The sequence below is a fragment of the Ixodes scapularis genome, unplaced genomic scaffold (genome assembly GCF_016920785.2).
Source record: "Ixodes scapularis isolate PalLabHiFi unplaced genomic scaffold, ASM1692078v2 PGA_scaffold44__24_contigs__length_19508400, whole genome shotgun sequence".
NCBI lineage: Eukaryota > Metazoa > Arthropoda > Arachnida > Ixodida > Ixodidae > Ixodes > Ixodes scapularis.
This window is the reverse complement of record NW_024609873.1, coordinates 8,147,259-8,218,730: the sequence shown is the minus strand read 5'-3', so window position 1 is coordinate 8,218,730 and position 71,472 is coordinate 8,147,259. Positions and strand designations below refer to the sequence as shown.

Below are 71,472 nucleotides of genomic sequence, written 5' to 3'. Positions count from 1 at the left end.
AATTGTATTGACACACCCATTCATACTAATAAGACTCTCCATTTCTCTCTGCGAGACACTATCCGAAAACGTGTCGAAATCACCGCCGCAAATGACGTTATATTGATTTTCATTTTCATACTCCAAAAATATTTAAAAAAATTCATAAAAGGCAGAAACATGTGCATTACCATCTGGTCGGTGGTAGAAAACAGCAAAAATATTCCGATTATTTCGTAGACCCAACACCTCGACATCTTTCGTGATAAATGAATAGTCACTCAAAAGATTACAATCGATACCGTCTTTAACCAGAACAGCCAATCCTCCCCGCGTTTCGATGTGAGATTTAAAACATACTGGTCATATTACGGTAAGCGGAAAACATCTGAATTATCAGTATACCAGGTCTCAGTAAACATGACTGTATCAAAGAGAGCACCGAACTGATCGAAGAGTAATTCAAGGTCAGTCGTTTTATTCACTGCTGACTGCGTATTTAAACAGAAGCACTTTAAATGAGAATTGCATTCTAGATCAAGTTTGCGTTTTAGTTCATTCGGACGTAATGGAGTTGCAGTTTCCATAAAAACAAAAAAGAAACAAGTTTAAAAACAACTGGAAAAGAACGACAGCACTACTTATTCTAGCCTCAACAGATCGTCTTCGCTTCTTACGACAATAGCACGTTCGCGATCTTGTTTTTGTACTAGAACGCTTCCGTTTCGATGCCAGACATGACGAAAACCAGTCCTTTTGTCCCACTCTTTTGCCGCCAAAAAGAGCGCTCTGTTTTGCTTCGTCATGTTTTCCATGATAAAAACTTTAGGCTCTGTCCCAAACAGTTTTTTTTCTGTTATTCAATCACCGCTCCCTCGTGGCTTGCCTGGTGAACCGGACAATTACACCAGGCACATTGTCGTGCTTTGCGGGTAATAGAGAGTTTTAATAATACGTATAGGAGCAAACGCATACCCCATACGTTAACGTTAAAGGGGCGGTGCAACGATTTTCGGACTTCGGTCAAAGATTTCTGAAAGTTGCCCCCTGACACTTCTGAAGTAAAGAACAGAAAACCGATTTCGCCTGCGTGTCCTAGTTGTTGCGTAAAAAAAAAAGATAAAGATTGGCATTTCGGGCACCCCTCAACTCACTCCCAGTCTTCAGGGTCACACCTGGTCGCACCCCCAGCGACGTCATTCGGAGTGCCGTGTAGCTTCCCGTGTGCTATCTCGGAGGACGCTTCCCCTACCTCTCTCTGCGTACATTAGCCGGTGCTATGCTGCAGCTTAGAGCCGAGCGAGGTCACGTAATCTTTCCGACGTAGTTCCTTCGGCTGCCACTTGGGGCTGCAGGTGGGGGGAAAAAGCTCGACTTTTGCTTTGCGATTATGCAGCGGAATCGCGACATTTTTAATGAGGGAAGTGTTTTCTCTATTCTCCGGGACACGATAAACAACGTAAAAATGACGAGATGCAAATTCTTTTAATTATAAAATCGTTGCACCGCCCCTTTAACGTTGCGTCCTCCACACTGCGCATGCGCTATACGTACCTACTGCGGCGAGCCTTGCGTACGTACGCTCGCTATCGATTTTTGCGAACGTACGTAGCGGTCCCCTGCGTGCCATCTTGTTGCTCTCGTCGCGCACGGGAGAGCGCGAGACTAGTCCAGTTTGAAAAATGGCGGCGGTGAGGCAAACCAGCGGAAGTGCTAAGCGCATTGTACGGGTTCGCTTTACCATTGAAGATGACATCAACCTCCTCAAAGAAGTCAACGCGACGAACCTCTTCGAGCACCCACAAAGATGGGTGTCGATAGCCAAGAACGTTGGCGACGCGGCCGAACCCAAAAAGATGTTTACCGTGCAGTCAGTACAAAAAAAAAAAAAAAAAAAGACAAAAGCGTACAGAACAGGCACACGGAAACACGCACTTTCGTAACAAAGCGAGGAGAATCGGGGCTTTGGATTGGCTTGACCGAATACCCGCCTTGGATTGTTTGAAGCAGTTTACAGGAGCACATCTAGATGGCGCTACAAGTCTTCACGTTTGCGTTCTTTTTCCGCTGTACTAAAAGTAGGGATGTCGCGAACCACCCTAGGTTCGATTTCGAAAGGTTTCGATATTTGCGAAGCGAATTGAGGTTCGATTTCGAAAAATTTCGATATTTTCGTAGCGACCGAGGTTCGATTTCGAAAAATTCGCAACTTTTGACCACAGCGGAGTTTCGAATTCGAAAATTTCGAAGCTTTCACGGTTTCCAAAATTTCGAATTCGAATATTTCGAATATTTTTTAATTCAGGTTCGATAAATTCGAAGATCTCGAAATTCTTTGTAAAAAAAATTCGAAAACTTCGAACGCTTCGAATTTTTATAGACATGAAGTTCGAACAATTCGAAGATTTCGAATTTCTTTTTGCATAAAGTTCGAAAAGTTCGAAGGTTTCGATTCTCTTTTAACGCTAAATTAAAAAAAAAAAAAAAAAAAAAAGCTTTGAAGCTTTTGAATTTCTTTCTAATCCAAGTTTTCAAAGTTCGAAGTCCGATTTTCAAGTTTTTCCACAGTTTCAGTTTCAAATAACGTTTTCACGACTCACTGGTTTTCACGAAATCAAGTTTAGAAAAGTTAGGGTGTGAGATATAGATTCTGCGAAGTTGGTCAGGCAATTGAATGAGACGGCGAGTGTCCCGGACGTGCTAGAATATTTGCCAGTGCAAAATTGTGACCGCCAGCCCCGGGGGGGGGGGGGGTCTTTAACCTGCATCACGCAGTAGTGATCACACGAACACACTGTTTTACGAGACTCATCCAGTTCGAAAGGGCCAGGGGCGAGCAGGAGGTTGAGGCTGAGAAAAACCTTGAAGCGACCTGGCAAACTACCTCGCCACCCCTTGCACGCTGGTAGTAATCCGATCCGGTGAAGTTTACAATTGTCCTGGAGGTTTATTTTCTGGGACGGAGGAATCGCCTCGCAAAAAGCACAAAAGCCGACACAACTCGAGGTCGAGGAGCGTTCTACCATACAAGTGGCGTCGGAAGAGGAAAAACGGGGGGAAAGAGGGTAGCGGGGGGGGGGGGGGGGGCTTCAGCCTCCTTCTCCCCCTTGCAGGTATTTCGAACTGTTAAAGAAAACAATACGGGGAATGAGGGCGTGGTCGAGCTTATTTTAATCTGAAATTATTTATGCATATGTATAGCTACTGTCGCTCTTCACTGCATAAAAGGTTGCGTGGACGGTCATTGTTAGAAACTCGTTGTCAGAAGGCACTGCTCGTCACATGCTTAGTGGTTCGGAAGTTCAAAGCTGTCTTTTCGACCTAAACACCTGTGCCGATAGTAACAAAAAAAAAAAAAAAAAAAGAATAAATGCGGAAATAAAAAGCAGGAGAAAAAAAAAAAAAAACTATCAAGAATTCGTCGGAAGTGTTCTATTCTTGCATATTCAGAGGTTCAGAACTTCGAAACAAGTTTTTTTTAGCAAAATGTGGACAGGCTAAAAGAAACACGTCCCAGGAACGTGAAGCGAAAAAAAAAAAAAAACGTTTTCTTTTAATGACGTGCTGAACTTGAACACTATTAGCAATCTTCTCCCATGAGTTAATTTATTCCTTAACGTGAAAAAACAATAAATATATTATTTCGTATTCTGCAGATGGCAATGATATGTACTGTCTGTGGTGTTAATTTAAATGCGATACCTCAAACAACTTAGACAAAAATAAATATCAAGTTTAGGCTATAATTGCATGCAGATACATGTTTGGACATTTCTTCGAAACTCACGTTGAATAACAATAATCACATCTTAAGACGGCACTTACCTAGGCTATACATAGATCATTCTTAAAAAAAGTATAACATATCTACCATAAATAGCTCTGGCTGCAGCGTGCTTCAAATCTGGCACAAACGATAATCGTCAAAAACCCGTCGTCCTTCCTCGCCCCTTCGGGGATTTATTTCTTTAAACCTAAGCATGCCAGAACATTGAAATAAACGACATTGTCTTTCGTAAGGAACGCAGCACCGCGTGTAAAATTTCGAGAAAAAAAAAATTACGAATGTACCCCACTACTTGAAATCAAATGAAACCGTCCGCCAATCTTTCGAAGTTCGACGAACGTCGAACTTTTACCCTAAAAGTTCGAAGTTCGTCGAACTTCTGACTTTTCAGAGTTCGAAAGTTCGAAACTTTTCGAATCCTCTTGATAAATAAGTTCGAAATTCATCGAATTTTTTGGTCAGTCAAGTTCGAAAGTTCGACAAGCATCGAACCTTGCAGCGCAATAAATTCGAAAGTTCGAAAAAGATCGAATTTTTTAGCGTAATAAGTTCGACGGTTCGAAAAGCGTCGAACTTCTTAGCTTAACAAGTTCGAAAATTCGACCTCCGTCGAATTTTACAATATAGACAATTCGAAAAATCGAAATCTTTCGAACCTTTCGAAACGCTTGATTCGATCATCGAAACTTCGATTCGAAAAAAGTTCGCGGCATCCCTAACTAAAAGTGCGTATTCGACGCGCTCCGTAACGTGCCGTCGACGCAACGTTAACGCTAACCTAGGGGTTTGCGTTTGCCCCTATACGTGTTACGGTCTCGACATTGAAGACGGGAGCGGCCGAGAGAAGGTTAGGAAAGGACGTTTAATATACGTCAGGCAGGTATGGCTACCGAGGAAAGAACTCTAAGTCACGCGGATCGTGGAGCGCTCTTGGGGTACTCTTCGTCGTCTTCGAGGACGGCGCTAACATTCGGCCATCCTAGCAATCAAGTGCCCTCACTTGATGTTTCTTCACAACTTTCTTCACAGTCCACATCGAATGTGTTGAGTCGTTTCAGCTTATCGACGGGAGCTGTTGAAGTGTAATAACGTTGAGTCCGCTGGTGGCCAGGTATGTCCTCGATGCGATAGGTGTCGTTTGGAAGTCGCTTCGTGACTACGTACGGACCTTTGTATTTCTCCTGCAACTTGCGCGATTCTCCTATCGACGTCGGTTCTCGCTGAACCACAACGATATCTCCCGGTTCAAACGTTGGAGCATGTCGTCGCTTCTGGTTGTAGCGACGCTTCTGCCTCTCTTGATCAAGTCGGATGGCTTGGATAGCTGCCTTCCTTCTATTTGACATCTCCTCGCTAGTTTTAGTAGACAGGTCGCGCAAAGCGTCATCGAGGCGATCGCCATTCAAGCTTCTTGACTCGAAGTTGAACAACAATCTGAACGGTGTGCTGTCTATTGCTTTGTGGTACGTGTTGTTCAGGCTCCACTGAACAAGGTCAGCAACCTCATCCCAGATCTTCTCACCTTTGTCCTTTGTCAAAGTGGCAATCGCCGGAGTGATCGTCCTGTTGAAACGCTCGACTTGACCATTCGCACGCGGTGTGGCTGTTGAAGTCAAAATGTGAATGATGCCAGAGTTTTCACAGTACTTCTTGAATGTCGTGCTAGTGTACGCCACTCCTCGGTCCGTGATTACTCGCGTCGGCGGTCCAAAAAGTCCAACGATGTGTCGCAGGCATCGCGTAGTCGCTTGGGCTCCTGCGTTCTTAACAGGTGTGAGTATCACAAACTTTGTGAACCCGTCCACAGCTACAATCAGGTACGTATTCCCGTGTCTGGATCTTGGAAACGGTCCCAAGTGGTCCAGATGGAGTGTGTGAAACGGAACACCGACCTTGTCGATGGAATGAAGCATGCCAGGTTTCTTTCCTGTTGGCGTCTTATTATAGAGGCACTCTGCGCATGAGGCGACGTATCTCCGTACATAGCGCTTCATTCCTGCGAACCAGTATTTCTCCTGGATCCGTTTGATCGTCTTTTCCGTCCCCACATGCCCCAGATCATCATGGGAACGTCGCACAACCTGCCAACGCAGTGGTTTCGGAACAAGCCACAGCAGCCTTGATGAGTCTCCATCAATGTTTCGGAAGACAACATTCCTCTGGAGTTTATACTCGGAGTGGATGCGGCGCTCCTCGGCCGAGGACGCAAGTTTCTCCAGAACCTCTCTGATGTGTTTCACACCGGCGTCCAGTAGTTGCGCGGCAACCAACCAGTCATCCGTTTCTTCCATCGCTGTAGCGTAGATATGGAGTCCTTCGCACACCTCCATCTCTTCCGCTGGTCCAGTCGGAGACCTACTCAACGCATCAACATGCTGCATAGACGCTGAATCTCTGTGAATAACCGTGAAGGTGAATTCTTGCAACCGCAACCACCAGCGTGCCACTCGGGGTATGAGTTCACGTTTGCTCATCGTTCCCCGTAGGGCGCTGCAGTCCGTGACAACGTTGAAATCGATTCCAAGAAGATAAGTCCTGAGTCGTTCCAACGTCCACACCACGGCGAGTGCTTCCAGCTCGTATGAATGATAACGTCCCTCAGCCTCTGACGTTTGACGACTTACGTAAATCACGGGGTGGAAGTGGCCATGACTCTGTAGTTGAAGTAGCATGCCCCCCAACCCCTTTTTGCTTGCGTCTGTGTGAACTTCCGTCGGGGCTTCATGGTTGTACAGGGCCAACACAGGGCGTTCCTGCAAGCGCAGCTTTAGGACACTGAACGCGGTGTCCTGCTCTGTGGTCCACTCCCAAGGTGCGTCTTTCTTTAGAAGCTTCGTTAATGGCTGTGCGAGAGTTGCCAAATTCTTGACAAACCGTCTGAAGTAACTGACCAGTCCAACAAACTGTCGGACTTCGTGCACTCGGGACGGTGTTGGAAAATCAATTAGAGCCTTCACTTTGTAGTCGCTGGGTCTGAGTCCAGTCGCTCCGATCTCGAAGCCCAGATACGTGACTTTCTCTGTCATGAAGGTGCATTTGCTTATACGAAGCGTAAGGTTCGCAGCTCGTAGAACCTGGAAGACTTGCTCAAGATGAGCAAGACCCTCATTAAAGTCGGTGGAAGGGATAAGAACGTCGTCCATGTACGCTAGGGCGACACCATATCGCAACGGTCCCAATACGGCATTCATCATACGTTGAAAGACCGCTGGAGCGTTGGTGAGACCGAACGGCATTTTTAAGAACTCGTAATGTCCGTCAGGCGTCACGAAAGCAGTCTTAGCTTGGGACTCCTTAGCCATTGGAACTTGGTAGTAGCCCGATGCCAGATCAAGCGTTGTAAAGCAGTAGTTTCCCTGGAGTCGGTCCAGCTGATCTTCGATAAGAGGTAGAGGATACTTATCCTTCTTAGTAATCGCATTCAGCGCTCTGTAGTCAACACAAAGTCGTTCCTCTCCGGTTTTCTTTTTTACGACAAGTAGTGGGCTCGCATACTCGGATGATGAGTCGCGGACAACACCTGCTTCTTTCAGTTCTTCTACGGCCTTGTTTACTCGAGTGCGTTGGTCGTAGGACAGCCGGTATGGACGAAAAGATACTGGTTTTGCCCCAGGAACAGTCTCGATGTTCATCTCTGTCGCACTCGTAGAGCCCAGCTCGAAGACGTTGACGGCAAAGCAGTCACGGAACTCGTTAATGAGCTCTAGCAGCCTGTCAAATTCTTCAGCAGTCACCTGAGGCCCCTTTCGTACATCCTCCGCCTTAATCGGTTGCAACATATCCGTCGTCTTTCGCTGGCACGCAGTCTCAATTGTTCCTGAACACCAGGATCCTGTGGCTGCAACTTCTCCTTTCGAAATATGGAGGTCGGACTTCGATACATTCAAAATAGGCAAAACAGTGTTGCCGCCTTCCGAGATGTCGATTACGCAAGCAGGCAGACAGTGTTCCCTGCCCTCTTGCGTTCGAAATTGTGCGTCAACGAAGACGTGTCCTGTGGCGGATTCCTTGGTCGTCAGACGAACAATTCCCACGTAGTCTGGTGGAATCACGACAGACTCCTTGGCCCAGAGCGTGACAGAACGTGGCGGAAGATCAGGAACTTGAACGAATCGAAGCTGGTCATCTTCATCAGCAAAGCTGCCGTTCTCTTCAAAAATGCGAAGTGTGTTCCTTCTTCGCACGATCGTGACATGTGGTTGCTCAGTAAATGGCTGTCCAACGAGAAGCGGAATCGCTTGCGCTTCACTTGGAACAATGTAGATTGGAACGCGGGCTGTAGCTTGGTCCACTGTGACGCTTGCTTCCGTCATTCCACACGGCAGAACTTGACCGGAACCGTAGCCCGCAATCTTGCATCCCCGGGACGGCTCGTTATAGCTGATTCCCAAATCGTCGGCATCTATCTTGCGCAACGTAACGCACTGACTGCCAAGGTCAACGTAAGCTCGAATGGGTTTCCCGTCTACCAGAGCATCTTGAAAGTACTTCTCGTTTCGTGCATTCACTTCCTGTTTATCTTCAATGTGATGACTTTTGACGTTCGTACTACCTTTGGCGCTTGCTCTGCAGTCCGCTGTTTTATGTCCTATCCGTTGACATTTGCTGCAGCGTTCTCGCTTCTGTGGTTTACTGCAGTTTGCAGATATATGTCCGTATTCGTCGCAGTTAAAACAGCGCGGCTCACCGCTAGAGTTGAAGGCCGGTTTTCGTTTAACAACTCTTTGGGTGGATCGGTGATTCGATGGAACTGTCTTGACAGTCGCTGAAACGGTCGCCACATCTGACCGGTGGGACGCTTCCTCAATGACGGCGAGTCGGTCGTCCAAACATTTTAGACATTCCAGCAGAGCCTCCGGTGTCGGGAATTTGACAACGCTGAGACTTCGAACGAGAGATTCGTCATTGATGCCGGTTATGACATAATCCACGATCTGATCTTCAGGAAGTTGACAGAGTCGAGCTAGGCTGACTTTTTCATGAAAGTACTGCTCGACAGTTTCGTTTGCCAATTTCCGTCTCGCTTCCATCTCTTGGTGCCGGCGCTGTAAGCATACGACGGGTGGAAAAGCTTTCTTCAGCTCCGCCTTCCATTCAAGCCACGAGCGCTGGACACTGACGAGGCCGTCGTACCATGTTTTAGCGATTCCTTCCAGTTTCGTCAGCGCAAAACACGACGTCTGTCGCTCGTTCCATGAGTATATCACAGAGAGTTCGTCGAGTTTTCTTATCCAATGTTCGATGGTCTGCGCTGGATTCGTCACGGGGTTGAACACTGGTACCAGCTTACCAGAGTCTGTCGGTGGTCTTGCGTCATTCGTGGGCTGAGCTGTGGAACGTAGCAGGTCAGCCAAGCCCGTGATCGCTCCTCGCACGGCGGCTTGTACGGCCTCCTGTACAAGAGAATTAAGTCCAGGAAGGTCGCCTGTCGGTACATTCAATCCAGTCTGAATTGCCGGAGGGACGATGGATGGGCTCGTCACCGATGTTCCTTGTCCTTGATTAGCGGTGTTGGAGAGTTCAGGATTTCCAGCTGCCACACTACCTTGGCTCGTGGTCGCGCCATCGCTACCGCCAAGGCCTGTGCTCCCTGCTCCAGTAGTAACGGTGACTGGAAGTCGGGGAGGGCCCGCTGCCGCAGTCTGTCGGGTCCGGTTCCGCTCGCTGCGCCGCTGGCCTTCCTCGTTCGGTTCAGCCATGTCGAGGTTTCGTTTGGCGCCGCTGTGTCAAGTCGTAGCCGCAGGATTCGATCCGAAGTGGGCCGTGGTCACTGGCTATCCCACTTCTGAGATGTTACGGTCTCGACATTGAAGACGGGAGCGGCCGAGAGAAGGTTAGGAAAGGACGTTTAATATACGTCAGGCAGGTATGGCTACCGAGGAAAGAACTCTAAGTCACGCGGATCGTGGAGCGCTCTTGGGGCACTCTTCGTCGTCTTCGAGGACGGCGCTAACATACGTATTACTAAAACTCTAATCTGTGCAGGGCAACGATATCACTCTCCTATAGCGGTGGAAGTTGCAGTCTGGACGCTACCTGATTTATCTTGTCGAGCAAGTTCTCGTTTTCCGTTCTAGCGATGCTGTGAACCTCCAGATTTAACTTCCTGCTTTGCCACTTTTTGCCTCAATCGGTCGATTTCGTTAGCCTCACTCACTTTTTCCACAGCTTCCATACGCTTACTCCGTTCTTCAATTTTTTTATCATGCTGAGCCTGGTTCTTTTAGGACGTCATCGTACTTGTCAAAGACTTCTCGAATCTTTTTTTTAGTGCTGTCTACGGTCGCTTTTAGAGGTATTAGGCTGTCTACTTTGCGGTTCATATCCGCAAGCAAGCTTGCTACATCAAGTTTGAATGGCTGGCTCCCCTTTGTCCTCCCCGGTTTGCAAGCAGGGCACCGCCAGGCCTTTTTGTAACTCTCGCCTTTTGACTAGTAAAGGTCGCCGAATCCCCGGAGTACCCCTTTAAAAACACCCGGAAATGCGTAACAAAACACACGAGATTATTTAGAAGAATATATTGACATACCAAAAAAGGTGTATATTTTAGACTCGTTTAAAAAATACATTTTTTATTGCGTTTGTTTTTTACCTTTTGGGGCCTGATCTGCAAAATTCAGTGTCCTAAAAAAGAAGTAATTGCAAAAATAGCTTGAAAAAAAGGACTGCAGTTCTGTATCAGCAATGACATATAATCGTTTTTCGGCTGAATCCGAGCGGGTTGAATTTGGTCCTGGATCGTTTGGCGTGGAAGGAGCCGGTTGTGTTTCCTTTGTGGCCTTCCCCCGCGTGTAACGTTTTTTCCTCACACTCCAGCGTAACGGTCTTCGCGTGAAATCCAGCCCCTGAACACAACTGTGTGGAAGGAAATAAAGAGCGCTCGAACTACACTTGATCTCGTCGCGGCGAGGTCAACAGGCTCCTATACTATCGTCCGCTTTCTGCCTCTGTTGTTCTGTCTCTCTCTTTGGCGGTCTTTCCCTCGATTGGGTAGCCCGGTGCTCGCCCTGCTTCTGCTCGGACTCAAGCACAGCTCTATGTTTGATGACGCGATCCTGCGGGAGGAACTCGGATCTCCTCGAGCAAAATTCGGAGCATAGCCAGTGTAACGTGGACAAACGGCGATGTGTTAAGCGGCCTTAGCAAAGCCGCGCTGGATCCTCCGTAGGGCACTCCAGAGACAAGAACGCGGGGCCTAAACCAAAAACCTATTTTACGTCAGCGTTCGCCTAGAGCTCGTGCCCAATCAGTTAGGACACACGAACTATACTAGCCGAACTCGACGCCTTACTCGTGCGACGGTCTTTTCATTTCAGGAGTGCGGAAGCGGATAGGTGCAGACGTAAACAGATTCGGTGCTAATATTTGTTGCTACTGATTACCGCACGCTCTTTGGTGGCAACAGGAACAGATTTCTTTGATGCAGTGGCGTCACAAAGAGGGGGGTGTCGCGGCGGGGGGGGGGGGGGGGGGGGCGGGTTGCCCCGGGTGCCGCTGACCCTCGTGACGCCACTGCATTGATGCATCATGCACGATCCGAAGAATCTTATGGACCATTTTTGAAATTGTGAAATTATGCATAGATTATGCGCAACCGCCATTAGTTGGTCTCCTATCGCTTCCGGCGTGAGGCCCATGATTGGTTCCAAGCTCCCGCCGAGCACTGAAGCTGCACTCGTGTGGAATGCGTTTCAAGCTGAGTATCCTCTGAATGCTGACGAAGCGCTCGTGCCCAGTGCGTGCTCACTGCGCACGACCAACTAATGGCGGCCGCACATAATCTATGCATCATTTCGAAATTTCGAAAAGAGTCTATTATGACCTGTGGTACGGTATACGGAGAACTCTTCTAGTCGAAGGTTCATTGCTAAACGACAAACAACAAACGAATGGAAATCGAAGTCGCTCTGCCGTCGGCATAAAAGGCCCGTTCACACACTCGCGTTCGACCAAAACCTACTGCGACACGACGGGTTTTTAAGTCTCTTACGACGGCTTGCGACCAGCTGCGCTGCTGCGCTGCTGCAGGGGCCGCTACGAAAGGCTTCCAAGTGGTTTTTAGCCTCTCCGGTCGTAAGCAGTCGGTGTGTGAGCGGGCCTTAAGGCCCGTTCATACATATGCAACCGAGTAAGATCGCGAGAGACCGAACCGGGTTTTAAGCCTCTTGCGACGTCTTAGGACCGGATGCGCTGCAGCGGAGCTGGTCCTAAGAAGTCGCAAGAGGCTTAAAGACCTGTCTGGTCTCTCTCGGTCGTACTCGGCTGCATATGTGTGAACGGCGTTTTAAAGACTGGTTCACGCTGTTGCAACCGACTGCGACCGAGTCCGACGAGACCGGTTTTTAAGCCTCTTGTGACGGCTCATTACTACCGTGCCGCGCAGCAGCAATGGGGGTCGTAAGCGGCTTAAAATCCCGTTTTGTTGGATTCTGTCGTAGTCGTAAAGGCGGATCCGCGTTCATCAAGCTCTCTTTAATACTGCGTTTATTTCGCGGTTTTAATCACCATGTTGCTAATTGTACCCTACGTCTCTGTCCAGGCTGCCTACGCCAAAATGACCAGGCTGATTAAGGTAAGGACCGGCTCAGGCGCGGTGATCTGTCCAGATTCTACGATGCCCGGTTCAGCCAACACCGCCTGGAGTAACCGAGGCCCGCGAATACCCCCCTCTTCCTCCGTGGAAACGTCGGCACAGCGGGACGGTGCCAACTCAGCAAGTGGGCCCGAACCCGGTGCTGAGCGTCCTTCGACGCGCTGATTGGACATGACGCTCAGCCGAACGCCGACGCTGCGCTCGTGTCCAATCATGTGTCTTCGTTGGATCTCACTGCAGGATGACGTCATAATTGCATAGTTCACAGGCTTTGATTATTCCATAGCCCCTCGCAAGGTGAGAACGACAAAGATGGGCTTCAGTTGTCCCGTCAGCTGCAGGGCGAGTTTCCTGTCTTCGACGGTACTTCAGCGTATTGCGCCCCTCGAGCTCGCAGCCAAAGCACGGTGGAAGGCATGGAGCACGTGCTGCACGCCGGGCGTTCGAAATACACGCCCTTCCGTTCGCACTCTGTCAGGGGCTGCGTGTGATGTTGGATCGCCGCGTTTTTGGAGATAACGTATACCGTGTGACTGTCGCTCGAATCGGCGTCGTTTTGTCCAGGAACACGCCGAGAAACTGAGGAGCGAAAGACGATGTGCCAGCCGCGTTGACGCCACACTGGCGGCACTGCTTGTCCAGATGGGCTTTTCTGAGGATAGGTCCGTGTGCGCCGTCAACGCAGACCACAGGTCGATCGCGTCAGCGTTGGATTACCTAAGGGGAACCACCTTCGAAGAGTGTGCCCTCTGCTCGGGCGAATGTTCGGAAGAAAACGTAAGTCTGCGTCGTGTGCATTCCAACTGTCTCGCGAGTGTTCGTGGTTTCGCAAGGGTGGGACGACTAACAGATCGTTGCAGTTTGACGTTGTAGAATGTATGCAGTAGTAAGATCTGTTGAACGGGAGACGCGAACGCGAATCGATTGGTGTGCCCAGATTTTAGAGTGTTTCCAACCGCGCAATCGAGGTCACGTGATGTATGGGCTATGTTTGCGATGCGAGCTGTGAGGAAGTGCCGAAAACGGTGATCGTCTACAAGCGTTTCCGTCTCTCTGACCGCTTTCGCGACAATAACCCCTTTCTGGGCTACGCCATTGGGTTCGAGCGTACCATCTCGCACGCCCACACCTTTTCGCCGTGTTTTAACCTCATATCTGTACTTCCCAGTTGTGTTACTCTTGACTATTCGCAACTCCAGCGAACTAAGCGGGGCACGCTGGTCAGGCAAAATGGTGGACGAGAGGAGGTCGTTTTCGTTGTTCAGCACGCGGACCGTGCACCATAAATTTCTTGCATTACAGCGTAAAATTGGTGTTCCATATAAAAGCGAAGCGAATTTACAACATTAAAAACCTTTAACCTTCTTCTAGTCAGTGCGTATAGCAATGACACGGTGGAAGCCCAAAATAAATGACTGGAAACGATGTTTCTTTCTACGCTGCCTACGAGAACCAAGCAGCGATAGCAGACGACAGTGTCGAAACGATCTCCTCCCTTGAGCTTCTCGGCGTGGCCGCTACTCGGCGTCGATTTCGCTCGAGCCGCCAGTAGATGAACACGAACACCTTTTTCGGTCGCGTGTGTTGTGCCTGTGGTGAGAGAACAATAACGAACCACCGCGCCGCGTCCGAAAGCAACCGATCACGCCGTATCGCTGTAGCTTGCGCGATGTAAACGAACGCGGCATCCTCACATTCTGGGTGCCACGGGACATGCACGTGCTGCTCAGTGGCGCCCCTTAGCGTGGTTTCACCGCGAACATTTCATTCAACTTCAAAAGTTGACTGAGGGGCGGGAGCAACGTGCTCGTACGTCTTTCTTTCGTCACGCCACCACGTTTCGTCACCACGCGCAGGGAACCGAGTCGCGTGGTGAAGGGAAGCCGCTTGATTGGTCTGGCGAGCCCGTAGCTTTCACCACATGCTATCAATTTAATATAAACATAGTTTTTTTTTCTCCTCCAGATGGCGTGCTTTGAGCCCTGTCAGCATAAAGCCTGCATAACTTGCGTGGCACGACATTTAGCAACACTAAGCCAGAGAGGTCGAACGTGGGCATGCTTCCAGTGCCCCAGTGAACTCGACCGCCATGAAACGTTGAACAAGGTAGGACTGTGGAAACCGAGCCCCAAAGATCCCCTGTAGCTGTCTTTCTAGGGCGAGTGCTTACGGAGAAAGTGACGGAGCTCAATTGTCCCTTGACTGACAGCTCAAGCCATTGCTGACCAGGGACGAGTGGGAAGGGCTGAACAGGTCAACCTTAGAACGCTGCCTCGAAGACGATCCCGATTTCAGGCGATGCTCAGCCTCTAAGGTGTGTATTAGGGATGTCGCGAACCACCCCAAGTTCGATTTCGAAAGGTTTCGATATTTGCGAAGCGAACTGAGGTTCGATTTCGAAAAATTTCGATATTTTCGTACCGATCAAGGTTCGAATTAAAAAAATTCGCCACTTTCGATCACAGTGCAGTATCGAATTCGAAAAGTTCGAAGCTTTCACGGTTTCTAAAATTTCGGGTTCGAATATTTCGAATATTTTTTTACTTCAGGTTCGATAAATTCGAAGATTTCGAAATTCTTTGGAAACAAAATTCGACAACTTCGAACGCTTCGAATTTTTATAGACATAAAGTTCGAACAATTCGAAGATTTCGAATTTCTTTCTGCATAAAGTTCGAAAAGTTCGAAGGTTTCGATTTTCTTTTAACGCTAAATTCGAAAAAAAACTTCGAAGATTTTGAATTTTTTTCTAGTCCAAGTTTTCAAAGTTCGAAGTCCGGTTTTCAAGTTCCTCCACAGTTTGTTTCAAATAACGTTTTCACGACTCACTGGTTTTCACAAAATCAAGTTTAGAAAAGTTAGGGTGTGATATCTAGATTCTGCGAAGTTGGTCAGGCAATTAAATGAGACGACGAGTGTCCCGGACGTGCTAGAATATTTGCCAGTGCAGAGTGACGTGTGACCATGGATCAGTAATCGTGACCGCCAGCCCGGGGTGGAGAGGGGGGGGGGGGGGGGGAGTCTTTAACCTGCATCACGCAGTAGTGATCACACGAACACACTGTTTTACGAGACTCATCCAGTTCGAAACGGCCAGGGACGAGCAGGAGGTTGAGGCTCAGAAAAACCTTGAAGCGACCTGGTAAACTACCTCGCCACCCCTTGCACGCTGATAGTAATCCGATCGAACGCCGCCCGAGTGACGCTGGCATATAGTAAGTTAAGCGCAGACCGCATGGCGCATTTTTCGGCACGCGAAAACGCGACGCGCTATGAATGCTCGCGCGAAAGCTGACGCGGGGGCACCCGCATGCAGACAAAGCCAAGCACCGCCGGCCGCGCGCTATCAGCGTTGCCAGATAACGATTCTCCACACGCGATGTAAATGTTGACACAAATACTACAAAATGAGAATTAAATGAACCAATAAGTAAATAAAACGGGTTTGTGTGTCGAAAGAAACACTTTTTAACTTTTATATGGAAAATAAAACTACTTTTGAACACTTTGAAATGTGCTGAATACGAAACAGCGTACGGCGCAAAATCACGTGATAGTTCGACCAACCCTCATTGGGCGAGAGCCACTTCGACGCCTCGGCGCGCGCGTCTTTTTCTGGGTCGGCTAGAAACCAACGCTCCCGCGAAAACGCGCGCCCGCGCGCAGGAAATGACGTCAGTTTGACGCCGACGCGCCTGAATCGCGAGCAAAAACGCACCATGCGGTCTGCACTTTAAGTTTGTAATTGTCCTGGAGGTTTATTTTCTGGGACGGAGGAATCGCCTCGCAAAAAGCCGACACAACTCGAGGTCGAGGAGCGTTCTACCATACAAGTGGCGTCGGAAGAGGAAAAACGGGGAAAAAGAGGGTAGCGGGGGGGGGGGGGGGGGGGGGGGGGGGGGCGAGGGCGGTTTCAGTTTCCTTCCCCCCCTTCCAGATATTTCGGACTGTTAAAGAAAACAATAAGGGGAAAGAGGGCGTGGTCGAGCTTATTTTAATCTGAAATTATTTATGCATATTATGTATAGCTACTGTCGCTCTTCACTGCATAAAAGATTGCGTAGATGGTCATTGTTAGAAACTCGTTGTCAGAAGGCACTACTCGTCACATGCTTAGTGGTTCGGAAGTTCAAAGCTATGTCTTTTCGACCTAAATACCTGTGTCAATAGGAAAAAAAAAAAAAAAAGAATAAATGCGGGGATAAAAAGCTGGAGAAAAAAAAAAAAAAAAACTATCAAGAATTCGCCGCCGGAGTGTACACACTTACCTAGGCTATACATAGATCATCCTTAAAAAAAGTATAACATCTCTACCACACATAGCTTCGGCTACAGCGCGCTTCAAATCTGGCACAAACGATAATCATCAAAAACCCGTCGTCCTTTTTCGCCCCTTCAGAAATTTATTTCTTTAAAACTAAGCATGCCAGAACATTGAAACAAACGCCATTGTCTTTCGTAAGGAACGCAGCACCGCGTGTAAAAGTTCGAGAAAAACAAAACTACGAATGTACCTCACTACTTGAATTCATATGAAACCGTCCGCTGGTCTTTCGAAGTTCGACGAGCGTCGAACTTTTACCCTAAAAGTTCGAAGTTCGTCGATATTCTGACTTTTCAGGATTCGAAAGTTCGAAACTTTTCGAATTTTCTTGATAAATAAGGTCGAAAGTTCGAAATTCATCGAATTTGTTGGTCAGTCAAGTTCGATAGTTCGACAAGCATCGCACTTTGCTGCGCAATAAGTTCGAAAGTTCGAAAAAGATCGAATTTCTTAGCGTAATAAGGTCGAAGGTTCGAAAAGCGTCGAACTTCTTAGCTCAGCAAGTTCGAAAATTCGACTTCGGTCGAATTTTTCGATGTAGAAAATTCGAAAAATCGAAATCTTTCGAACATTTTGAACCGCTTGATTCGATCATCGAAACTTCGATTCGAAAAAAGTTCGCGGCATCCCTAGTGTGTATGCCATCATGCCCGGCGTTGGGAGAGTATTGTTGGCGTTACCGAAAAACAAAGGTAACGAAATGGGTGACTCGTTACTTGCGAATAAAGAGAACGCGTTACCCATCTAGTTACATTAAAATAAAAGGAATTGGTTACGGTTGCGTCTAAAAAGTAACGCGCGTTACTTTCGCGTTGCTTTTATTTGTGAAACTACCCTATTGAAAATTCTCATTTGTATGAGAAATTTCTGTGTCCAATAAACACATATGAATCATACAAGATATATAAGAACATATAAGAACCGTATAAGAACCATATAAAAACTATATAATAGCTATATAAGATATATGGGAACATACAAGCACCATATAAGAAACTAGTGGGAAGTTTCTTATAAGTTTTTTGTGGGGCTCTTATATATCTTATATAATTCTTATATAGTTCTCATATAATTCTTATATGGTTCTTATATGTTCTTATATATCTTGTATGATTCATATGTGTTTATTGGACACAAGAAATTTCTTATACAAATGATTTTTTTTTACTAGGGTAATGTTTCGACGTTAGAGGTGTGCATAAGCGCGCCATATTTGAAGAAACATTATGCACGTGCAGAAACTTAACATGATTACCTTGTATATTTTTACGGTTCGACCTGAATACTCACGAAGATATACGCGAAGAAAGACACAATACTTCATAAAGCTTAACGCCTAGAAGAAAAAGCAGTATTTTTTATTTTTAAGTTTTGAGAATATGTAACGAGTAACGTAAGTACGTTCGTCTTTACTCAAAATAGGTAACGGCTGAACATCCGTAACGCCTTTACTAGTAACACGTTACAGCCAACACTATACTAGAGCCACGAAAAAACGTATACACGCGTTGAGTATACACGCCCTGCGTTCCCCGGTTTTCTCGTGGGCGCCGTCACGAATATATTTTCATCTTTAAACATTAGTGTTGAGGGCCGTTTAGGAAACCGTTACCGTGTTCTGTGTATACCACAATACACCAGAGCGTTTGAAGCATGCTTTTAAGCGCGGGCGTTCCGCAGTCAGGGTATCACTCGGGAGCGCGCGCTCAAAAGCAGACTTAAATTAAGCTGTGGTAGTGCGGTATACGCGGAAAACGGTAACGATTTTCTAGAAGTCCCTAATATGAGCAGAGGATAAGGTTATTGCGGAGATTTTCTACGTGTCAATATTATAGGATGGATCACTCCGATTGTGTATATAGTATTAATAAAAATAACTCGTTAACATTCCTGGTAAGGAGAAAGTACCGCGCAAGGTTAGACAACAGTCCGTGATGTACTTTATAACAACATCCACTATTAAACAAAACAAAAATCTAACAACAGACAATGATATCCGCCGCAGATATGATGGCTTAACTGCGACGCACGCCTAAGCTGTTCGAAGTGTGTTCTCTTTATACTAGGGTACCCGTGGAACATCTATGTCCCAAGATCGGTTTTTCGTGTGACCAATCTGACCGCCATAGAAGGAAGAAACACTACCCAGCCAACGTCTGGAGACTGTTTTTTTTTGTATTTCCTCGAAAGATGTTTGGAGTGATGACCGAGGCCTCACATGCTCGCCTACAAAGAAAGAATAGATCGTCGTCTCTGACGGCGCGTTTATGAACTCGCGTTGTCGCGGGGGGATGCGCGCGGGCGGAAAGCAGATTTTTTAAAGCCGGGTGACAAAATCGACTCGTCGCTGGCGGAAAAAAAAAGTCTGGATCATGCCCGTGTACCCATATATTCAGGTTTTCCGCCAGCGACGAGTCTATTTCGCCACCAAGCTCTAAAAAATCCGCTTTCCGCCCGCGCGAATCCTCCCGCGAATACACAAACGATAGGGTTGTTCGTTTTCGGGTAAAACCCGATTTTTACACCCCGAACATGTCTCGGGAGAATCGGGTTAACCCGATTTCTCCCCGAATTCCAAAACCACATAACCAACCTATTTATTTTTTGCGCCGTACGGAGTTTGCGGTGCACACACGCTAGCTAGCCTACATCGGGACAACAGTGACCTAGAGTTCATTTCGCAAGCTGCGTGCAGCACTGTAGACGCTAAGCGACTCTCGACCAACCGCCCAACGAGCGCGCCTAACTCACCGTGACATTTTACGTAAGACCGCCGAGGAAAAGCGACAGTAGGCGTTGGGGCCTCAAAGGGACATTTCCGTTCCTCCGCTGTGCAGGTGGAACCGCCTCGACACGCCACGTAGCCTAGGCAATGCTGCACGCAGCTTGTGAATTGCACTATCAATCCCCGTTCGACCGCTGTTAGGTGTCGACGCCCAGCCTGGTCTCTCGGGTAGCATGCCCATCGCGCTGGCGTGCAACCTTTCTCACGAACAGCGTTCGGGGAAACAGATCGGGAAAACTTAACAGGTTTATTCCATAGCGAAATATCTGATCGAAGACGACCGTCCCTCGAATGGTCGGGGTTTTTGTTGACACCTGAGAGAGAGGAGGATTCCGTGGGCGGTGCTTCCTTTGAAGCGAATGACGGCAATCGGAGCTGGAAAACCCTGATGTCCCCCCAATAACCAGCATGAAACAGACCTCCAGTTTTAACGCGTCAGGTTATAAAAACTTGTGATACCCACTAATTAAAAAAAAATGTATTATTGAGTACATTTCTATATTTACCCCGAAAAAACCCGTATTTCGGAATGTTTCTACAAAAATCCGATTTCTCCCCGATTATCAGCTTGAAAAATAGCACCAGATTTTTACCCCCCCCCCCTCCCCCCCCCCCCTCCCGAATAAAAAAAAAAATAAAAACTCGAAAACGAACAACCTTGTATATTGCCGCCCGCAGAGCCGAGAAGGCAACGCTTGGTCACGGTCTTCTAGAGGATTCCCGGTCATTCTCGCAGCGGACCTAACATTCCCTCTGCCTTGTTATTCTCGAAAGTGCCAGTTCATCCTCGCCTCGAGCGCGCGACGCTCGAACCTTCTTTGCCGAACTTTCGAGATAGTGACGCACGGTAGATAAGCAGCTGCCCGCGACCTTGTCGAGTCAGTCTCAGTCTCGCTGGCGCTCTCTGATTCGCCGCCGAATCGCCGCCTGGTTTTCTGCTGCTTCGACGCTCTTTCGTTACTTATCTTTGGTTGGCACAAGTTCGCCCATTAAACCTTTCTTTTCAGTTCATTGTTCGCCTTCTCGTCGCCTTAATTCGTGAAAATATAACCGCGCGCAAAAAAAAAAAAAAGAAAAAAAAAAAAACGCGGTTACGCGTTTTAATTTTTGAAAGTAGCTGCCCTCCGTTAGAAGCTGCGCAATCCTTGCACAATGGCGGAAACAAAAGCCGCAAACCCGTAGTGTCACAATACACCTTTTTAATAGTCATTAGTGCTTTTTTGCGTTTGGCCTCTAGAAAAAAAAAAAAACGACGAACGCATTGAGATTGTGATTTCTGTGCGCTCGTCAGTCTCTAGCGCCGGCTATGCAGTCAGACGCATGTAAGAACTTGCACCTTCTGCGGTGTGTTCCGCCGTTGTGCATTGTAGTTCCGACCTTGTGGCAATTGGCACGCGGCTTTCGGAAGGGTAGCGTACCAAAGGCACTCTGCACTCATCTTCATAGCATACAAATGTATACAGAAGACAATCTTCGAACAAACTTGAGGCGTGCACCCGCAGATAATGATCTCACGTCATGAGCAGTGAGCCGTGCATTTGGAACCTTACTAATCCTCCCATTCCACGGTCCCCACATCCTCGTCTCCCCAGTGCGAATATGGCTTCCTCACAGATCCCGGGCTACAAAAAGTCCAATGTCCAGAGTGTGGCCTCGTGATGTGCAACAGCTGCAGCTCGCCGGTAAGCACCTTTTTATCTGTGTGCGTCGAATAATTAGTTATTCCTATTATTAAGTAAATTAAACCGACCAATCAGTGGCAAAAAAAATCGCTCGAAATCCCCCTTTATTAGGGAGTTTCACTCGCAAGTATATATGCCCCAGCTTAGGGAATCATGCCTCGCTATTCGGCTCGGAGGGGACGTGACTCGACAAATAAATAAGCTTGCACTGTTTATATGAAACCTTTATTAACTGCTTCATATACACAGCAAGTGGCTATGGGCAACTATACACTTTGTTTTTAAACCCCATTTCGCGTTTAGCCAGCCACGAGAAAACATTGTGCTGTCTGTACCAATAGTCGTGAGACCTTGTTTATTAATGTTGAGATTTCTGGCCCCAAGGTTATCGTAAAAAGGGAGGGGTGCCAAAGAGTTCACGTTTATTTAGAGCCAGTTTTGACGCAATACAGTGGTTTCCATGAAATGAGCGAAGCTTTACGGAAGATCGTCATCCAAAACCGCAAAATGGCCGATAGATTTAACTTTAGTAAGTTCCTCTAGTTTATTCTTATAAATATTATGATCAAAATGAATATAGGGAGATACGTTACACGCCATTCTGCTGTGCAATCGGTGTTTCTCGACTTTCTCCGTACGGCCAAAATACATCTTGTTTTGTAAGTTGTAATCACGCTGATTGGAAGGATAAGCGGTTTGAATAAGGTTCTATCTCTCTCTATGCCCCTCTCATGGCCTTGCTATTGTGCGGTCAAAAGCACTACAATCAAGGGTTCCCATATAAAGCGCCGTAAAAGAAAGTGGAAAAGGGGAAGGACCCCAGCAGGCAATATCAATGATGTCACATAGGAAACATAGCCGCCTCGTTGTGTGGCCGTGGCCGAGAATAAAACGAACGCTTTGTTCACAGCTAAAAAGTTGGGACAGATTCCTTAAGGCGAATGCGCTGTTTACAAATAGACCCCCCACCAGGAGTGCGCATGCACAGAAACCAGATTCGCGTGAAGCGCCTGCGCAGGCTCCGACGGTAGAGCTAACGCGGCGGCATGACGTCAATAGAGAGTTTTAGTAGACCGTGTTTCCCGCTCCGCTAAGCCCCTCCGCTACCCAGAACTCTACAGCCAAGGCCATCGGCGCGCAGGCGCAGTGGCGGTTTCTTCGTAGCGGAGGGTTAGCGGAGGGGGAAACACGGTCTACTAAAACTCCCTATTGTCGCCTATTTGTCTATAGCCGTATATTGAATAAATCCTAAAGTATATCTAATAAATCTTATCTCTAATCCCAAGCGCATACCAAATTGGACGCTGTGAATGTTCAGACAGCGAAAGATCGGTCTGGGGTGCACCCGTGTTCCCTGCGGTGAATTCGGGTGTCTCACCCGGGGGAATTTGAGCTCGCATGACCGGCACGGGAGGGTAGCTAGCGTTGCAGGCAAATGGCTACAGTAGTTCGTCTACGCTTCGATTATTCGAGCCTGATTTTTTTCGCCCAGAAAGAGGATGAACAGTGTTGAAATGTAAGTGCCATGAATCGGATTCGTGTACGTTAGGAGAGGCGTGTGAAGTTATTTGTGGGGAAGGTCGTGTTAAGCGAGAATTAAAGAATTCGAGAGGCAATAACGCATTACCTCTGCTGAGCGGAATCGACTGGGCCGCTAGATTTTAGAACGGAAGCCGCTAGAAGGATTTAGAGGTCATGTGACCTCAAAGTTTCTCATGGGGCAGTTTTTGCCGCCAGCAAACGGGCCCTGGTCTCGAGACAGGGGAACGTCAAACGAAGTAGAAAACTCAAATTCCCTGGGTTCAGCAGCATGAACCGCCCGCTCCACGTGCTCCGTTACTCAGTCAACGACTTCAGATATAATTATTTTGCTTGACTTTACAATTTTTTTTTTTTTTTAAATCAAGAACCTGCGTTTGTTTTATGAACAGCCATGTCTCGTTAATATGAACACCGCCGTTCTCTCCAAAAGTCGTTCATAACGCGATATGTTCATAATAACCGGACAAAAAATGCATGTATTTGCGCAGTTGTCCTTGAATATTGTCTGCATAACGTGGTCCATATACTCTCGAGACATCACCGTACACTCTAAAAAAAAAAAGGGTGTAATGGTGTAGTATATGTGACAAGCATCTACATCCCCATATGGGGTGTAGGTGCTTGTCACATATACTACACGCCAAAGATGGGAGTATATGTACACCCGTTGGTGCGGTGCACATGTACACCTTTTTCTACACAAATCTCGCTCGAAGGGAACACGCGTGCACCCCATTCAATGGTGTCCGGCTACACCTCTTTCTACGCCCAATGAATTCGAAGGGAACACAGATGCACCCCATTCTAAGGTCACCCCATTCTAAGGTCAAACCGCTTTATGCACCCGCTTCATAACTAATTTCATAAACCTATTTAAGACATCGAGGAAACCCTAAAAAAATGTATGCGCCCCGGTGATAGAAAAAAGGCAGGTAAACGGACACACGGGATTGTTTTCAAATCTTCTAGAAGTTTATTAGACAACTTATTCCGTAAACAAGTTCAAACTTGCAAGCAATCCGTGATATGTGAAGAGGTACAAAGAAGCTGTTGCACAACTGAGAATATTACTTAGCAAACAAGAACCGGGGTGAGTCTTAAGTAGTGTCTTTTTTCCCAGCAGCCGGCAGAATTATTTCCCCGAAATTCCCCCGACAGTCGCCACTCACTGGTGGTACAATCACTTCATCGAACGACGTTTCATCAACACGCCATGTTTCATAGACAGCTCAGATAGCTCTCCTATATTAGCTTCTTTTTTTTTCTTGTAATGAGCCGCTCCAGACTGAATCCGCGAAGTGACGTGTGGGGCAGGTGGGTTAATATTTTTGTAATGGGCCACCGCAGACTGTCGCCACGAAGCGGCGTGAACGGGTGGGCTGGGTCGGTGAGCACGCGCCTCAGAGATACACGCGCGACGAAATGTCCCTACAGCGTGCATTTTGCGTAACGAGTGACGATGAAACGTTAGTGTCGACGAAACGTGTCTGCAAAACGTGTATCAACGAAAAGGTGTCAATGAAACGTGTTTTTACAAAACGCCAGGAGAATAAGAGAGTCGGTATTCTACCTGCAGTTGTCACATGATTGTAGACAGCCAATGATACGCGACTGCCGATAGAATTTTGGGGAAATAATTTTTCCGGCTGCTAGGAAATAGACACTGCCTAATTCTAGAGGTAGTCCGGAACGGAATGCTCAATCGTTGCAAAGGAATAGGTTGCAGCGCACTTACGATGAAAATACCGGACTTGAAATATATAATCCGAAATATATGTCGACACGGGCACTGCAGGAACAACCACACAAACACAAAAACGAAAAGAAAGGGGTCTGTGAAAATTCAACACGATGTGGCCGAAGCAGTAATTTGCCGAACCGAACACAAAACGCATCACATGAATTCCTGTGGTTTTTTTGAAGAAATCGCGTGTTGCCGATATACACGTAGGATTTTTCAAACACTGGAAGCCTTGGTATACACTCGAATACGTTTTTGCGGACGAAATGTCCGGCAGACCCGCTGGTCGCAGCACAGCTCACAAGAAACTATGCCGGGAATCAGACATTCCGGGATCGGAAAGAGCTACTACTTCATCCGTGAAACCTTTGCCACATGATCACGCTCCTGTCGTTACGGCCCTTTCACACTCTTGCAACCGAGTACGACCGAGAGAGACAATACTTCTTAAAGGGATACTGAACCGAAATTTTGAACTCGCAAAACAAGGCTGGACAGATAAGCGGGACGGTGCAAAACCCAAAAACATCACTCATACAGCGATATCTCAAGCGGATCGCCATAATTTTAGAAAAGAAGTGCCCGGCCAAGGAGGCCGACGAGACAAGGCACGTCACGATTCTTATTCCCTCTCCTCCTCGCTACGTCCCGTGTCAAGCTGGTGAACTGAAGCGAGGAGGAGAGAAGCGAGGCTTCTTCCCCTCATTCTCAAATTCTCCCGGAGGACAGTGATGTCAAAGACCTCGCTTGATCGTGCCCTTCTTTTCCAAAAGTGCGGCGATCCGTTTGAGATATCGGTGTACGAGTAATGTTTTAGAGTTCGTATGGTCCTTTTAACGCTTCTAGAGCGTTATTTCGCGAAATTCAAATTTCGGTTCAGTATCCCTTTAAAACCTCTTAAAATTTCTTAGGACGTCAGAACACACTGGCACGCTGGCGCCATCTATGGGGTGACCCTGGACCTGCATTTCACAAGAGCATATGTTTTGCGCTATTTCCGAGGTCAAATGTGCGTAATACCTATAAGAAATGCTCGTTTATAACGTTGACAAAAGTTTTTCGAGCCAAGAAAGGAACGATAATGTGCGAGAGAAATAGAAAAAAATGCCGGACCGCCAAGTTTACACTGCTACCCAATAGACGGCGCCAGTGTGTCCTCTCGCAAGAGGTTTCAATGAACCCAGTTTTAAGAGGTTGGGCCTTTACCCGCGCCCAGACAGCGGAGTCAAATAATAAAAAAAAGCTTCTGGTTCATTGGTCTGGTGACTGCACACCTTCCATGCTTTCAGCTTAGAGAGAGAGAGAAAAAGGCAGACGTAGGAAAATAGCAGCTCCTTCAAGGCCAACAGGGGGGTGCCCTCGCAAAGGCTTATCTTCTGGCGCATCCCAACAATGAACGCAACGGGGCTCGACCCAAAGTGCAGCAGATGCTATCCGTGGCCTTGGCCTTCTGGCAGGTGCCGTGCTCTGCCTTATCTCTAGCTTGGAGACTATAGTCACGTGATACTACCCGGAGACCCGATTGGCCTAAAACAAGCATAGCGTCTACTCTACTGTCAATACCGAATGAACAGGACAGCTCCATACTTGCTGAGAAACTGCACAACCCACAAGTGACCCCCAAGGAGGAATCCAAGGACAAGCTGATCGGGGCGCGTGGCTAGCGTGGCGGTGCACTGATACACCTAGAGGTTTTTAAGGGAAGGGATGATGCTCAATGTCGGTGTAAAGCGCGAAACAGATGTACGACGAAACCGTCCGATTCGACGTCCGATCAGGCAATACGACGGTCAGAGGCGAGGGTTTTCAACTCTCTCCGGTGCTACGAAAACCCTCGCCCCCCCCCCCCCCCCCCCCCCCCCCCCCCCCGGTCATTCCGGCAGCACGCTCGTCGGATCGGACGGTTTCGTCGTACATGTGTTTCGCGCTTAAAAGTACACTGGCTGGGTAACGGAGGATGCATCTTTCAGAAAAGGGTGCATGTGCGCCTGATGCACCCGACTACGCCCCTTTTTTTCTTAGGGTGTATCGTTGATATGTAAGTAGAGAGTTTTAGTAAGATCGTTCCTATGACTCCGACAACGACACCCGATATTCGGGCGCCGATCTTGCGCATGCAGCGAATCGTTAGGGGGAACCGTTTTTGCACATTTGATACACTATGGTGGGGCCTCGGGTACGAACTGCGCATGCGCTGAACACTCGCATATGCGCAGAGCGTATCGGATATGCAAAATCGATTCCCTAAAAGTCATTGTTATAGGGTATCGGCGGTATCGATACGATATCTTAGAACTCTTTAACGGCGTACACGCAGGCTGGTAAAGTTCCCGAGGCCGGCCTTCTTTGTTCACTTGCAGTGGCGACGGGAGCACGAAAACGTGACCTGCGAAGCCTTCAGGGAATGGAAAAGGTGCAATGACCCCGATGACCCCGATTACCAGGCGGAGGAGTACATCAGGACCAATGGCATCAGTGGGTCTTTTGCTTCGCGTCAGCTTTTACCGACGCTGCAGGGGTATTAGTGTCAAAAGATTGCTCTTCACTACATTTTAGAGGGGTCATTCTTATAACCTCGTATGTATAAAAAAAAAGGACACACTTTAAACCTATAATTGAACTACCTAACAGAACGTGACAAAAAACAAGACATCGCTCTTTTTTGCCTTGATCTCGTTTTTTGAGAACTGGAAGTTTGTCACTAAAACTGCCTGTACACTGCGTCTCCTCACCAGACCAACGACGACACGTGACACGGGCACGTGACGTATAGTCACGTGACTACAAGGTGACGTCACAATCACGTGACACATGGCGTCGTGCGACACTGAACTTCCGCTAAATTTTGCGAGATTTTCTTGCTAAATTCAACGAGAAAATTACTTCACCAAATTGAACGGCAATCTAGTGCCACGTGACAGTTCACGCTAAACTTGGCACACATTTAGTGTCGGGTGACGAGACAATGTCATGTGACGCCACGTCGCCTCGTGACGCTGCGATGCGACTACATGGGGACGACATATCAGTGACGCCAGTGTCGTACTCTAAAAGAAATCCGGTCTTGAAACGTCCCTTGACGCCCCAAAAACTCGTTTAGTTCGTGAAGAACGGTTTTTCCTCAAGCACAATTTCCCCCTGGCGCGCTAGAACGGCCACTGGTTGATGAAGAACTCTTTCACTTCAAAAAAGGAGTTAAAAAAGGATTCTGCGGCGTGCCCCTATTTTTCACCCTAAAAAAGTTATTTTAAGCACCCCCTAATGCATTTTTCGTAAAAAACCTATAAGGGGTTCTTTTAAGCTTCTTCTTTATGCGAAAGAGTTCTTCATCGCCCAGTTGCAGTTCCAGTGCGCCAGGGGGGGATAGTGCTTGAGGCGAAACCGTTCTTCACGAGCTGAAAGAGTTCTTGGGGCGTCAAAGGACGTTTTAGGACCGGATTTTTTTTAGAGTGCACACGAGCACCGTCCGCTGATTTTAACGAAACTTAAAAAGCCACTTAAATAAAAAAAAATTTAAACTTGGTTGGAACACGCCTGGCAAAAACTGAATTTTACGCGAAAAAAAGAGAGCAATAATGACGGCGCAAGATTTATTTTAGTTGCGTCTGAATTATGCGCGCAAAGTTCATGACGTCACGGAATGGTCATGCACTCTTTCAACATCAACGAGATGGCCATACACTCTCTCCCCCTCAACGTGAACGAGCAAGCCGATCCACTCCGAAGAGGCGGGGCGTACCTCTCCTCCAAGCACCCGAAATGCCGAGAGTGAAAACAAGGGGAAAGGAGGTGGCTACCGACTAAATTGCGTCTGACGCCGTCAATATTGCTCTTTTTTTTTTTGCGTAAAATTTATTTTTTGACATGCGTGTTTCAATCAAACTGTTAAAAAAAAAATTATTTGTTTCACTGGCCCTTTAAATTTACTAAATTTAAACACGACAGTGCAACTGTGTGCAGCGAAATGTGCACCACTGATCTCTACTATAGGGGGCTGGATGGCGCATTGAGCAGACAAGTTTGAAGCCACCAGAAGTAAGCGGATTGTTCCGGAAGTGAGCGCTTGACAGGTTTTTCAACTCTTACGAGTGCTGGTTCGAACAGCGTTCAGGGCGCTGGGGTTTTCTTGTCATCCCAAGGGAGCCTGCTTATTGCGGAGTAACAGCGTATGCAGACCCGAGAAGTCTCCTTGGAAGTCATTCAATGTGAACATTTTGAGATTCTAGTTTATCAAGTGTGCGTATGCCCAACGTTCCCTTATTCTCGGGATTTAATCCAAAACGGGAGTGTTAAAACCCAATTGAAGACTCAAGAAAGCATGAACCAAGCTCTTCTAGCAAAAATTCAGTATGGTGTACCGCAGGGATCAATTTTAGGGCCTCTACTTTTCCTTCTTTACGTTAATGACGTTATAAACATACCAGAAACTCCTGACATAACTTAATACCCGTGCCACACGGGCAACTCGAATGTCATTTGCAACAAATGACATTTGTGTGATAGGCTAGTCAGCTCGTAATCTGTCGCGCGTGGAATGAGCTACGCCCGGAGTGTCGCGCGCTGATTGGCCGTCCGCTCAAATGTCATTCGTTGTAAATGGCATTCGGTTTGCCCATGTGTCACGGGTATTATACGCAGATGACACGAATGTTTTTTTCACCGGTAATTGCTTATATACTTTAAAGACACATACAACCACTTGATTGGACCTACTTCACTTGTGGTTAGTTGCAAATCAGTTAGAACTAAATACGTCAAAAAGTAAGTATATCATTTTTAGAGCAAAAAACAAACCCATTACTAACACAACTAAAATATTCTTTCAAAACTCCATTATTAAACGCGTAAAATTTTGTAAATGTCTTGGTGTTCGTTTCCACGAAAATTTGTTTTGGACTGCCCAAGTAAACGATCTCCGAAAGGAGATTTCTAGATCCGTTGGTTTACTTTTTAGGTGCAGACAACTTCTTCCAAACTGGTTAAAACAACAAATCTATACATCTATGATTCACTCGAGGCTTTATTACTGTTTAGTGTTGTGGAAGACAACCACAGGAAATAATATTAAGCAATTGCTTACATTACAAAAACGCGCGGTTCGGTTAATTGATAATTTGTCCTGGTTTCAATCAACTTCCTATAGTTTCAATACACATAAAATACTTACGGTAGATAACCTTTTTTCACTGGCGATTTCAATTCACACACAAATTAACACTGATCCTGACATCTTTCGCGAGACGTACCGACCCAAGCAAACAAATTACAACCTGAGGCATCAGCAGTTTCCAAAACCAAAAATGAGAAATAATTATGGTACTCAAAAATTATCCTACCAGATCACAGATATCCTAAACAAACATTATTACGTGTATGAGATGGCCCCGGAAATCACTTCCATGTTTCATGAAAAAAAAAAAAAAATACCTGAGGGTATATTTTAATGTTCCTTGTGTACATACCTAGTGAGTTGTGTTATTAATGTTTTTCTTTTTAAGCTGAAGAGTTTTTACTTGGATGAAATAATTTCTTTCTTGACTTGTGCTGCGAGCTGGCTTTTCATTTTATTTCTCTATCTCGATTTGTGCCCTGCTGTTGAGTGTTGTTACAGGGGTTGGGACCCAATCAGGTGATTGTATTCGTTTTTTGTCCCAACACCCTTGAAAATTGTGTCAAAAATACAACAAACAAACAAACAAACAGAATATCGATTGATTGCACTCGAAAGGCCAGCGTACGCCCGACTTCCGGGATAAGCATCGAGCTTCCGGTGGCTTTACTTGCACCAGGCTCGGAGAGCAGCTAAGCGCCATCCAGTCCCTTATAGTAGAGACCAGGGGGCCCGCTAAGCTCGGCGCGACGAGATCGAGGCGAATTCTCCGCCAAACTCGCCGACCGCCGCGATTGGTCGGCGCCGTGCATGACGACACGCGCCGACACTCCCTAGATCGTGATGTCAGAACAGAGGGTTTGAGGCGGTCGGAGAGTTGCATATTCGGAACTCGCGGCGAGATGCGGTGACGTCATTGTGACGTGGCAGAAGCCGCCGCGGATGGGAAAAGCTTGCCGGCTCCGACCTAGGCGAGTTTGGGCGAGTAGGGCGCGAGATCAGGGAGAAGCGTCCAAAATAGCAGCGTTTTCGTTCGTGTTTTGCCGACGGCATAGGTATTTAAATTACGCCAATGTGTTTGACATGGACGACGTTCATTTTCAACAACACTATCGCCTCTCGAAAGACGTGGTAAGGTGGCTGTGCGATGAACTGCGTGGCGAACCGGGCTTGAGGCGATGGAGCCGTGAATGAACCGTCGCTCCCGTCGTGAATCCTACATCCAAATTCTACAAAGTGAATCCTAGAAACAAATGTGTTTTTACGGCAATCTGCAACCAGGAACGCAATTTAACATTACCTACAGGCTTTTACAATTATTTGGATGGGTTGCTGTGCTGCGTAGATGCAAGATAAATGCACTTGATAAAATTCAAACTAAAATAGATGATAGAAGAAAAGAAATATACATGAATGGAGCAGACTAACAACAGTGTAATTTCTTTCTCATCTTTCTTCTTCCACACCGTATTTTGACAAACAAATTGGCCGTTAGTTGTTTATACAGCACGAGAACATGCCAGAACATTGCGACATTGTCACCTACTGTAGATAAGCAATTTAGCCAGTGCAGTATGACTGCTAGCCTAGGGTCTTTAACGTGCACCACGCAGTAGTGATACACGACCGCATGCCGGTACGATGCTCATCAACATCGAAAAGGGCAGCGGTGGGGATTGAACCCAGCGTCCTGGGTTCTGCAACGGACCTTTCGCTCGACGTGCTCCGAGCTGGTGTGCGCTAGCCCAGCCAGCCACCAATCCCCCGATTTAAATAAAATAAAAACCCTTCACTGCGGAGCGTAGGGAAAAATCGGAGCTACGCTGGGGAACTCGCCGCCACCGGGGGGGTCGGAAATGTAAGAGGGGGAGTGGGAAACTCGCCGGGGCGGAGTGAAAAGAAGCTCCTCCCCTCCCTCGTGACGTGGCATTGGAGAGATTCCCGCCGGAGCCGAGCTTAGCCCCCCAGTGCTGTGCACCTCGTCGGCGCGGTTGTCGCCATACCTCGGCAAACCTCACTCATGAGGGCCCTCACTCACCCTCACTCACCCTCATCTTCACAGGTGAGGTGAGTGTGAGTGAGTTTCTGAACCAGGAAAATTCATGCGTATGAGGGCCGTGAGGGCTGTGAGGGCCGTGAGGGCCGTGAGGGCGATGAGGGCAGTGAGGGCCATGAGGGCCGTGAGGGCGGTAAGGGGTATGAGGGCCATGAGTGCGTGAGGGGAGTGAGGGCGGTGAGTGGCGTGAGGGCCATGAGTGCGTGAGTGGTGTGAGGGCGGTGAGTGTATGAGGGGTGTGAGGGCCATGAGTGGCGTGAGGGCCGTGAGGGCGGTGAGTGAATGAAGTGTGTGAGGGCCATGAGTGCGTGAGGGCGGTGAGTGCGTGAGGCGCCCTTCAGATTGAGCATCTTTCTCAGCAATTTTATTGTTAATGGCGGATTGTTCTCTAGCTTTCCCTAGATCGACACGAATTGCTGAGATCGGGTCCGGCTCGAAATAAGGAAGCAGCTCGGAGCAATTCGAATACGTTTGAAGCGGCTGCATCCAATCAGGGACGCAAAATTTTCACGTGATACCTCGTGCCGGTGATGATGACACCGAAATACTTGGTTCTGGTTTGAAATCGATCGTTTTTTTGGAAATAACCTGTTTCAGAAAGGTGCATTAGTATACTTAACGAGATTTAAATGCATAAAAACACGTTTATAACGCGTAATTGTGTCTAAATAGTGCAAGAAAAATAAAATTTTATGATGACGATGGCAAATTGCAGCAATTGGTTGCTGCGTGTGATCGCGGGGCGGCCCGTGTTGCTGGTGTCGCGACGTAAAGTTTCTGGGCGAAATTGCCCCATCTGAAGCTGGCGTGAGGGCCATGAGGGCGGTGAGTGGCGTGAGGGCAATGAGTGCGTGAGGGCCGTGAGGGCCGTGAGGGCGGTGAGGTTCGTGAGGGCGGTGAGTGGCGTGAGGGCCATGAGGGCCATGAGGGCCGTGAGGGCCGTGAAGGCGGTGAGGGCCGTGAGGGCGGTGCGTGGCGTAAGGGCGGTGAGTGGCGTGAGGGCCATGAGTGAGTGAGGGGCGTGAGGGCGGTGAGTGCGTGAGGGCCGTGAGGTTCAGTGAGGGTGAGTGAAGGGCTGAAGGTGAGTGTGACTCTGAGGGTGAGGATGAGTGAGGGACTGAAGGTGAGTTTAGCTGTGAGGGTGAGGGTGAGTGGGAGGCTTAGGTGAGTGTGGCTGTGAGGGTGAGGGTGAGTGAGGGCGACCAAAAATGCCGACCTCTGGTTGTTGCAGCACATTAGCACCACGACAAAACAAGAAACCAAGATTTTGTTTTTGACTTTACTTATGTTAAAAGGGTTTTATGAAGAGCGCTAGAATTCAACCCGTTGACGCGTAGGTGTCACGTGACACAACCCACGCGTGGCCCACCTGGACCGACTCGCTGGCGTCCCTAACCAGCGTTCCTCGGGGTTCCTTTTGCGCAGAGTGCCCCAAATGCGAAGCCAGCTTCGTCGTCGCGAAAGGAGGCTGCGCTCACCTGACCTGTCCAAAGTGCAAGTGCGAGTTCTGCGAGAGCTGCAGGTCCGAGTTTACCAAGGGGGCGGTGAGTGCACGTGTTCGTCGCATACGGGGTTTCCGTCAGCGATAACACGTTTCGGTTGCCCGCTGCGCTCTTGCGTGCGCACTAGTAGGACGTTTCAGTAGATCGTTCTGGTAACTCCGAAAACGCTACACGATACTTCGTATCGTTAGGGAGCCTTAGTAGACCGTCCCGATACGTCCGATGAAAATACTCGTTACTCCGCTGACGCCTTTGCGCGCGAGTAGTATCGTTATCGGAGGTATAGGAACTATACCCGATATTCGTTCTGTTATGAGGGAGCTTTAGGAGATGGTTCCGATTACACCGATAGCGATTCCCGACGATTCATATTGTTATGAGAGAGTTTTAGTAGATCGTTCCCATGACTCCGATAACGATACCCGATACTCCGCCACCGCCTCCCTTGTGCATGCATAGTATCGTTATCGGGGGTATCGGAACGATATACTAAAACTCTCTATTAAGCCGTTTATGTAGATCGTTCTAATAGGGAGTCAAAGGGAACCGTTTTTGCACGTCCGATACGGCACGATGGGCCATCGAACTGCGCATGCGCTACCACAGAAGACTCGCACATGCGCAGTTCATACCGGAGGGCCTATTGTACCGTGTCCGATGTGTGAAAACGGTTCCCTGAAACGGTTCCCTGAAACGGTTCCCTGAAACCGTTCCTTGGCTAAAAATAGGGAGTTTTAGCAGGTCGTTGCCACACGAACGGTTCGCCCTCGAACGCATCCGCGACGCCACTGCGCATGCGCGCGCGAGTCGTTCGGGAAGTCGGGAGCCTCTTCTCGTTCGTTTCTCCTATTCCGCGGCCGCTGGAGTCGTCACCGGAACGCAGCCAGCACCGTTCACGACTCGGGTAAAAAAAAGATGGCGGTCGGTTCGGCGACCGCCTTTGCCGACCCAGCCGAGCGTTAGGCCTAGGGACAGCGGGAGGCGATTTGCCGTCCTTTTAGTCTGCTTCATTCGAGAGGTTGAACCAAATCATTTCGAGAACTACTCACAATAGTAAGCGATTGTGGATTCTGTAAACTGCGCATGCTAGTAAATTTTAGCGATCTGCGGGCAGACTAGCTGCCGTGGCGACCGCGAGCAGACGAATGATTTGGTTCGATGGCACACAACGTTCACGATCGTTCAGGTTCAAGATGACGGAGACACACCACACACCTTTACGGTCGTTCAGACGTTTTTTACTCTATCTAGCTTCGCAGTTCTTGAAATTCCGACCGGCAAATGTTACGTCGGCTGTCTTGTTTACATCAGTCGTACGCCGGAAACGCGAACCGCCACCACGGTGTCCGCCACCTTCGCCACTGATTTGCACGTTGCAGAATGCTTCACATGTTTACTAGAAGATGGCGCCACCGTTAAGCAAGATCATCATCATCGTTTACACAGTCGCGCCACTTTCACGACTCGCTGAAGTATGTCAAATTGGACGTACGGTTTCACGGAACGGATCAGCTGTACCGTTCGTGATTTCGGAACCGTGTGCTTGAAAAACGACTCGCTGAAACTCCCTAATGGTCGTTTCCACACGAACGGTTCGCCCTCGAACGTGTCAACGACCCCACTGCGCAAGCGCACACGAGTCGTTCGGGGCGTTGGGAGGCTCTTCTCGTTCGTTTCTCCCATCCCGCGGCCGCTGGAGTCACAACTGCAACGCAGCCAGCACCTTTCATGACTGGGGTAAAAAGAAAGAAAAAAGATGGCGGTCGTTTCGACGACTGACTTCGCCAACCCAGCCGAGCGTTAGGCTTAGGACAGCGGGAGGCGATTTGCCATCCTGTTAGTCTGCTTCATTTGAGAGGTTGAACCAAATCGTTTCGAGGACTGCTCACAATGGTAAGCGATCATGAATGCTGTAAACTGCGCATGTTAGTAAATATTTGCGATCTGCAGGCAGACTAGCAGCTGCGGCGACCGCTACCAGGCGAAACGATTTGGTTCGACGGCACACAACGTGAACGATTGTTTGAGTTCAGGATGACGGAGACACACCACGTACCTTTACGGTCGTTCAGACACTTTTTACTCTATCTAGCTTCTTCAAAATCCGACCGGCAAATGTTACGTCGGCCGTCTTGTTCTCGTCAGTCGTATAGGCCGGAAACACAAGCCGCCACGGATTTACACGTTGCAGAATGTTTCACATGTTTACTAGAAGATGGCGCCACCCGCCAAACAAATCATCATCATGGTTTACATGGTCGCGCCAGTTTCACGATTCGCTAAAATATGTTAAATTTTGCGTACGGTCTAACGGAACGGATCAGCTGCACCGTTCGTGATTTCGGAACCGTATGCTCGAAAAACGACTCGCTAAAACTCCCTATTAACACGATGACGATACCTGATACCCCGTCGACGCATTTGCGTATGCATTGCACCGTTATCGGGTATCGTCGTTAAAAACTTTTAGGAGACCGTTCGTGCACATTCGATACGGTACAATAAGCCCTCCGTCCGGTACGAACTGTGCATGCGATACCGCAGAAGCCTCTCACGTGCGCAGTTCGTACCGGAGGGCTTAACCGTACCGTATCGGGTGTGCAAAAACAGTTCTCTAAAACTCTCTATTGGAGGTGACGGAACGATCTATTAAAACTGAACGGTCTGCTAAAGCTTCCTAATGCTGGCTGGGCGGCTGTTGGCGAAACGATATGCACGACCGCTCTCCTGGCTGAACTGATGCTCTTAAGCCCTGTTTGATACGTTTTAAATTTCATTGAACTCGAGGCAGGTTTTTTAATCGAGTGTACATAGAGGAATTATCGGTCGTTTTTTTTTTTTTAGTACTTATCATCACTTGCGAATGCAGGATACGGATCCGGTGAACTAGGCGAAACATTGCGCTGGTTGGTAGTACCAACGTCACTAGAAGCTTCGTATCACGCAGCTCGCGCTCTGCAGCCGAGCCAAAAACTTTCTTGGTCGAACCCAACAGTCGACGCTCATTGTGGAGTTGCCGCGAGGAAGGTGGGAGCTCGTTCCATAAGTGATGCGGACATTTCAAAACTGCGGCTTTTCCCGATGATAATGTAATTAAATGCAGAGGTGCAATAGACCTGGACAAGAATGACGAAAATAAACGCTGGAGAAGGGAAACAAGGGGTACAAAGAACGAACACAAAACTCCAAACACAGCTACGTGACTCGTGCGCGACCGAAAAATTCCTGGTTAGCTCAGTTGACTGAGCGCTCCACTGGAAATTGAGAGGTCCCTGGTTCGATACCATGGACCAGGGGAATTTTTTCGGTCGCGTATCAGTCACCTAGCTGTGTTTGGAGTTTTGTGTTCGTCCTTTGTCCCCTTGTCCCCCTTCTCCAGGCTTTTCCTGTCTGCGCCCGCGCGAGAATTGAGGTCGCAACTGCTGGTGCTAGGACCTAGAACATGCATCAGGATGAAACGTGGCGCTGTCAAAACCAGAGGCGCTCGCGGCGCTCTCAGTGCCCTGCCAGCAGGCGTGGTACTCGCGTCGCCTATTGGCCTGGCGCCAGAAATGTTTAGGCTGGGAGGAAAAGCATTGGCAAGATGGGAAGCTCCACAACTGAAACGAAGACTTCTAGTGACGTTGGGCGCAGTACATGGCGCTTGATATAAATATTGATAATGTTTTCCTCGCCGTAAGCACGAACTCCGCTCAGTCCCTATCCGAATTTAGTACGGTTTGGATCAGATGCCGATACTTCAGGAGTTTGCGTTATTTGATTAAAAAAATGACAAATATCTCATTACAGATGAAGAGCTGTCAATGTACAAATTAAAAACATATATTTACTTTAGTTAGTTACAATATCGGCAACTAAGTTTTCTTTTTTTTTAAGTTACAATAAAGTTAAAGTAAATTTAACTGTGTCTTATAGTTATTTTTTTAATACGTCGCATATCCCTTTAGCTTCAGTTACTAATCAAAATTATGTTTAGGGATGCATATAAATCATTTAGTCTCAACTTTAACTCCACAGTATTTCACAACCCCAAGGACTGCCGAGCAGTGCCACGATTGTTTCTGCGTTGAAACCAAATCGTAGGTTAGCCATCACGACACATTTCCACTTCATGAAAGCATCTCAAAAGTTAACTAAAACATAGCCTATTCTGGTGACGGGCTCAGAGTCTAAGAAAAGAATCCGAAAAGGAAGCGCGGGGTGTCCGAAACGGTCTAGGCTTCGATAACACTTGGTCGCACGCGCAGCCAAGCTCCGGCAGAAGGCAACACCCGGGGGAGATTCTCCTTAATCCGTCGCCGATTACAACTGTTTTTAGCTTATTCGATGTGTGGTATGTGATGTGATTTTCTTGAAAGCGGCGAACCGCGAGACGTGGTTCTGCACAGTGAATGATGCAGTTGAATGATTACAAGACCATATATCGGTTCCTCATGGGGCCGGTTCGCTGGTGAATGCGACTATTTCTTCCGGCGGTTAAACCAGCCGCAGGACGAATTTTTCGAACATGTGACCGGCTTGTGGCCGTACCTAGCGTTCCTGCATCCGATTCCACCCACCCCGCCGTTTTCTTCAACTCTAGCGAAAAACGACCTTCCCCAGAAATAACCCTACACGTCATCCCTAAAGTACGCACGAATGCGTCTCACTTCACTTGCATTTCAAGTGTGTTCACCCTCTCCCTGCTCGCGAAATAAGGCTCGAATAATCGAAGCGAGGACGGACATACGGCAGGTGTTTGCGCGGAAGGCTAGATATGCACCTAGAAACTGGGAAGGAGGAGACGACAGCACGAGACGTCAGAACGCCGAGCTCTGGTTCGAATGACTATAAGGAGTATTCACTGGGCGCCATATTTGTGCGTGCTGTCTAGAACGTGTGCTCAGAACGAGCCCCCATTGCTAAGATCGGCTGCTAAGACCGGCCATTTTGACGGTGTGGAATGCTCGTTGCGAAAGAACCCTTGAAGCTAGCCATCAGCACGCGCTCAGCAGTCGCGCACACAGCAATGGCCGCCAGAGAATACTTCCTATAGGGAGTATTCCACTGGCGGACATAGCTGTGTGCGCGACTGCTGAGCGCATGCTGAAGGCGAGCTTCCACAGTTCTCTTGCAGCGTGCGTTCCACACCATCAAGATTGCCGGTCTTAGCACCCTATTAGTGTGAGCTCGTTCTGAGCATGCGCTCTAAACAGCACCCACAAATATGGCGTCTAGTGATTACTCCCGAAGCTATAGCTGCCTTTGTCTCCCCTGAACTCGTCGAATGCGCTAGAATGCGGAAGCCGGACTCCGGCGTTCCGCGTTCTAAAAGCCTGTCCAAACAGGACACTTCAGAAATCGCGAGACGACACGACTCCGGCAAAAATCGTGGAACTTGAAGCATCAGGCAGTCCGCGATGTGTGTTTGAACACCACCGAGCCAACATCACGATTTTCTCCGCTTTTCGGTGACCTCGGTGCTCATCAGACTTAGGTCACACGCCACCTGGCCATGACATGTCCATTGGTTCATCCGGGCCCTCGTATCCTTGGACGCGTTCCAAAATTTACTTGACCTTAGTCCAGGTTAAGGGGTTTTGTATCTTTGCTTTCGAAAACCTACCCGGCGTCCAGCGTCGCTCTCTCTCTGCGTTATCACGTGACACGACCCGCCGTAGTGGCTTGGATCTCTTTGAGTGAGATTGCGAACAAAGCCCTTCCCTTTCCCATTTTCGGGACCTGAAGAGCAGCGGAGGCCTTGAGCGATTGACCGACAGCCAGAAGAGCCTGTGAGTGGCTGTCCGTGCCCACGTGATCAGCATGCTCAAGGTCCCCGTGGAGAGCTTAAAGGCCCGTTCACACTCTTGCGACCGAGGAAGACCGAGAGAGACCAGACCGGTTTCTAAGCCGCTTGCGACGTCTTAGGACCGGATGCGGTGTAGCGGAGCTGGTCCTAAGACATCGCAAGAGGCTTAAAAACCGGTCTGGTCTCTCTCATACCCTAGTTACACGGGCGCTTTGAACTGTCGTTGAGTTCAATCACAGTTATCGGCTCCAACTGTGATTGAACTGAACTGAGATGGTTTCACACGGCTCTCTAGAACCCAGTTGAAGCTAAAACGAAGCTAGTTCTTGTGCCACGTGATCAGTCTAATTGTTAAAGTAATCTACTTGGAGTAACATATTTTATTTACGATAAGTATATCGTACATTATGTTCATTACCTTGTTGCTTTTTAGCGGCGTTTACATCAGTACCAAAGCAGATTCAGGGCTAAGTTGCTCATATTTCAGGCTAGGTGGAGCTAGCTACCACCCGCTACGATGGGTGCACCCACTGCTATCTGTCCATTCACACAGCTGGTTCCGCTGCCATCTTCGCTCGTGTGGTGGCTTGCCGGCTAGCCGGGATCGTTTTAGCGGCAGCTCGGACGCCTAAATCTATTCCTTCCCGGATATTTTGCTGCTACGATTCTTTTTAGACTCCTCCCCCTGCATTCCGAAACAGTAAGTGCCTCGGAAACGATGGTCGGCGGCAGCGGTCCCGCGGACAGGCGCCATTTTACCTCAGTTGGGGAAGTCCGTTCAGTTGAACTTAGGTAGGGGAGCTCAGTTGAACTCAACTGTCATTAGCGGCTCGATGACAGTTGGCGCCGCCGTGTAACTTCAGCCGATCGCGATTGAGTCAACTGTCGTTGACTCAATGGCAGTTGAAGGCGCCCGTGTTACTAGGGTATCAGTCGTATACTCGCTCGCAAAAGTGTGAACGGGCCTTCAGGTCTACCCACTAATCATTCCAAACAAAGCTCGATGTTCTGACGTCTCCTCTCGTCTCCCCCTCTTCCTCAGCTTCTCGGTGCATACGTTTAGCTTCTGGTCTCTACGTAGTCGGTCATGTGACCTCAAACTCCCTCTTGATGCTACTTCAACCGCCGGCAGAGATACACGCGTTCACCACGGACACCGGCCCTGGTTTTACCACGCAATTTGCCAGTGACTTTTTGGGAGATTCCTCAATGTGTTTGGTTCCGCAGAAGTGCGTGGTTGGAGAAGCCTGCCAGAAGAAAGGGTTTCACGCCCACCACCCGAGGAACTGCTTTTTCTACACAAGGGACTATCCGTTGGAACATCTGGTCAACCTTCTTCGGGTCTGTTTTTTGCACTACTCAAAATTTTGCCTAAGAGGAAATTCACGTTCGAGGTGTCTCACTGAGGAGCGTTGGCAGGCATACAAGGAAAGCACAGCACAGCTGGGGCAAACTAAACTGCCTAAACATAGCACACACTAAATAGAAGAAAAAAAAACATCTTAAACAAGAAGTACTAAAATTCCGGAGCTTCGGACATACTAATACGGGAGGGTTTAAGGGAGAAGGGGGCGACCATTTAGTTTGGATTTCCAAAGGGCAACTTTTTTTCCTGAAAAAGCCACACACCAGCTTTCTTTAGGAAGAAATTACTGAACTTAGCATTGAATTAAATACAAATACCTGAATTTATGATGCAATAAACCATTGAATTTAGCGCGGACAAAAATGACTGGACTTAGTGAAGACCAAAATCCCTTAACTTGGCGCGAACTAAAACGCAACTTAGCACGGAAAACTTACCACGTACGAACTTAGCGCGGACTTAAATTCCCCGAGTTTCACGCGAACTAAAGGACAGCTATAGACTTGGCGCGCTCCAACAGGGGAACGCGCCTAGGCTTGACGAGCGTCGCCGCAAACCGGTAAACGCGTCCGTCTGCGTCGCCGTGTGCAAACGTCGTCGCGTTCATTGTGAGACGCTACCAGACGCGCTCGCGGCGACGCTGATGCAAGTTTGGTAAAACAGAAGACAGATTACGCCATTTTCAAAGAAAGGGGCTGCCTGTCGAAGTTGGCCGGAAATATATCATAGGTGCACAGGCCGCTGCCAAAGGCTTGCAAATCCAAGATATACTTCTTTCTTTTTTTTTTTTTTTTTGTAGTCTCATTGATTATAATGTTTCGCTCTTTGAAATTTTCAGGAGGCATCTGTCCCGATGGAAGATGACCTTCCAGCTGACGACGAACCCTGTTCCATTATGCTAACCGGGGACGACGGCGACGAGAGCAAATGCCCGGGGAAAGCACACAAGAACGGCAAATGCGAGTGCGTGCCGAACTCCGGCTTTTGTCGATTTCTCCTCAACCTCCATTTATTTTCTCTTTTTCTCCATCTTCCGGGCACAGTTCTCGACGTCACCCTGGAACTCCAGAATTTCAGGTTTAACTGATGACAGCGTTTAGTATTTCGATATTCTCACGCTCTAAGGCAGTGCTTGTAATCTGTACGCATGCCCACTTTGGATCATTTTAGCTCCTTACTGCAATCAATTTTGATATTTTATGGGAGTGGTGGTCTCTTCTGGTGCGATTAAAAATAGAAGTCAGCTAAGAACAAGATCGTGTAGAACGGAACTACACCAATTAATTTTGATATTTGATAGGAGTAGCGGTCTCTTCTGGTGAGCTTAAAAAGTAGAAGGGTCGGCTAAGAACAAGATCGCGTGAAATGCAAGTACACCAACAGAACACCCGATGTTCCTATCCCTTGCGAACTCGCCCGCAAGTCGACCAGACCCAGTGTACAGATACCATATCTGAAGCTTGTATGGGTGTTCCGACATGTTCCAGCTCCGCTTTTTCAACGGTTTCACCCTAATTGCTCTAATCAGCTTAGCTTTGTCTGTTGCCTTTTAATAACCGAATCTACCTAAAAAAAAAAAAAAAAAAAAACAACAACAAACGGACGCCGACACATTTTAAGCACGCTCAGTGTGTACTCGAGCATACCTCGTACAGGCTTGATCTCTCGGTGCTCGTGAAGTAAGCGCAAGTGATTGCAACCCACCAAAAATACCTTCGCGCGCCACATGTGCTTAAAAACAATTGGAGGCGTGTTTTTTTTCTCTCGTCGTTTTAGTGCAAATAGTTCATTAACGTTGCCTGATGTCTAATGTTGAATTGCAGGCAGCACTACAAGGAATATCTGTGCGCTCTGATCATCCAGAAAAATGTGGACACTGTGAGCTTGATGAATACTGCTCAGATGAAGGAGGAGCTGAGGAAGAACAACCTTAGCCTACCGGAGTTCGCCCAAGCCACAGTCGAAGATGTCGTCCGCGCGCGGCTGTTACAGGTAAGCCATGAGCAGTGCGTCGCAACTCATTCACTCATAGGGCGCGGTATACGCTCATTTCAGCAGTAAGATATTTGCACATTTATTTTCCCGACTGCCTCCGTAGAGCATAGACCATCGACCATCTCAGTTGTCTGAATTCGCCATACGGTGAGGGCCTATCGAAACGAATTCACTTTGAATAAACCTCGAAAATCAGTTTCCCGTGGAATGACGCTGTAATTAAGCTCGAAGGTGCGGCTTGGTGGTGCATTTGTTATTCGAAAATGTCGGGAAGCAAACTTGCCTTAGTCAAAAGTTAGAAATAGAACACAGTTTTTATATAAACCAATATAAAGTTAATTCTCCTTCGTTTCGACCTAAAAAAATAAAAGATAACAACGTTGTTGTGGGCGTTCGATTAAATAATAACAAAAAGAGTGAAGAAAAATTATACTTTTCTTCTCGTAGTCAAATTCAGCCCAATAATTAATATGCCCCAAAGGCTTAAAGGGTCACTTTTTCAGGTTAAATCTCAAAAAACAAAACTTTGTACAATCGGGTGAAAAAAAAATTCAAATTTTAACTTTTAAATGTTACAAGTTTTCAGTTTAATAATTTCACAATTCACAGCGTTTTTGGTATCGGTATATCTTTATAAAAAACTAATGCGAAATGTTTTTTTTATGCGAAAGCATGAACTGTTTTATGGAGCGCAGGCGGCGGCGTCTATAACCAAGCAAAACGTGAAAGAAACTTACAATGAAACGGCTCCTACATAGCCATTGGCCGGGACGCGTATAGTTCCACGGTACGTCACCCCACAGAGAAACCCTCTTTCTGGCGCACGGCCGTCGCTCTCGTGTCAGTCGTCACCGGAAAAAGGAGGGGGGGGGGGGGGGTATCTGCGGGGTTTTCTGCCCCTCTCGGCGCCGAGGAGCATGGTCGGTGGCCGCAATTTCGGCAATAGCGAAATGTGGCCGTCCGCGCCAGTACACCGCAGACTAATTAAGAGAGCGGTATAACGACATTCATGCTTTCGCATTCACAACTCATAAGAAGTGCTTAGGTGTAAACGGAAGTTTTCTCTAAACTTGTTAATGACACCTTTGATGTGCCTTCGTTCCTTTCAATTTGTGTTCCACAAAAGCGTATCAGATCCGCACCCCCACCTTCGCCCCTTTCCCGAACCTCCCTAGAGTTGATGTCTGGTCCCCGATAACACGTTACAGCTTCTTTATAATGGGGAAAGGGTGACTTTAACCAATTTTGTCCCCTCGCCACATTTAAAATATGCTTGTTGGCATCTGAATCACATGCCTTTAGTTTACCTTGTTTTAGTATACTTTAAAAATATTAAAGTGTTGTGCTTTTTTCAGTTTGTTTATTTACTTCTTTTACGGCCAAGAGCTGTCCGTATACAGTCAACAAAACAATGAGCAATAAATAAATGCACCACCTAGCCATACTCTCATGGTACAGTACAGTGTCGAAGCCTGGGAAACTGCCTTTTTGATATATAATATATATATATATATATATTTTTTTTTAATTAGGTTAAACGTATTTGATTGAAATGATTTGAAGTCTTCAGTTTTATTGCGCTCCTCCCGCTTTTTTAAGCTAGTGACATGTGACCGGAGCAGGTATTCAAACTCTGATATTTTGCATGCGTAGGCTGTTCTCGAGCCATATTCAGTTGTACAAAATTCCGTATAAACAAGCCAATAAACAAAGTGCAATTAACATTGTCACAAAGGTATTTTTAGGTGGTGTATTTATCATGCTAAAAGTTGGAAGCCCTAGTGCCGGGGAGGTAAATGGAAGGAATCGGTGGCCGAGTGGGCTAGAGCTCCCCAGCTTAGGGCATGTGGAGCGAAAGCTCGCGCTGCAGAACCCAGGGTTCCTGTGCTCAATCTCTACCCCTACCCGTTTCGATCTGGATGAGCATCGTATCGGCGCGCGGTCGTGTATCACTACTGCGTGATCCAGATTCATGACCCCAGCCTAGTGTTCGTTCTGCACTGGCCAAATCGCTCATCTACAGCTGAAAGGCAAGTCGCCAATAGACCTGTTGCAAAACGTACAGCGCCACGACGGCAGGGGATTTTGGGAACCCTCGGTACAGATCACGCGCTTTCTCGTTGCGCCTCCGCGACTTCGCGCGCGTCCCGGCAGCTACCGTCAGCAGCCGTTGAAGCCATCCCGCCCATCCGCTGAGTCGTGCGTCGCTGGCGGCGTACCGCATCTGTGGCAGCGTAAAGGCATCGCGACAGGCAGGCACGTAGCCAGGGGGGGCATGGGGCCCGCCCCACCGAATCCACTTATTTTGCACCGTAACCGTGGCAGGTTTCGACCAGGTCGACAAAACGTTGGTGCAGCAGACGACAGAGCCGATACGAAGGAGAGGGACGAGAAAGGGGCAGCCGTTGGCTCGTCGCTCGCCCGACTTTTGGCTGCTCAAAAGTTGTAGCCGTGGTAACCTGCGCCTGCTCGCGTATGCCACGTGGTCACGTGGTAGCGGGAGGAGGGGCGTACCGAGGACTCCCTTTATTCGTCGCGCGGCGCACGCGGGCTTTTAGGATTTTTGCAAAGGGTCTTTTGAGGCAGACTAACCTCGGGCTGCACCAGTCAGTTTGACTACGCCACCGCTGCCGCAATAGACCCGTTGCTCTCGGGCAGGGGGCGTGAGCGAGTCCGCAAGACGCGACCATGTTACGCTGGCAGCACCACCCAGGCGGCGCTGCAACGTTCGATTTTGCATGCGCCACGCTCGAATGCAAGCATCTGTGAGCATCTGTAGACGCGCGATAACAAAACGTCTAAAAAAAACTAAAATAATAAAAAAGGAATTATGCAGCTCGCGGCCTCAGCGAGCTGCATAATTCCTCAGACATTCCTTTCAGCTTTATTATTTTATTGCTTTCGTTCATGGCTTCTATGAGCCCGTATGTTTCACTTTACTTGATAGCGAGGCCGAAGCTACTTGCTAAAGCATGTTCCCCTGAACGATGCTCGCACTGCACGAGCGCGCGTGCTTGGTAGGGACATTGAAAGCTCGGAGCTCGCCCTTGTAGCCTCTGCTACGCTGGCACTTATTCTGTTTCACCTTATGATGTACCGCAGAAAAGGCTACAAGAGCGAGCTCCTTGCTCTAGGGCACATCTCCGCGGCACAAGCTCTCGTGCATTAAGAGCAACTGCCAGCGCTATGATCTCGCGCTTCTAGCCTTCGCTGCGGTACAACATAAGGTGAAACAGAGTGTAGAATGGAACGGAGTAGAAAAAACTGTAGTGGGGAAGCGTATTGACGCATGTTCGAAACGCGAGCCAAATATTATATTTTGCTCGCCTGGAGCGCTGCTCAAAACTTGAGAGCTACGGGCCTATGCGTCGAGAGGACTTTAGTCTTTCTGCACGTGCCACACCCATGCTTGAGCTCTGCGCTTGCGGAGCACGAGACGCCACAAGCCCTCGCATGCCTGGCCATCTGCCTCTCGTGAACTAAAGTTATGGCGGCGTCACGCATGCATCGAACGCTTGGTTTGATCTGTCTATAGACCTATAGACCTATTGCTAAATTACTCAAGCATCAAGGAGAATGCAGAGATTGGTGTTCCACGTGCAACACGCGCACGCCATCCCCTTATAAAAGATTCGAAGTAAATAACCAAAATAAAGCGTTGACGAACGCGCGTGCAAGATGCCATTTGTTTTAGGTATTTGTTTTAGAAAAGTTACTACTGCTGAGGCCAGCACGTGTGGCGCGTGCAACACCAATCCCTGCATTCTCCTTACCCAAGCATCATGGACAATGCAGGAGATGGTGTTCTACGCGCCGCACGCGCACGCCTTGCCTGTATAAAAGATTCGAAGTAAATAACCAAAATAAAGCGTTGACGAACGCGCGTGCAAGATGCCATTTGTTTTAGGTATTTGTTTTAGAAAAGTTACTACTGCTGAGGCCAGCACGTGTGGCGCGTGCAACACCAATCCCTGCATTCTCCTTACCCAAGCATCATGGACAATGCAGGAAATGGTGTTCTACGCGCCGCACGCGCACGCCTTGCCTGTATAAAAGATTCGAAGTAAATAACCAAAATAAAGCGTTGACGAACGCGCGTGCAAGATGCCATTTGTTTTAGGTATTTGTTTTAGAAAAGTTACTACTGCTGAGGCCAGCACGTGTGGCGCGTGCAACACCAATCCCTGCATTATCCTTACCCAAGCATCATGGACAATGCAGGAAATGGTGTTCTACGCGCCGCACGCGCACGCCTTGCCTGTATAAAAGATTCGAAGTAAATAACCAAAATAAAGCGCTGATGAACGTGCTCGATACCATTTGTTTTAGCCCTTTGGTTTAGAAAAATTACACCATCTTCCCGAGGGGAACCATGGGGTGATGCGGAGCATCGCGGATCGTTATTAACGGTGTTATTAACGGTGTTATTAACGGTGTTATTAACGGTGTTATTAACGGTGTTAGTAACGTTGTTAGTAACGTTGTTAGTAACGTTGTTAACTTGCATGTTATTACGTTGTTAACTTGCGTTGGTTACCACACATCGCGTGAACGTTGTTGGAAACTACGTTTACGTTAAACTTCACGGTCCCGAACCTCAGGTTCTGCTGTTCGACGTTCACGAACCAACGCGGCTTCCCGTTCTCGAAGGTCGGGTTCCGCCGCTCGCTTCGTACGTTTACGTTGAACTTCACGGTCCCGAACCTCAGGTTCTGCTGCTCGACGTTCTCGAACCGCCGCTGCTTCACGTTGTCGTAGTTCAGCATCCGCCGCTCGAAGTTGACGAATGGACGCCGCTTCTCGTTGCCGTAGTTCAGGTCCGCCGCTCGCTTCACGCGTTTGCGCTCAGCGTCGCGTGCCCTTCGCTGCACAGCTTTGTCTTCAGTGGACGTAGCGTTGCTGTTAGTTTGTGGGGTGGTGCTGACGCTTGCTTGCGCCAACCCACTAACTGACGGGACTATTGCTTCTATCACACTTCATCGGAAGAACGGAGTGAAGTGGAGTCAACAGCGGTGAACTGAACGCGCGCAGTCAGTCAGTCCGAGTCTTGAGAGTAAGGAAATCAAAGGAAGTGTTGCTGAGCCGGAAGGAACGCGCGCAGCGCGCTACCGCTGCTTATATTCACACTTGAAGGAGAGGAGACTAGAGGAGGAGAGTTGCGCATGTGCGCGCGGTGTGAGTAGAAGTGAACGCACGCGAAGTGCACGCAGCTGGTAGAGGGAGAGAGTAACGCGCAGCTGTTAGAGAGAGGAGAGGAGAAGAGTTGCGCATGGGTAGTGTGAGTGCGGACTACGTCGCCGCGGGACATAGACCCGAGCAAGAGATGCTCCGCATCTAAAAGCTACTGCTGCCATAGCCTCCTCTGTACTCACAAAGCCTGGCAGTTCGACGACGGAGTCATAGAGTGCCCGGTCACAGATTTGGAGCGCGGGGATATGGTAGCACGGAGCATTTCTCAAGAACCCGGACGTTAGCGCACAGCTTTTGTAGCGGCGAGGATTCGAGACATGGTTTTCAAGCCCGACGAGAAAAGAAGCGGTATAGCGCGAGGAACGCGAGGAGCTCGAGCGAATGTTCCATCGCTCGGGAGAAGTGTGTTTTGGCGTTTCGCCGTAGCGGGGCTCCCGTCACGTGGCTCTCTTCTCATTCGTTGTCTGCCGCTTTACCTTTTCAATTTCGGCGGCCGCTTCTCGTGGCGATCTGCCAGGTTTTGTCGGTATAGGAGGTATTCACTGGACGCCAAATTTGAGGGCGATGTTTATAGCGCATGCTCAGAACGAGCTCACATTAATCGCCTGCTAAGACCGGCAACCTCGATGGTGCTAAATGCACGCTCCAAAAGGACTGCGGAAGCTCGCCGTCAGCACGCGCTCAGCAGCAGCGCACACGGATATGGCTGCCAGTGAATACTCCCGATAGAGGATGCTATGCTGCTGCGGAAGCCAGCATGTGCGGCGCCTGGAACACCATTCCCTGCATTCTCCTTGATGCTTGGATAATTTAGCGATAGACCTATTGCTAAATTGGGTAATTTAGCGATAGGTCTATTGGGAGGTAAATTGAAGTAAACCGTCTGGTTCACGCTGCCACTCAAAGATAGTGCCAGGTAGAAAAACAAGTTTAAAACTCATTCGAGATGAATACCCTCTAGATTTTCGGGTGTTTATATTTAAAGAGGTTTCCAAGTTTTTGTGCTAGGTGGTTCCATCTGTAGAACCACAGGGAACAAAAACCTAAAAGCTTCTTCGAATTGAACAAAATAAAGGCTAATGTGTTTACCTCGAAGATATGTTTCCATGCTTTAGTTCTATGCGGTTTCATCTGTGAGATGCAGCGTCAACCAAACCAGACAGTTTGTTATTTATGAAGTTTATCCGCGTACATCGATAATACAATTTTCTTTATCAATTTTTCCCCATAGCTTGGAGTGACGAAATTGGGGTATGTTAAATGCATCACCTAAAGACAGATCTATGAAAAGTTTAACTGCATTTCGCTCATTGACTTATTTATACGGGTTTTTACGGTCGAGGATTCAGTCATGTATAAATGTGTTTGCGCTTAAAAGACGAGCACGCTTGCGCAAAGTGGCTTCCATCGACGTGTCTTTGGATTCTTTTAGTAAAAGTGGTGAAAGGTTCCGACTTTAATTATGCTTTCATTGTCTTCATGTTTTGCAGTTAATAAAGGACAACCTGCCATTGTCGGGTAAGCCACGTTCTGGGGCACAGCACTGAAATAATTTCGGTACGTATTATTTCCAACTCTTCATGACAGTGGTGCGAAGCAATATGAAGGTTTATTAGACAGTTTTAGTATAGAGTTGCTGGCTCTTACGTACATAATGCGCACTAGTATAGCGCATGCTGAAAACGACTTGCTCGGACCGATTTTAGTTGTGCGCGTTACGTTGGCGAGTGAACATCTCGCATGATCTTTCCGATTCAATTTGCCAGAGCCGTAGCATTGCGCGTGCTTGTAGCACCACTATGCTCCTCAAAAGAAATATTGAAAATGATAACGTTTCGACTAATTTTATATAAAATTAAAGCAAGGCGCGCAGCTGCCTGGTCAAGCACGCTTTCCTGTGGGGTACCGAGGCTACGAGTACGAGTTCGTAGGCGGATTCAATCACGGAACCTTCATCAATCGTTCCGTGGAAACGACACCATTTATTATTGCTATCGCGGGAAGAAATCCATGAGCTACTGATGTCCAGTGCATAGCGACAACTTCGGCTATTACTTGAGGAGCCGTTCGTCCGTCGGCGATGAACTGCGCGAAGAGGCCTGGCGTCGAGCAGGTCGCAGCTTTCACGAACATTGCGAGCGGCGAACATTTTCACTACGTGCTCGTTCAGCTTCATGGCGACCTGATTCGACCGCGGCATACGTCCCGGAAAGAATTGCCGAGCTAAACACCACGCAATTTCATGTAACGCTGAACTTCGTGAACAACACGTCGCCCTCGCTGCGCCAGTCGAGGTAACCGCCATCTTGAAACTGGTGCTCGCGCTGCGCCCGAGATCTCTCGAGAGCTTCCCGGAAAGCCCGCAACGGGAAATCCTCAGTGTTGCGTGTGTACGAAATACGCTAGCCCTTCTATTGCGTTCTAGCAGGCGCACTCTCGGCCCGAAATGTCTTTCGTACGTAAAGCTTTAGCGTACGGTCCACTAAAACTCTATTATATGTAGAAATTTGTGACGGTTCAAGTACCTTCTGCAGTAGTGTTTTTGTCTTTCGTGCTCACACGTTTCTTGCGCGGGCATGGTACGAGCGTAGCAGAATCTACGAGAGCGAGCTCCGGGCGAGTATGGCGCCTCTATAGCGTCTCCAACCAGTGTGTTTACCGCAAAAAAAAAAAAAAAAAAAAAAAAAAAAAAAAAAGTTTTTTTTTTTGTTTTTTTATTACGTCATAAAAATCTTATGCTGTCGTCGTCCGCGATCCTGGCGGCGTCACAGCAGACTAGGTGGATGCGGCCGACGCCTGTCCTGCTGTAGGTCGCCCTCCAGCTTGTAAGTTCACGGAAACTTCTAGCAGCAACCGCCAGGAGTTCGACACGCTGTCGCACCAGCTTCTGCGACGTCATTTTCTGCCACTGAGGAACCCGTTATGGGCGGGATAGGCCGCTAAACACGCAGGTCGAAGACAGGTTCCGGGTACTGCGCTTTGAGTGTCCTTGCCAGGCACGCTCGCTCTTGCAGTTCGAATATCCTTCACGGCAACACGATCACGCTTGTAGCTTTGGAGTCGTTCCCATATTGAGTGAAATAGTCCGTAGAAATATCACTGCAAATTTGTTTGTTTACTACGTTTGCGCTTTTTTTCTAATATACGCCTCCCCCCCCCCCCCCCCCCCCCCCACCCCCCTCCATTGCGGTCGATGGCTAAAGCGAAAATTAGTTTATTCAGAAAAAAAAAATATTCTGCGTGACCATTTCATTTCTTTTTATAGTATAAGCCGGGCTTGTGTGCTGCTAAATAATTTCTTCTCTGTTTTAGCGGTCCAGCTCCCGGGCATCCGTGTAGACGTCTGTTCGCCTGGCATCTTCAAAAGTACACTCGGCTGAAGTTTCCTTGTGAGGATGTCGCTTTTCGTGCTTGCAGACACCCGATGGCGGGGTGCGTTTATTGTACTACGAAATAAAACTGTCGCAACTGGCTGGATTAACGCTTGAAATGGTCGATCACTTAGATATATAAGTTTTATATACACACAGCTGGCGTACCACGACTTCTGGAAAGGGAGGAGGAAGCAGAGGGGCAGGGTAATCGACAGACCCTTTCCAGAAGTTCGTCGAGTAACACTGCCGGCCGCCAAAGTTTGGGCATCGTTTATGTGCGAAGCGTGTGATTAGATCCCTGTTCACCCCGAGCCCCGAGGTAACATACGATATTCGTGTCCAAAACATGCCTCGCAACTACTTCACATAATGACGTCGAACACCGGCAACCCCCATGCTCTTGGTTACAGAAGGTGCGAGTGGCAGGGAAGGGATGCGGGCCGCACATTGCCGAGTTTGCGGGACGCGTTTCGTAGCGGCGAGGGACGACACTTTGCTAACGTCGTTTATGTTCGAGCACGCCTTTGCATCGGCTTTGTCCGTTCGTGATGTGGATGCTCCTTGCCTTTCGCTTCATCACGCCGTTTCCACGCTTCGAGCGCACCCCTGGGGCTCCCTTGCCGAGTACGGACAAGCATGTCGTGCCGAGAACCCGATCATACGGCGATTGGTCGGCGGCGGCCCGCGAGTGTACGCTCGTCAAGACGTCCCCGCCGGGGCATCGGCTTGTGCCGTCGACCACACGCGAACCTTGCGTTGTTTACCAGTACTTCGCGAAATCGTAAATTTGAGACGTGAAATAATTGTGGGACGCATAAGAAAGCTTTGTCGACACGACAGCCCTTCGTGTCAAAACTTCATCGGCGGCATATCGAAACTTTCTGCTCGTAGCGCAATCGCACCTACGTCGAAAAATACTGGCTGAACGTCATCATCGTGAGCTCTGCACGTTTTCTCAAGTTCACACGTAAAACAACTAGGTGCCTTTGATGAAAATATGGGGCATGTCAGTCAGTGGCGTAAGCAGGGAGGAGGCTCTTCAATCTCCCCCCTCCCGCCCTCCTTCCCTCCCCCGATATCCAACCGACCCTACAATTTATGTCGAAAATTAACCTCCAAGGCGGTTTTCTTTAAATCGGTAACCCCCCCCCCCCCCCCCCCCCCTCCAACCCCCTAAAAAAAACAAAAACAAAAAAAACTCCGAATTTTAGCATATTTTGAAGAACTTATGGTACAAGTTCACATAAAATATATAACAAGCAAAAAAAGAAAAGCTACTTTACAGATTTACTACGCATGGAGAACTAAAAGGATAATTAAAGAGAACAATTGTCGAAACAAAGTCTAACTCTAATAGTACTAGAAACCAAACTGGAGCAGGTCGTCAAGTTCGAACCATGAATGGCCTGATCACCCGAACACCGCGGCGCTAACTCGGCGCTCTCGACCGACCTAATTACTGCCTTACACACACAGCTATGGTGGCTGGAAGGGGCAGTGGGTCGAACGCCGTATGTGAGCAATGATAAGGAGGGGCACGATACGCGACGATGAAAAATTCGAGAGGTTGTAGAGACGGTCCATCTCAAACACAAGTGCGCATGCTTTGAGTTTTCTCGAGGCGAGGAGGAAAGCAGGCGGAGAGGCTGAGACACTTGCAGACGACCAAAAAAAAAAAAGAAAATTGTGGGTGTTCTAAGAAAGGAACGTAAGTACAGCGTCACACGACTCCTTCGTGTATCGATTAAAAAATAAGAACGCGACTTGGATGCAATACACGTCTAGAAACTTATAATACGTAGAGGCACGTCTTTGAAAATAACAAAACTTGCACTTTTTGTTTTCTTATTGCGCGTTACGTTTTGAAAAGTGCAGGCAAAATTTTGCACTAAGAAACTGCTAAAAAATTAACCATTTATATGCAAAAACAAAACAAACAAAATACGTGGCATGTCCACAGACGCGAAATTTGCACCGCAACATTTGCACTCCGTTAGCACAGCTGCCACCGGGTTACCAAAAATGTCTTCGCGGAATTTAGGCGCACGACCCATTTAACGGGTGAAACGTGCGTTGCCAAAACCCGAGTGTTGCCAAAACCCGAGTGAAAATCTAAAGAAGCTATGTGAGCTTTGAACACGCGCGCTGAGGGCAGCGCGTGTGTTGCGATGAAAATCTTCGCCACCGGGAAGGGCGCTGCAGTTCGCAGACGAGTCGTGTTCATCGCAACTCAGTGCAGCCTCTCGCTCCCGCGCGGTAGACTTCCCCTTCCAGCCACCATAGTGCGGCGCTAACTTCGCAGTGAATATGCGATGAGAGTAGTGACATTTTGTATCCTCAGCGCTGCGTTGCAGTCACGGGCACGTTACCGCTAAAATGTAACAGTGTTTCAGTTACAGTTACTCAGGGAAAAAAGTAACTTTGTTACAGTTACAAAATTTAAAGAGTAACTTATAGTTACTTCGCTAAAGTATCGCCGTTACTTTGTCGTCATATTACAAAGAAATATTAAAAAAATACATTTCAAAGGAATTTCCCTTGTTATGCATTTCTTTTAACATAGATTTTTCGAAAGACATTGTGTTGTTAACGGTAGGGAATCTGATTTTTTGAGAAACTAAGATTTTCCTAATAACCAATATTAACATGTTTCATACTTTCTAATTTAATTTTTACCATGAATTTCTCCCTGAACGGATAAATCCACTATAGACCGACACGCGGAGCGGCTCTGTTTACCAACACGGCCGGGAGGCCGCGCATGCGCGGTAGCTATGTGGGCAAAGCAGCCCGGCTGTCCGTGTTTTCGCCATTGCGCTCTATGGCGTGCGCTCGTTGTTGACGTTGTAGGGACGCTTGTACCTTTATTTGTGCGCCGTATTTCCTCATAACGTATGTCGTACGCTATGCCCGACTATTTGAGCTCGTTGCCCGAGCCTGAACGGTAGCGGTATCGAAACAAACTGTGCGTGGACGGCGTTGCCTACGAGGATCCCTACGCCGTAAAAGACCTGCTGGACTTCCGACGTAAAGTTGCTGCCATGGAAGTCGACGGCTCAGGTCGTCGTTTATTTAGTTTTTTCGCCAAGCCAGTTCACGGTTGACACGGTGCAGGCGTACAAGTCCCTCGAGGCCTACGATTACATCGAGTCGGTTTCCGCACTGCCGCCGGAATCAGCAGACTGTGGGTCTGCGGAAGTGTGTATTCATTATCTGATTATATACACAGAGCGTCTTCAAGTCAAGGTATGATATTTTTCATACCCTCATGACCACAAGGCATTACAACCACTAAAGGTTTGTCCGTGCAGTCTTGGCGGTAACAGGTTACAAGTAACGGCGTTACCAGGAACGCGTTACTTTTTTCAGTAACGTAGTTTTCGTTTTCGTTTTCGACACAGTTTACGTTTTCGACACAGTAACGTTTTCGACACAGTAACAGTTTACGTTTTCGATACAGTAACGGGTAGCGTACTTGTGTTACTATTTCAAGTAACGTAGTTACGTTAGTCTTTACTACTTCCCAAGTCTTAAAGAAATTACACTTCAATTGTTTCCGTGTTTTAGGCGTCAAGCCATGTTTTTCTTTGCGTTTTTTTCTCGTAAGTATTAAAGTGAAACCGTAAAAAGAGATAAAGTAATTATGTTCAGTTTCTGCTTCATTGATGGCCTGTATCGTCAAAACCGTAAAATGTGTTAAATCATAATTTAAAAAAGTAATGCAGAAGTAACGTGCCTTACTTTTCATCGGTAGCGGTAACGCGTTCCTTTTATATTTAGGTAACGTAGCTCAGTAACGCGTACCTTTTATTTGCAAGTAACGAGTAACGTGTTTTGTTACTTTTTTTTTGGTAACGCCTACAACACTGCCGTTCTGTCGCCGATCCCCTTCTGCTCGGTAGCACGGGAGTAGCGATCCTCCGACGAGCGCTTGGCCGGTGCGTTGTGCGCGAACACCGTGGGAATAAAATCCGGGTGGTCTCGATCAGACAACGGTTTCCCTGCACATAAGCAAGCCTCGGGACGGAGATTGAAATGGAAGCCGCACTTGCCTCCAAGAAAGTGTTCGCCGCAGAAACGGTCGTTCGCACGAGGCGACCATTCTTTTCGATCCACGGATATTATTCATCTTCTATGCCTTTCAGAGTCTGCCAGGAACTTGTGGAAACTCACTCCGCTATTTTTCTTGTACATTTCGGTGCAATTAACGGCAACACAGCTTCGCGGCATGCTGAAATGCTTTGACGCCCATGCGAAACGTGCGCGCTTTTGCCCACACCCCCCGGCTCCGGCGCGATCGCAGCGCCGCCGCAGCTCCGTGACGTCAAACCCGCGTGTCGGTGTATATAATAAAGCATTTAGCAGATACCTGCTGATGATCCATAAAGAACTTTAAAATTAAGCGCGACCACCATAAGGTATACACGAACACAACATTACGCGTCTGGATTAGGGAGCCTTCATGTGCGCTTTGCTAGGGTGATGCCACCCTTTATAATACCACTCGCCGACAAACCAGCAGCCATTTTGATTCTCGGCGATAATCCGTGGAAGTTATAACCCTCCCGGAAACAAGCACCTTATCTCACAAGTTCAGAGCAGCGTGTTGGAACCCACGGAGAGAGGTTTAGCATTTTCCCCCTCGGATGGGAGGACCGCCATGGACACAAAAGTCCCTTCACAGCGCACGGGGAAACAATGAGAGGAACAAAATGGCGGTGGAAGAGGGTGTGGGAAAGGGAAACAGGCAGTTCGCATCACTCTCGGTGAAGCGCACATGAAGGCACCCTAGCCTAGATCCTCGGGTATATCCAATCATGGTGCGAGTTTATACAATTGGTCAATTAATTTCGGATTTCTTTGGTGAGGAGAAATGGGACGGAAGTATAAAACATCGTGCACATGTCAAGTCGATGATAATATAAGTCATACCTTGCAATCAGCTTTGTAGATGTGCCGACCCAGTCCACTCGTCAATCAAATCGTTTTCTACTGCGTGCGCACAATCTTTCATGAAACGCGAAGCTTCTCTTTAGCATTTGGAGAGCGATGTAGCGGCAACATTCCTTCGTCAAACCCGCTGAACACGGCAGCGGTGCAAAAGAAGCACTGATCGAGGTACAAACGGCAGCTGCGTGTAGAATTCCAGACCACTTTTGCGATCTTTTCTCCGCCACTTCCTAACTCCATGTCACCACCCCAACTAGAAGAAACCTCCCGCAAAGCCACGGCGTGAATATTCACAAATCAAGAGATGACAAGTGCCTCTGGTTCCGGCTAAGGACGGTCTTTCAATTTCAAGAAAACACACAAACTAGCAGAACGACACAGACGGTTCGAGCGAATACTCTTTCTCATGTGACGGGACGCCAGAAGCAGAGCAATGGGGTACAAGTGGGCAACGGGAGGCGAGGCCGGTAATTGGGTTGCAAAAGAAGGGGAGGGGAAAGCAAATAAGCCCAAAGTCTAGACCCCGCAAGAGTTCATCTGGGAGTTAGACGATTCCAATTAGAGGGGAAGGATCCGTATGCATGGCGGCAAAAGGCGAGGTTCAGAAAATTGGTTTGTCCCGTAAGCCTGCGAGCGTTTGGGGCGACAATCGCCAAGAACTGTCTTCCGCGAAATGCATTTGCTTCCTCCGCCGGTCCCACTTTAGAGGTGCCGCGCTTTGTTACGTCTACATGCGCTGTGGGCGACGCACTATACACGGCGGCTACGGACACAAGTGTCCCCATCATCCCAGTAGGCGAAGCCAGCGTGGCAAAGCAGGGTGACCCCGAAATTTCGTTTTTTTTTTCTTTCAAGCTTCACACGGTATTTGCAGCAGTTTTTAATCCGAAAGCATTAACTGTTTCATGGAGAGAGCTGACGTCATCAGTTTGAAGCGCGAAAACGGCACATAGTTTCCTCGATCCTTCGGTTTCATTGGCTGGCGCGCGTCAACGGGGCTCCCATTGCCCGCTGCGCTCGTCAGTTTCCACGACCGCTCACCCCATGGTGTTGCGTGTCCATCAGCGCGGAGCGTCCAAAGTCATCAGGGGAGCACACGCGCCGACCGGCGACGAAAAGTACGCAGCAGACGACAAAGGGAGCGGACGAGGGCTTGCATGCTTTCGCATTCACAACTCATAAAGAATGCTCAGGTGTACCTCGATCTTTTGTTTGTGCCCTTCCAGTATCAGGACTTCGGACTCTCTCATAAGTTGCGAGACAATTCGGCGGTCATGTTTGCCATATTTTTGCACATAATCTGAGATCTGTAACGACGTTACTCTTTACAGTTACTTTCGAAAAATAGTAATCCTGTTGCAGTTACAAGTTATTTTCACTAAGCAGTAACGAGTTACAGTTACAAGTTACTGAAAAAAGTAACTAGTTTACGGTAACGCGCTAACTAGTTACTGCCGAAGACTGCTGCGTTGTGCGCTGTGAACCGCACTTCACTCTGTGAGGATTTCGTAGTAGGCTGAATCATTATTGCGCTTTTCCTCCGCTAGGTGGAGTCACGTTTTCAATTTTCGCACATAAACACAAAAGTCAAACATTTATCAAACCTCGCGTTAAAAAGAAAAAGAAAAGAAACTGGTTGAACTTGAATTTTGCCAGGTTCGTGCCCTTAGCCCTTAAAGGGGCCCTCCGGAGCTTTCTTCGATCGTCTGTTTATGTTGTTATATTGCGTAGTAGGTGCAAGCTAATAGGTATACAAAGTTTTAGATTACAAAACCGTTTGTTAAGCAGATGGCAGAAGAAATATGTCGGGACTATTTTCTCTTGGAAGACAATCCCCGATTCCCTGCCCATCGCTAAAACTTGACCAATGGAAATGCTGCATCTCGCGGTGAATGCGAACGTCATTATTACAACACTTTTTAAGCTTGTTGTAAATTAGAGTTTGAGAAAAACGTAAACTGATTGTGGTGCGGGAAACATAGTCCGCAATTATCGCTCCAAAACCAGCGAACTATGTTTTCTCCCCGCAAGCTTGTTGCTGATGCGTCGGCGCGTCGGCTCGTCTGCTTCCCGGGGCGTCTGCAGGCGTGCGTTTGTGGGACACATGTTCCTTCTTCCCGTGGATACCGACTCCGAAGCCAGCTTTGCGATCCTTCCACGTCAACGAGTCAAACTTTTCCTTGTCATCTGTGGGATGCGACTGCGTATTGCAGGAGCAGCGCGACGGTGCAATGCGACCAACGACGACTGCCGAGCACAAAGTCCGGGTCCCTCGACGACGGTCCGCGCGTGTTCGAGAGATTCCTCCGCGGGTCGGCGGTCGGCCGCGTTGGGGACGCGCAGTGACGCCGGAATCCTTCGCTTGCTATTGGCTGACGCGTAAAGAGATGCCCCTCCCGTTTTCCGGGGTCATATCAGAAAGGGGTTCGTGCCGGGGACTTTGATAGCAATCTTAGTACGGAAATCCGCAGCGCATGACCGTAATTTTATGATTTTTAGTATCCTTAGGGCCTGTAAATTGAGTTATCGCCATAAATAGACCATCGCAGAACGCTCCGGAGGGCCCCTTTAAAAGCCCATACCGTTTTCACCAGTCAGATCTTAATGAAATTTGGGAAAGTTGTCTTTATGGCCACATAAGCTTAATAAGAGCAAACAGTTGGAAGATTGAATGTCTGGCGCCAGAAAGGCAGGGTAGGAGCATTTTTCCATCTGGGGTATCAATCAACGCCAACTTACAAAACAGAGCTCTATTCACAAAGGTGCGTTGCACAGAGTATGTTATTTTCAACCTCGCTTTTCTCTGTCGAGCACACCGTCCGCACCTTTTTGTAGTTTTTTTTTTCCTTCAAACTCGGGAAAATGAGCTTGGGGTGCCGTCTAAAACCCCAAGGTCATTTTCGTGTCTTCTCGGCCCTTGAGCTTAGATTTTCATAATACAGGATAGTTTGCTGCACACAATGCCGTTTACTATTTTACCAAACAGTGCGTCAAAAATTATCACTAGTGTGAGAGTTGGAGCAACCTTGAAGAAAGGTAAGGCACATGACCGAAAGGGCCCTGCAATCATATTTAAGGCCACGGTCCCACTGAATGTGGCAGTTTAGGTACTTTTTGGCAGGTCATTAATGATCTCCTTTTAAATACTGTTTTGAGGGATTGATGCCTTTCGAAAGGCAATGCACTCCTCTTTCATTTGATACTATGTATGTGTTGGTTTTTACGGTTCATGCGCGTTTGTAGCGTTGCGAATATGATAGCGCGGACCCTCACTTGCTCCGCTAGTTCATGTTTTATGAATGATCCATTAAAGATAGCAGGGTTCCAATATAGCAGTTTTGTTAAGATGATGTCGGAGCAGAATGTAACGATACACTTTTTTGGTATTTGCGCTACTTTGTTTTTTTCATCCCTCTAAATATTGCCCTAAAATGGACATTTTTCAGCACAAATAGGTTTTTAATGACAAGCGCTAGGGCAATGAAATTAGCTACAGATGTAGTGCTTATAATTGGTAATATGCGAAAAAAAATTTAATGTTGGGTAAAATCTTTTTGTTTAGATGTTTTATATCAAACGCAGCACTTTTTTGTGCTTCGAGTCATGGTACTTCAAATGCCGCTGAGGAAATAATTATACTATGATAAAATCTTTTATGACATTTATAGTTACAAAGGTTGCCCAAGAGGTGGACGACGGCTTTTTTTCATTTTCAAAGTCATAACGCTTCAGGAGCCCTTCAAGCTTACCTGTTTTTGACGCATATCTTTTTTGGACATCAAACAGATTTATTGGCATCTAATAACATTTATTGTTTGGAATAGATATACAATGCGATGTGTTAAATTTTTACAGTGATCTTGCTTTGGTTTTTGAATAGGTGTAGAGCTTAGCTAATTTTACAAACAATCAAAAACTGTTTGGGTGTTTTGTTGCGCTACCTGGCGGATGGCAGACAAACTGCTGATTTCTAGTGTTCAAAAAAATTCCGAGGGCGGCCCGGCCGTCATGTGGGTACCGAGCTGGAACAAAAACTCCCGGGCAGTCAGTAGGGCACGGAGGAAGGATGGAGCGTTTCCTTGCGGCCGCTTCAAGGTCTGCTCCCGGCGTGGCGGGGACGGTGACATCATTGCGGTGGCGCTTTGCTGAACATTTTATGTCCCTTCTTGAGCCTCTCTGCATAGCACTCACAGTATGCAAAGATTGCCCTTTTTCTCATTCTTTTACTCTCTCCTATTCCCCTTTTCATCCCCTTCCCTAATCCACCAGGTAGTGACTCGCCCTAGAGTTCCTGTATAGCTACCTACGGCAGCAGAGTTGCGCATTCAGCCTCGGCGCGTGGCCGTAGCGCCGGCTTTCCCGCACGAGCTGGATGCTTTGCTCCTCACGTGACTAAATTTGGCGAATAGCGGCGCCGCGCGCGCCGCCGCGCGTGGAAACCAGGAGAGGAGGAAAAGGAGGCGGAAAGCAGGGGAACATACGCCGGGGCAAGAAAACGTCGGCGGAGCGACCGTAAAGGTGGCTTTCTTGCACGCCACCGGATGCTTTGCTCCTCACGTGATGGATCTCGGCGAATTTCGGCGTGGCGGCGCGGGGAAAACAAATGCGCAACTCTGGCTCCCGTAGGGAGCCTATACAGGAACTCTAACTCGCCCCATCAACGGAGGCCCACAATCTCCTGGTGTCCACCCTTTCCCGTCACCCCAGAGATAAACAAACAAACAAAACAAACAAACCGAGGGCGGCGTTGGCGTCTGTATCATCATCAATCTCCGTGTCTTTTTACCTTCACATTCAAAAAAATATATATTGGAAGACTTACTATCGATAAATGAATGGTTTAAGTACTGGGTCAGGTTAATAAATCTAAGACAAATAATTACACACGCGTAGCGTGATATATTATAATGTGTTCATTATTCGATATGACTGAAATCAATAAACAATAAAGACGAAGAGGAAAATAATACACCCGAGTTCACTTCATGCCTATACTCTGTTTCATACTTAGCGTATACAACGCTGTCAAAGCTACTGGCGCGATTGCGTGCCTTCATCTCTGGTTCTGTTTGCGCGAGAACGCGTGCAAATGATCAACAAGATGGAAGCTCCGCGCACGCGCCAGTAGTTTTGACAGCGTTGCACGCTAAGTATGAAACAGAGTATAGAGTCACTAAATGAGCTTTAAAGTATCGGCACTCCGTTCCCCAAAATTGTTTTGGGCGCCGCCATTTTGGGTCTTGTTCAGAGCAAACGCAACTGCCGATCGTCATGATCCAAAAGTACGACTTCCTCAGCATTGGATGCGGTGCTAGGAAGCTGATGCAATATTGCAGTGCTCGGTCGCGGGTTGTTTAAACATTTGTGGGGGACGGAAAAGCGTTTCCTGTAATTTTAGATAAAGCTTCAGGTAACTGGCAACCATGATTTTAAACCACAATATGGCCAAGTTTCGTTACTCTGAAGCGTAGCTAATTTACTGGCACAAGCGGGAACAACGAGGAAGAGGCAGGTGTCAAAAGGTAGTGGCTTGTGGAATCCACGAGGCTTACGTCATGGCCCCTCCAGGTATTACAAGCCTCTTGAACAAGAGCATGAATAGTGTCATTAAATAAGCTACGCGTCAGAGTAGCGACACTTGGCCATATTGTGGCTTAAAATCATGGTTGCCAGTTATTTGAAGCTTTATCTGAAATCCCAAGGAACGGTTTTCCGTCCTCCACTTTAAACAGTGTGCGACAAAGCAAAGCAACATTACATGAGCTTCCTAACACCGAATCTAATGCTGAGGATGTCGCACTTTTGAATCATGACGATCGGCAGTTGCGCCTGCTCTGCACAAGCACCAGAATGGCGGCGTTTACAACACTGTCGAGGAAGGGAGTGCCGATACTCTAAGCGCAGCTAATTTATTTGCTCTAGTTCCCGCGAAACTCCTTTTCCCTGACTGAAACTGAAAGTAAATATGAATAATACACCATTATTAAAGCTTATTTAGTTATAACCAATTACACTTAATGAGAGGAGGAAGCGGCCGGGTAGGAGAAACACGGGTTTTATGTGCGACCGTTCTAACCGTCTCATAAGAGAGAACGCGCGAGCTTGCGCTGGTTTAAAAAAAAGGCATCCAAAGAAAAGAGGCGGCACGCTGTGATCTTTGTTATTACGCGTCTAATTGCGAATTGTTGTGTGTATGTTTATACAGCCGGAAGTTAGCCTGCCTTAGTGGGCGTCTGGTGTCTCAGCTGTAAATGAGCAATTTAGCCAGTGCGGTACAACCGCAAACCTAGGGTCTTTAACGTGCACCACGTAGTAGTGATACACGACCGCACGCCGGTACGATTCTCTTCCAGATCGAAACGGGCAGGGGCGGGCTGCAGTGCGAGCTTTCGCTTCAAGTGCTCCGAGCTGGTGAGCGCTAGACCATGTATTGGGCCACCGACCCCCCCCCCCCCCCCCCCCCCCCCCCCCCCCCCTTGTGCGTCTAATTTATATTCAGGTATAAGTATTTGAAGATCGACGATGGACGTCGATCGTCTCGAGGTAATGTAACGTAATAAGATTATATAAATAATAAACTTGTTGAACGACTGAACGACTCAATTTTTCAATTCTTGGATAGTAATATGGCGGTAGCCTATTGTACTTACTGTTGATGACGAGCAATATGAGGTGACGAGGTAACGATTAAATGATGAGGCTCTATAAGGACGACGACATTAGTGGGTGTCGAACCAACACGTACAGTGCTAGACTTGTTTCAAGTATCGTGTACCCAAAGACTTTCTTTACCCGCAACAGAATATGGTAGAATCAATCAGGATGCTGCTTTACAACTGTACGTGGAACAGGGAAACTGCACTGTGCAGAAGTGCGGCTTATTCGTGAATAGGAGGGACGTATTTCTAGCAGCATTCCCTGATTGACTACTTGGAACAAATGGCCTCGTTGACGTAAAGTGTCCCCGTTCCAAAAGATTCTTGAAGCATACTTAAACCGCAAAGGAGTATGAGGCGAAAAAAAAAAAAAGGAGCGTGGTGTGAAAGGTTTAAATCACCACCATAGCTTCTACTATCAAATACAAGGGCAGTTACACAATACACAAAGAGAGTTTTGTGATTTAGTTATATTTACACTCAAGGGCATTGATATCCAACGTATTCAGAAAGATGACATCTTCTGGTCGAACAACATAGAGCCTTTTTTACTCAAGTATTACATGGAAGGCCCGACTTCCGCTGAAGTTCCTTACGTAGACGAGTTGTCCGACCGAATAAACTGCAATTACTCCCGATCTGGGAATCTCTCGATCTTCGTTCGTAAGCCATAATATCATGAGATCGAGAAGTGTGGCTCTCCGTCCGAGGAATATTGCTTCGGCGGGTGTTTTTAACGTGTAAGATGAGACCGTCGCGTGCTGCCGGAACAAGAACCTGGCGATTCTTCACTGAACTGCTTCTTCCGTAAACATCAAAAGAGCTTTTTTTTCTTTTTTGTTTTCGCACACCATCTGCTCTGCTTGCCCGTTAGTTGCAGGATGGTATGGTGCACTAATGTGATGCCTGATGCCGTTTTTTTTCTCAAAAACTTGTTTATTTTGTTTGAAACAAGATTTGGCGCGTTATGAGAGAAAAGTATTTTCGGTAGGGCAAAAGTAGGTAAAAGAGACCGTCAATGACGTGTTTCGACGTCGTGGCAGGCATAGTGTAAACTTCCAGCCACTTAGAGTACGCATCGCCTATGACTCCGCAGATGCGGATACTGTAAAACCCTTTATTTTCGCGGCCCCTATTTTTCGCGAATCGGTTACAGATGACATAATCGCGACCACTAAATTTCGCGAATTCCAGACGCCTCATTGAAAATCTTAAGGACCGAAATTTTCGCGCACCCTTAAATTTCGCGAATTCTTCAATTCGCGAAAATTGAGGGCTCGCGAACATTAAAGGGACCATGAAATGACTTTTGTTACTTTTTCCAGATAACTTTTACATTAAACCGTCAATGTTCACTGAATGCCGAACAGGCATCCGTTTTCGTCTCGGTTTATTAACTTCTACTCAAAAAATTAATGAAATATCGACTTTTTCTTGACCGCAAAACAAGCCGTGACGTACGCTATTTCCGGAACCGGAACTTCTCTCGGCAGTAGGAGATGGGAGCATTAGCGGCGACGATTTGGGGTGCGCCGGTAGGTTTTACTGTATTCGCGCTGTTGGTAAGCGCTTCGGGACCGATCTTTTACGATTGCAACTAGATACTGACGCGACACTCGGCAAAGAAAGGTTGGACCGGTATTGCACGTATACCTCTCACGAACGGTTATAGCTCGACAGTGACGTGCAGTCTGTCAGGATAAAAATGGCATACCAATAACAAAGTGTACATACCGTGTTACGAAGGTAATCCATACAGCGTTTATTTCAGCTCTATATCACACAAAACAAAGAAGAGAGAATGGACGAGGGTCCCTTTTCGACGAGTGTTCGTCAACACTGCCTCGGAAAACAAGGGGAAGAGATTGACCTCACCTCTTAACGTAAAATTGAGGTCAGCGATCAAACTATTATACGGGAAGGGTCCACAAGGGTACCCCATAAGGGTAGCGCGGGCATATTCCATTCAGCACGCCAGCCGGTCGCAGGCAGACAGACGGTCTTGCGACGGAGCAACGCTGCGCCGAGTCGGAGTGCCTGCTAGGCCTATATTCTGAGAGCTTCGTCGGAGCGCGATTCGCGGCTGTTGTCGCTCATTTCGGGTGTTTGTGGATCCAGCGTTCTTGTTCGTCGTGGTCTGTTTTAAGTACATTTTTTTCTTGCTGCTTGAAGTCGGCACGCGCGAGATGAACACGTAGAAAAATAAACGTTCAGTCAGTCAGAGTTTTGAGAGGAAGGCCCTGCCAGCCGGCAGTCGGCCCTGCCACTGCCAGCACTGCCCTACTGCGCACGCGCAGTAGTTGCTTCGTTTACCACACGATAGATGGCGCTTGGCTCTCAGCATTATCAAATTTGGCAATTTTCGCCACACATCTCTAATTATGCTACAAAATGTGGGTCTGAATATTATTTAACAAAACTTTTAGGAAACATTCGCCGGCTATTATTGTTTACGATCGCGGTGCTGGTGAGGTAGGCTCTTACCCAATAGGCGACGTGGATTCGGCTGACGTGCTCCATTTCTGCGGATGCATCGTAGTGAAAAGGCAGAGCTTTCGAAGGAAAGAAGTCGCAAAAGAGTCCAGTTTTCTTTTAAAAGTTCTATAGCAAATATTTTTTTTTTGGCTCCCTAGTTTTGTGTTTTTGTGTTTCTTTTCACACCTTTTACGACGTGCGGTGGATGAAATTAGATTTTAAATTCATTTCATGGTCCCTTTAAGGGTTTTACAGTACGTTTCGCCACCCACCGATTGAATAGTGGATCGTTTTTAGTTACTGTTCATGATGGCGTTGGACTCAAGGATGACTTCGAGTCTTTCCAGAAAGTTAGCCCTGGTGCCACGACTTTTGTCGAAAGCGGTAAGTGTTCGAAACGTCGACAACGTCGGTAGCCACGTGTTATGCTTGACACTGGACACTGTGGGGTCTTGTCAGCCCCCCTCTCGTCGACAACCGGACGCCGGCGCCTGGAGACTCGTTTTCGGTCCCCTCCGTGGCAAGGACGGCGCCTTTGAGGTTTGGTTCCCGAGCGCCTCCTCCCTCGTGACCCATCTTGAAGACATTGGCGGTGTCGGCGGTGGACATCATAGGACCCCCCTCCCGGACAGCGTCGGCGCCCAAGGCTCTGCTCGTGCCGCGGCAGAGGAGACGGGGAGCTCCAGCGAGAGACCGCCCACGATGGGAAACAAGAGGCCCCCGCTGGTCTGGTGCGCGGCGACGGCGGGAACGGGGGAAGCTGGGACGACGGTCGACGGGAGATTTGGAGAAAGGAGACTCTGGCGCGGGAAACGGGGCACGACGGACGTTCGCGCTGGGTGGCGACCGCGCCGCCGGCTCGGGCGACGGCCCGGTGACATGGTCCGGACTTAGACCCCGGATTTGACCCTCGACGGCGACGTCCACAGGATGCGGTGCAGACTAGCACCGCACGGACGATCGGCATGCAGCATACAGTGGCGGCGCTTCCCCTCCAGGCTTCCTCGATCGCCTGTCCCGATCCCGAAACCCCCCAGCAGAATGTGAGTGGAATAAACCCCTTCTGCCGAGAGCTATGCGTTGCTGTGTCACGTTCATCCGGAGACAGGGGCCCGGGGAATCAGCCGAGAACCCTACATAATTGGCGCCCAACGTGGGGCCTGATTTACATTCAGGCTAGAGTTCCGATTCCTGGCCTGTTTCCGGTTGAATGGGGGCATTGCTTCCGCACTCCTTTTGGGGGCGATCCTTGTCGTGTCTTGACGGGGCAACAGACACAGTAGACCGGAGGACCATGGCCCGAGGTTTATTCCATGGAGCGTGGAACTAGAACGAACCTCTCGTGCTCTCAAACTGACACGACGATAAAGAAGAAGAGCGAAGGAACTAAAGCGCCGCCACTATAGTCCCAGTAGCGCGCGCTTGGCGGTAACTACACAACACTCCTCCCCCTTTAATTACGTAGCAGCGCCAACGGCAGTATTATACAAAAGTTAGGAGCGAGCTTGGTATCTGTCAGGCGGACGCCGTTCTCTCGATGGGTAGCGTCCTTCAGAAGTAGATCGGCCTGTAGGAGGTACAGGATCCCGTTGCGGGATGGTGTGAGGCTGCTGTGGCCCATGCTCTTGTACCGTGGCCGGGACACTTGGCTCGCCTGGTGAAAAGACCAGGAACCCCTCAGCGTCGTCGGTGTCCGAAGGTACCGGCGTTGCCGTTGGCCGTGTTTGGCTCAAAAGTTGATCGAGGTGCCGACGCCAGATGAACTTGCCTCGAGGCGTGGTAACCTGGACTTGGTAAGATACTGGACCAGTCTTCTTGAGGACGGTACCACGTAACCACCTCGGCGAACTCCTGTAATTTCGCACTAGGACATTGTCACCAGGGCAGATTTCTTCTCTGCTTGTCCTCCGTTGCTTACTTTGTATAAATTGCTTGTGGATCACTTTCCCCTCTACCGTAGGCTTGATTACATCCAACCTGGAACGCAATCTTCTGCCCATCAACAAGTTTGCTGGCGTCTCTCCTGTTGTTGAATGTGGAGTATTCCGGTACGTCAGTAAAAAGTGTTGCAATGCTTCTTCCAGAGACTCACCAGCAGATGACTTGCGTAGTGCAGACTTCAGTGTCTGCACAAACCGTTCTGCCAGGCCGTTTGTGCTCGGGTGGTATGGGGCGCTCACGACGTGTCTGACCCCGTTGTTCCTCATGAACACCTTGAATTCCTCGGACACCAGCTGCGGCCCGTTGTCTGAAACGATTGTTTCCGGAATTCCGAACCTGCAGAAAAGTTCACGTAGGCACCTCACAGTGCGCTCGGTCGTAGTGCTCTGCATGGTGAACACCTCTGGCCACTTTGAGTGCGCGTCCACCACGACTAGGAACATGGTTCCGCGGAACGGGCCTGCAAAGTCCAGGTGTAGTCGTCTCCACGGTGCTGTCGGCCATGCCTAGGGGTGAAGAGGCGCTTCCCTTAGCGAAAACTAGGTTACTTTAAGTATACTTTACGGTCTTTTAAGATACTCATTTTCAAGAAGTATACTAAAATTGTCCTTAAAGGATGCTAGCCAGAAGTAGGCTTGTACTATTAGTGTCCTTTCTTAGTATGCTTGAAGTAAGTACTGTAATAGTATACTTTTAGTAAACTAGCTAAGACCTAAGTAGCTTCAAAGTTCATGCGAAGCGTCTTACTAGTAGCCTGTCCTGGGTATCTTTTAGTGCACTAGAAGAACGTTATGGAAGTAAGCTGGAAGGATCTTGTAAGTATTCGTGCAGTGACTTATCAGTTGCCTCTCTAAGGTTTCTTTTAGTGAACGAAAAGTTTACTATGGAAGTGCGCTGAAAGGATAATCAGAGCATGCACCGAGTATGCTTAGCTGCGCTCACCATGAAATGAGGACAACATTGTGCTTCGTCGCTGTGTCTGTGTCATGAAATGGCGTCAGCAGCTCGCGTTGTTTCGAGCGCTGTGGCGTTTCAGTGCTGTACGTGAGCCCCCTGATCAAGTTCTCAGCGTTCCGGTGGCAGGCGTGACCGACTACGTCTGCGATTGCACCGTACCAGAATGAGTGTAGTGACCATTATAAGTTGCGCACACGCTGTGGACGCGTAGCTTCCCGGCGTGGCGATCAAGAAATGAGCCGCCTGGAAACGACAACAATAGTTGCGTTGACGCAGTGGTTACCCCTCACAAGAGCGCAAGAAAAACTGTGAAAGGTACGTTTAGTTGATATCTTCAGGAATATGAAAGGTAGCCGCTGCGGTCTCAGCGTAGTTGTTGTCGTTTCCAGTTCGTTCTGGTTACACGGACGCGGTGAGCAGCCTGCAACAGCGAGTGAGATACGCTATTACCGTTTGATCCACCAGCTTCGGGAGGCTGATATCACATCGCAACCCGCAAAAGTCAGGCGCTTGGCGGATGAATCCGAACACCGCGTACAAAGAAAGTGATTGCTTGGTGACAATCAACAAATATGCGAGCATGACCGACTACGTCTGTGATTCCATCGTTTAATCATCAGTGCTACGTGTTATTTGCCCCACCAACATCGACGAGCAATCTTCTGTCGTCGAAGCGTAGCTTATTTAGTGGCACTAGTTCTCAGTCGGATTATAAAGCAGTGCAGTTTGTGTAGTGGTGCACCGGGTCGCGAAATCGATGCTCCTGAGTTTCGTCGACGCAGAAAAAACAAGCTTCATCGTGTCTGCGTCTGAGAGCTCCGCGTGGTTTCATTGCAGTGTTAAAATTCGAATGATTTGGGGTCTGTTGCTGTCGTGACGCGTTTGAGTTCTTGGTATTTCTATCAGTCGCGAGCGTGACCGACCACGTTTGCAAATACGTCGCTTTTTAGACTTAAGCTAGGTGGCGCAAGCTACCGCCCGTTACAAAGTGCGTTGCAAGGTGCCGCAGTAGTATCCATACCCATATAATCATCCAGATGGTGCCGGATTGATCAGCCGTCAGTTTTGTTGTCTTTAAATAAACCAGTTTTTTAATGAACGTTCGATGATGTTACTTCGAAAACTTTAGCATTCCGAAGTGGGATTACCGCTGAGCCTCCCCGGAACAGTGGTGGCTGCGACAGCCACGTTCACGCCGACGAACGTGAGTCTTCTTCGCGGGCGGTGGTGCGCGTCCATTGTTTCCGCCACCGACGAGAGGCCGTTCAGTGTTCCCGTTGACTCGACGAGAAAGCACAGCCATGGCCGCGGACCGTGAGCTCGTACGGACCCTGGCGTCGCAACCGGGCTTCGCATCGGTGACCGCGATGCCAGACTTGACGGCGTCCATTACCGCCTTCTCTGACTCGTCGTCGGCAGCGAGCGCCATGAAGTGCGCGGGACTGGGAGGCGCATATCAACACGGTGGCGGCGCAACGCAGTCCGGGTGGAGCGATGAAATAACGCTCGCTGTTGCTTCATCGAAGGTGAGCGGGACGGCTTGAGTGGCATCCAACGACCGGGAAGCGACTGGAAACTTGGTCGAAATGGGCTCAAGAACTACAGATGGTGTTCCCCGATGATGACGATTCGCACTCTACGAGATGATGCTCCGGCGGACACAGACCGGGTGAGTCCGTCGCTGATTATTTTTTCGACAAGAGCTTCTTCTGCTCGAAGTGTGACGTCAAGGAAATGAGTTTACAATGGCGCAGCTTATAATCGCGGAACTTCGGAACATGAACCACGCTGTGATCCTGCGGCTTCAACAGCGACGTTCGCAACGTCTTTCGAAATTTTGCAAAAACTTGCTGATTTTTTTTTCTTGAAATCACTCGTTGCAGAACAAGCAGCCCACAAGAAAAAAAAAAAGACACTGTGGAGGACAAGCTTCTCAAAAAGCTTCGCCAGGAGCTGAAAGGTCACAGGGTATGTATAACAACATTTTTGTTAGAAAGTGTTAGCTTTATGGAGAGCGCATCAGATTTATATAATGTTGCCATTTTGGTGCTTGGTTAGATATATTTTAATCAATGTCATTATTGCTTTTTCAAGTGTACTTATCAATTATTCATTCATGCAAACTGCAAGCTGTTCAGAATGCTGAAGTAATTGGAGACTAGATATACTGTTTCAGTAACCTTTGCACTGTGAGGGCAGATGACATATGATGTTATTTTCCTCAGCATTAGAAAAAGTTGGTGGCAACGGGAATGCAGCTTTGCGGGTCAGTCAGAGGTCACTTCTGGGAAGCAGTTGCTTAGGACTTCCAATGTTATACTTTGTTGTACAACTCTGATAATCTATCATTACTGCTTATATTTTCTGTTTATAGCTCCGTGCATCTTCTGGGGATCCTGAGGACGTTGCATCACAAGCTCGAGGACCTGTCTTCGCTGTACCTGCCCTGGCCTCTGCTGAAGAGGCCTCTGCTAGGTCCAAGGAGTCCCGGATAAAGGAGGGCGAGACCTGGGCCAACAATGTCGAGACCAGGGCCAGTGAGCCTCAGACCGGGGCCGAAGCCAGGGCTAATAAGGTCAAAGCCTGGGCCAACGAGGCTGAAGCCAGGGCAGGGCCACCGAGGCTGAAGCCAGCATGGAGCAGGTTGAGACCAGGACCGACCTGACTGGGGGACGCTGAGGCTAGGGCGGCCGAGGCCAGAGCACAGGAGGTCGAGGTTGTAACGTAGCGTCCTCTGCATCCGGATGTAAGGTGAAACAGTATAACCTATTTGTCCAGGCCTAACTGCTCGATGTCGCAAATTTGCAACCTAAAAGATTTTTGCTTAGAAGTTCATTTGCACCAAAAATAACTTTAGTGATCGATTACATATACACATTTGCAGGTACGTCCCCTGGGCGCCGCCATCTTCCTAGCTGGAGAGCGCGTGAGCTGCGCCATAACCTAATTACGATGCCTTGAGAAGAAGACGTAGTCAGATTATGGCGCGGCCCACAGTGTACCTAAGTACCCCCCATAGGCCATACTTACAAAGATGTATACAAAGCAAAAAAATAAAGTTTAAAACATTTTTCTTATCTACACTTTGCTTTAATTCCCTGCGTTAAATGGTCAACAAGCTTCTTCATATCCCAAAATGAGTACTACTGCTGCTACCATTCTTTGTGATTCTGTAAGTTTTTTTCGTTAAACTGAATGCTGATACAGGAGAGACTTTTTCAAAATCAGGGTAGGCAATATCTGTGATGGTAAAGCACTGAATCGTGATGCGAGAGCTGACCCTGCTTGGGTTTGGAGTTTGACTGTCTCTATGTTTACACACAGTGTCAATTTTCATGCCTCAATTTGCTGTTCTCCTTACAGGAATAGCTCGTGCATTTCTCTTTAAAGTTGCAGCTGTACATAGGTGAAATGGGGCCACTCATAGTATGATATAGAGTGGCAGCAGCATTCTTACTCGATTTGGGAGCGGTTTGTGAAGCGGCGTGTTGACAGTGAGTGCCCGTGTCGAAAGCAGTGAAATATGCACAAAAATACTGAATGTGCACTAGGAGAGAAATTTTGAAAATAAAAGTGACAGCCACTGAACTGAGCTGACTAAGATCAGGGAATGAGATTTGAGGGGTATTGGGGTGGCGAAGCAGTCTGAAGGGAGAGCAATATTTCTAGTGCAAGTTAA

General features: G+C 48.1%; 2 protein-coding genes across 2 annotated transcripts; one reads left to right on the top strand and one right to left on the bottom strand.

Moving 5' to 3' along the window:
• Nucleotides 1-12,924: 12,924 nt before the first annotated feature.
• On the top strand, nucleotides 12,925-48,997 carry LOC8031964 (E3 ubiquitin-protein ligase lubel). The gene is made up of 10 exons (XM_040221399.1): nucleotides 12,925-13,136; nucleotides 14,325-14,465; nucleotides 14,569-14,673; nucleotides 21,061-21,150; nucleotides 26,794-26,908; nucleotides 33,025-33,143; nucleotides 40,117-40,230; nucleotides 41,094-41,218; nucleotides 42,079-42,247; nucleotides 48,931-48,997. The coding sequence occupies exons 1-10, from the start codon at nucleotides 13,002-13,004 to the stop codon at nucleotides 48,985-48,987; spliced, it is 1,170 nt and encodes a 389-aa protein (XP_040077333.1). The 5' UTR covers nucleotides 12,925-13,001; the 3' UTR covers nucleotides 48,988-48,997.
• A 17,253-nt stretch (nucleotides 48,998-66,250) lies between these two features.
• LOC120849225 (uncharacterized protein K02A2.6-like) lies at nucleotides 66,251-67,329 on the bottom strand. Its single transcript, XM_040221405.3, has one exon. The coding sequence runs from the start codon at nucleotides 67,277-67,279 to the stop codon at nucleotides 66,389-66,391; it is 891 nt and encodes a 296-aa protein (XP_040077339.1). The 5' UTR covers nucleotides 67,280-67,329; the 3' UTR covers nucleotides 66,251-66,388.
• Nucleotides 67,330-71,472: the final 4,143 nt, after the last annotated feature.

Bases quoted from the DNA above. Each gene is read 5' to 3' on its own strand.
- LOC8031964 (XM_040221399.1), top strand. From the start codon at position 13,002: ATGGGCTTTTCTGAGGATAGGTCCGTGTGCGCCGTCAACGCAGACCAC. The intron at 21,151-26,793 runs GTAAGCACCTTT...GTTCACTTGCAG, and splicing joins GCAACAGCTGCAGCTCGCCG to TGGCGACGGGAGCACGAAAA. The intron at 40,231-41,093 runs GTCTGTTTTTTG...TGAAATTTTCAG, and splicing joins ATCTGGTCAACCTTCTTCGG to GAGGCATCTGTCCCGATGGA.
- LOC120849225 (XM_040221405.3), bottom strand. From the start codon at position 67,279: ATGTTCCTAGTCGTGGTGGACGCGCACTCAAAGTGGCCAGAGGTGTTC.